The sequence below is a fragment of the Hemiscyllium ocellatum genome, chromosome 1 (assembly GCF_020745735.1).
Source record: "Hemiscyllium ocellatum isolate sHemOce1 chromosome 1, sHemOce1.pat.X.cur, whole genome shotgun sequence".
Classification (NCBI taxonomy): domain Eukaryota; kingdom Metazoa; phylum Chordata; class Chondrichthyes; order Orectolobiformes; family Hemiscylliidae; genus Hemiscyllium; species Hemiscyllium ocellatum.
In genome coordinates, this window is record NC_083401.1 from 49,448,181 (window position 1) to 49,520,269 (window position 72,089).

Genomic DNA, 72,089 nt, shown 5'->3' on the forward strand with positions numbered 1-72,089 from the left:
ACTGATGAGAGGATATTTAAAGGGCAAGAGAAATGACACAGACTCATGTATGGTACAGGATACAGACCTGCAGACCCCTTTATTCCTGGCCCTCCAAATGCATTGGCTCCCTGTTTGCTGCACATCTCTCTGGCCCAAACACTGCTGATCACTTCATTCACACTAGCACCTTTGGACAGAGGACAGAGAAAAGTTCAAGATATTTGACCATGAGAGATAATGCTGTCAGAAGGACCCTGTGCTCAAAGCATTTCTTGTTTATTTTGCTTCCACAGGCTGCACCAGGCTCTCAAAAGATCCTTTGTATTACATAGACATAGACATCCATTGTACATTCTGTATGGATATAGCATTAGCATCATACTTACAGAATTATATTCAGAGCGACACAGCAGCTCAAACAAACAGATGGACTGCAAACTTAATAACATTTATGTAAAAGTGATACTATATATCCACTTGGCTGTTACCCCTGCTGCCATTTTGAAGTTTTTTAAAACTTTTATTTCCCTCTCACTGTGTCTCAATATTGCCCCAGGTTTCACAGCTGGGATGGTGGGAATCTGCTTTACTGTGCAGGCCATTGGGCCTGGAGGTTTGGTCAGGGAAGCCAAGGGGTATTGGTGTCTGAACAAACCCATGACACCAGGAGTGTGCACCTACCTCGTCTCGAAGTTCCAAGTGTTGAAGGGAGGCAGGCAAAGTGGAGTCAAGGGCTCAAACACCTCCGGATATCTTTAGAGGAGCTTAAAATCTGATTGAAGATTTGTAGCTCGGGTATCCGTTGTTGTGGTTCTGCTCGCCGAGCTGGAAGTTTTTGCTGCAAACGTTTCGTTGCCTGGCTAGGGAACATCATCAGTGCTGTTGGAGCCTCCTGTGAAGCGCTGCTTTGATGTTTCTTCCGGTATTTATATTGGTTTGTTCTTGCCGCTTCCGGGTGTCAGTTTCAGCTGCAGTGATTTGTATGTGGGGTCCAGGTCGATGTGTCTGTTGATGGATGTTCTTGCCGCTTCCGGGTGTCAGTTTCAGCTGCAGTGGTTTGTATATGGTGTCCAGGTCAATGTGTCTGTTGATGGAGTTTGGGGATGAATGCCATGCTTCTAGGAATTCTCTGGCTGTTCTCTGTCTGGCTTGTCCTATGATAGTGGTGTTTTCCCAGTCAAATTCGTGTTGCTGGTTGTCTGAGTGTATGGCTACTAGAGATAGCTGGTCGTGTCGTTTTGTGGCTAGCTGATGTTCATGGATGCGGATTGTTAGCTGTCTTCCTGTTTGTCCTATATAGTGTTTTGTGCAGTCCTTGCATGATATTTTGTAAACTACGTTAGTTTGGCTCATGCTGGGTATTGGGTCCTTTGTTCTAGTGAGTTGTTGTCTGAGCGTGGATGTTGGCTTGTGTGCTGTTATGAGTCCTAAGGGTCGCAGTAGTCTGGCTGTCAGTTCTGAGACGCTCCTGACGTATGGTAGAGTGGCTAGTCCTTTTGGTTGTGGCATGTCCTCGTTCCTCGGTCTATCTCTTAGGCATCTGGTGATAAAGTTGCGTGGGTATCCGTTTTTGGCGAGGACCAATGGTTAAGATGAAGGAATGCAGGTCTGTGCATGTATCCAGTAGACCCTGAGGATGCTGGGATCTCCTTGGCCACTTCTTCATCTTCTTGGCGAACAGCATGTGATCCCATAGTTGAGGTAGCTGGGTCTCCATAGCTTAGCTGCACTCCTGCTACCTCTAGGCTATGAGCCATTCATATGTTGTTCTTGGTCCTCCCTGTGCAAGTGAATGAATTCCCTGCTTTCTGGCCCCCATAGGGTCCTGTTCTGTTTGGGACTGAGTGGTTCCTTGCCTCTGAATGCCCAGAGCCTGGGGTGTTCCTTCCTAAGCTATCTGTGCAGCTGCCACAGTAAGGTTCTCACCAGATGGTGCATCGTAAATGTAACCTTCCCACAGAGGTGTTAATATCTGAGTGCAAGAGGCAGCATTGCCAACGCTCCCTCTGAGACCATTTTCCTCAGGGGGCAAGGAAGTGCCTTTGGACAGAGCAGCACATTTCCCCACCACGGTGCCGACATCTCATTGGTGCCGGCTAGACACAAGGGAGAAAAGTCTTTACAGTGGTTAGCATTGGTGTGCAATGAATGACATTGACACCGGGAGTACTGTGAGAGTTGCAGGCAAATGAAGAATGGTACTTACTCGCTTTGTGGGACTTGAACGTGAGAGGCATGGCGGATTAATGGGTAGCATTACTACCTCACAGTGTCAAGGACCCAGATTCAGTTCCATTTTTGGGTGACTGTCTGTGTGCAGTTTGCACGTTCTCCCACTGTCTGCATGGGTTTCCTTCAGGTGCTCTGATTTCCTCCCACAGTCCAAAGATGTGCAGGCCAGGTGAATTGGTCATGCTAAATTGTCCATAGGGTCCATGGACATGTAGTCTAAGTACATTAGCCATGGAAAATGCAGGGTTACAGTGATGGGGTGGGCATGCATGGAATGCCTTTCAAAAGATTGATATGGACTCAATGGCTTGAATAGTTTGTGTCCATAGTGTAAGGATTCTATGATTCTATTCTCTTTGTCAGCATCCCCATATCAGTCATCAGTCCTTTCCCTGCAAGGGATAGGATTTTCTTATCATTGTGGGTGAGGAGCCTGATCTCAGGCACCTCTCCACCAGTCTGGGCAATTTTGGCCCCATTGTGGGCTGTCTTCTCCTGGAATGAGTGAAAGAGAGAGATTTATTGAAACAGTAGTGAGTGCCACAGTTGCTAGTGCTGGTAGATATGGTCATAAAGTGCTTAGCTGTTCCAAAGGAGTGAATAGGCAATGCAGAGACCATTCAGGGTTAATAATGTTAGGGGGTTGGGAGGGGCATGAGAGAGAGTGAGGAAAGCTATTACACCCAGTAGTGAAAGTGGCAGAGCATGAGGCACGATGGGAAATGAGTGCAATAGCAGACACAGACGTAGTGTGAGATAGCACAGAGAAGAATGTGGCATTTACTTTTTTAGAGCAGACAGGGTCATTGACCTTTTACTCTCTACCACCTATTCCTCCAGACCATGAAGACAGCACTGACCTAAATGGAGATCTTGGGTCAGCTTGCCAGGGGCTGGTGGTGTGGCCTTGTCTGCTGGTCCTCCAGGGAAAGGATTCCTTTTTTCTGCACTTCCCTGTCCACTAGGACCTCCCAGTCAGAGAATCATGATGGAATTATCCCCTTTTCTGAGATCTTCAGAATGATTGTCCATCCCAGTGCAAGGCAGTTTCAGAATGTCACTATTTGTCCTGGTGTACTGTAAATATTGTACTGGTGTCAAAGATGCTGGTCTTTCAGCTCATAATCAGTGAAGGGCAAGTTCTTTCAGGAACTGTGAGTTCCTGGACTAGGATTGGGTGAAAGGGATAGGTAGTTCATGAAGTGAATTTGGTTGAGATTGGCAAGAAACCTTGTTCAATCTTATTGGTTTTAATAATATTATTCCTAATTATACTGCAGAATAGTCAGATACGCAATGCAATTCCTTTAGAAAAGGATCTAATTGCAATTGTCTTACAATTATTGGTTGAACAGCAATGTCTCTAGAATGACTTGGAACTTGAAAACCTATCTCTTTTCTTTATATTATGCTGGATAACAGCGCCAATTTCACTGACATTGAAATCAGCTTAATTTTAATCTGGGAAAAAAAAATCAAAAAGTTGGTTTCTCTTTGCTGACGCAAAAGAAGTTAAATGTGAATTATAAAAAACTTTTCCAGGTAATCCTTTGGGTAGTCATAATCTCAGTTTTGCACTGGTTGCAATAGTTATACTGTGGTTTGCACTAAAGTGAAGCAATATATGATTATCTCTTTACACAGCTTTCCTAAATTGATTCAGTCGACTCTATACAAGTCAACATTAAGCAGTTTGTTTTGGGAAAAACTTTATGCTATTTAACACTGATGCAAAACACAAAGTTCAATTCTGGCTTCACAGTTCAGTTTCTCAATTATTCATTAGCACTTTCATATCTCCAAGTTGCTTCTGATTTTAATTATTTTAAACAAAAATGAAAAGAGCAGCAAAGTCAATGTGTTGCTACAACGGTATCATCGGATTTGGAACTTAAAGAATGCTTATTAAATCTGTAACAACAAAGCTTCCAAAATCAGTTTCCTCACTCTGCAAGATGTAATTATTGTGACTAGGAATAGTATTTTGGCTAAGGCTAATTTTTCTACATTGTTTTCTTCAGAATGTATTTGACAGTTATGAGTCTTTATTTTGTTTCACCAGAGACTAACCAGTGGAAGACCATTTATCAAGCATCAAGGCTTGATGGGACCTCGTTTAATACCTTTTAAGTACAGTTTGTTTAGATATTTCATGTAGAATCCAAGAAAACATTATATATCACCACTTCTATTTTATTATTGCAACCATTTATTTACTTTGTTCTGGAAATCCTCTCTACTGAATCATGGTAAAAAAATTACTATTACGGCAGACTGCAGCCATCATATCAGATTTGTGGCTTGCCTTGAAGGCATCAAACTAACTAATATAGACAGATATAGCTTATAATATCTAATAGCTGTACTTTCAATGTCCCTAATGAATGAGCTGTCCAATTTTTACACAATGCCCCTCCCGGTCCCTTACGGGAATTACTTTCTGTAAAGAGATAACAGTAACAATGGAAAGCTTTACATATTTTGTTTTTTTTCTTGGTCTTTTCTCCAAACCACTTTTGATAATTAACGTTTGCCTTAAAGTTGGTCAATTATATCCAGTGTTTAAAATAAAGGTGCCAATATTATGAAGCCGAATACATTCAGTCTCTTGCTCAGTGAAAGTAAAGCACATTGGATAGACGAATGAGAGACCCTGAAGACTCACCATTTCGAGCTGCTTCATGTGCCTGTCAGTGCTTAGACTGAGAGTGTTTTCGTGCAAGAGATCACTCACCTAGTCTCTCACAGAATGAAATAACATGGCATTACATGTATGTGAGGCTAATCTTTTAAAAAAATGAACTAATGAACCTAATAACCCATTCCAAAATTGTTTGAGTGAGGGTAAGAGTCAAGTGAAATTTTACTGCATCTTTATTCCCATTACGCTACATGAAAGGAACCATATTAAAAAGGTGTCCTCATGCAGCCTGAGGACTTTAATGCTAGCTCCCACTGTGCAAAAGGGAACCTGATTTAATATTAATTAGTGCTATTTGGATTTCCAAGGGATCAGGAAACCTGGCTGTGAGAGGCAAACAGGAGCTGCTGCCTGCACGTGGTTCATAGGTTTTGTAACACACGGGGTTGTCAAAAATGTACCTCTCAGGTCCTTAACCAAGCCATCAGTTACCACTCTCCCTTCTCCAGCTATTGTAGGTTCTCTCTTCCTCCTGATCAATCTGCCTCCATAAACCTGCACACAAATTCTGAATGTTAACCAAGCCCTTTCATGAATCTTTCTTCTTGTCTGGCAGCCAGTCAAGACTCAACAGCTGATGAGAAAATGATACTGGGAGTCAGTAAGTTCATTTGGATTCTATAGCCATTTTCATCCTCAATACCGTCCCCTTTTTTCACATTCCCACTGTGATTCTCTAGTTTACTCCAAGATCACACACTCCCCTTCACATGGCACATCCCATGCAAATAACAAAGCAGCTACAGCATCTTTTTCTACCTCTTCAGTCATAGAGTCATAGAGTTATTCAGTAAGGAAACAGACCCTTCAGTTCAAATTATCTACAGGGACCAAACATCCCAATCTGACTGAATCCCATTTGCCAGCGTTTGGTCCATATCACTCTAAACCCTTTGTACTCATGTACCTATCCAGATGCATTTTAAATGTTGTAACTTATACCCACCCCATCAATTCCTCTGGCAGTTCATTCCATATCTCCACCACCCTCTGTAAGAAAAAGTTACCCCTCAGGTCCTTTTTCAATCCTTCCACTCTCACCTTAAATGTATGTCCTCTAGTTTGCCACCCTTGGAATAAGACCATGACTAATCACCCTATCGATGTCCCTCGTGATTTTACACACCTCTATGAGCTTCCTTAGCCTCCAAAGCTCCAGATTAAAAAGAGCTCCAGCCTATTCAGTCTCTCCTTATAACTAACCCTCCTGTCCCCGCAACATCTTTGTAAATCTTTTTGCACCCTCTTAAATTTAACAACTTCCTTACAATAGAACAGCAACCAGAATTGAATGCAGTTTCCCAAAACTAGCCCCACGAATGTCCTGTATAACCACAACATGACATCCCAACTCCTATACTCAATGTTGTGAATGGTGAAGGCAAGCATGCCAAACACCTTCTTCACCATTCTGTCAACCTGCGACTCCATTTTCAAGGAATTGTGGACCAGCACTCATGAGTCTCTTTGTTCAGCAACACCCTCCAGAGCCCTACCATGAACTGTATAAGTCCTGCCCTGATTTACCTTTCCAAAACGCAACTCCTCACATTTATTTATATTAAGCTCCATCTGCCATTCGTCAGCCCATCGGCCCATCTGATCAAGGTCCTGATTTACCTCTAAGATAATCTTCTTCATTGTTCATTATACTACCTATTTTAGTGTCATCTGCAAACATACTGACAGTACCTCCTATCTTCACATCCAAATCATTTATAAAAATGATGAAAAGCAGTGGACCTGGCACTAATCCTCGTGGCACACCACTGGACACAGGCCTCCATTTTGAAAAACATCTCTGCCCCACCACCCTCTTTCTCCTATCTTCAAGTCAATTTTGTATTTAACTGGTGAGCTCTCCCTGGATCCCATGTGATCTAATCTTACTAGCCAGTCTACTAATTGGAACTTCATCAAATGCTTTGCTGAAGTCGATATAGACAATGTCAACTGCTGTGCCTTCATCAATCCTCTTTGTCATCTCTTCAAAAACCTCAATCAAGTTAGTGAGACATGATTTCCCACACATAAAGCCATGCTGACTATCCCTAATCAGTCCTTGCCTTTCTAAATGCATGTAAATGCTGTCTTTTAGAATCCCCTACAACAATTTTCCCACCATTAATTGAAGACTCAGCAACCTATAGCTTTCTAGCTTTTCCTTACAGCTTTGCTTAAATAATTGCAACCCATTAGCCAACCTCCAGTCTTCCAGCACCTCACCTGTGGCTATCAATGGTACAAATATTTCAGCAAGGGGCTTAGAAGTTTCTCCCCTAGCCTCCCACAAAGTTCGAGGAACACCTGATCAAGTCCTGAGGATCCAAGCCCTTAAACAATTTAAACAATGATTTACTTGTACTTCATTCAATGTAGGACAGTCAGTTCTGCTGTAATGTGGTAGTTCTATTCTGTGTTATAAGAAAGTTTTTAGATTAGATTAGATTACTTACAGTGTGGAAACAGGCCCTTCGGCCCAACAAGTCCACACCGACCCGCCGAAGCGCAACCCACCCATACCCCTACATATACCCCTTACCTAACACTATGGGCAATTTAGCATGGCCAATTCACCTGGCCCGCACATCTTTGGACTGTGGGAGGAAACCGGAGCACCCGGAGGAAACCCACGCAGGCACGGGGAGAACGTGCAAACTCCACACAGTCAGTCGCCTGAGGCGGGAATTGAACCCAGGTCCCTGGCGCTGTGAGGCAGCAGAGCTAACCACTGTGCCACCGTGCCGCCCTTGTTACTCAAAGTTGAGTAATAGCAGCACAATTTAAACTAATGGGGCCTGAATCACGTTATAATGCACACTTTAAAACTTTGCGCTTTAGAAACAGTGTCGCCAATTTGGCAATCGTTTCATAGCAAATTTGTGTTAACGAAACGCTCATTACAGCAGTATAGACTGTATTTTTATTCATTGCCTGTTTGGAGAATGATTGACAGAAGTTATGACAAAAGTCAAGAATAGACAAAAAAGGGAGTTGTTTATTCACAGAGGTCTCCAGTGCAGAAAAATGTCCTTCAGACCACTAAGTCTGTGCCAGTCAAAACCAACCACCTAACTATTCTAATCTCAGTTTCTAGCACTTGGTCCATACCTTCATATGCCTCAGGAGGATCAAACAGTCAAAGCTTATCCTGAGCCTCTCTCATACCAGGCCCGAAACAAGGGTCATACTCTAGGACCACATGCCAGACATTAGAAACATTTGTCCTCGCATAACCATACCTATGTATCTACATGTGTATTTTTTGGATGAAAGACTTGTACATAGCTATCTATCTCATTTCTAATGTTTAACCTGGAAATATAAATTACATTTATGCCAAAAATTAGGTTCCTTCAAACATTTTAACTTGTTAATAGAAATTTCTGATTGTAAATAGAAATTAAGCTTGACCGTTTTTAAAAATTCTGCTCCTTCAAATTTTATATCTGAGATGAGTAAGCAGTAAGCATAATTCGTGTGGAATGTTGAGGTTGAATTATTCTGAAATGTTGATATTTCAGGCTATTCTTGTTTAAGGTATTCAAATACTTAAGATTAGCAGCAAGTGTAATGCTAAAGTAAATTATGATATCATGAAATGTTTACATGTGAAAAAAATTAAATCAAGTAAGCAGTGGGGGAAGATAATGCTCTTGACATCTAAAATTCTCAAGAACCGTGTAAAGGATAAAATTCTAGTTAACATATATTTGTGTAAAAACATTGTGAACCAAGAAACATACAATGAATATTATAATATCCTTATTCATTTATAAGATGGCACATTTTGCAATGCAACATCGACAATATTTCAAAAATACTTCATTAGTGTAAAGCATTTTCAGATATTCAGTGGTCATGCAAAGTATTATATGAATACAAATCTTGCCTTCTTTATGCACACAATAAGCTGACATTCCTCAGTTGTTCTGACAGACACATGCATTATCTCGAGGTGACGTCTTACATTAGAGATTTTGCATGGTTTTGTGAAGAGTCAAAGTTCTCTCTGACACAAAATTGTTATGCAGAAATAGAATATGGGCTTCCAAAGACTGAAAGAAATTTTATGGTTTGCATTTTCCAGCTGATGGGAGTTTTCTTCTCCCAATACCCAGATTCTAGGTCCCAGAGCCAGGACCAGCTAAGTGTGAGATTGTCTCATGGTATTAAGGGAGCTGACACTTCAGGGATAAAGTGAGCACAGAAGGAGTCTCGATGGCTATAGGTGAGGGAGCACCTTGGTGGTGTGAGACTTGTGTGGATGTGGGGAATGGTACAGTGAAGAAAAGGGCCTTTGTGGGAAACTGAATGGAAAGCAGCCCTTGAGTGGCCAATGATTAACGGCTAAAAACCCTCAACTGGAGCAAGAGTAGGCAAGCCGGCCTGGGCATTACCTGCCTTACCTAAAATGGCGAACAAGTTGGAACAAGAGGGCAGCAAGAAGGCCAAATGGGGAATTCTTAAAGCTGTCCATGTCTGGAAATCTCTAGAAGGAGGGACATAAAATTCTATTCCAATACACCTGCCAGGCTGATGACCGTGAATTTTTCGCCAATGTATTGTGTATGGGACAGGCTTGATTTTGCATGGTTACATGGGTAAACTGTCTTATGAATCACTATCAACTATGCCCATAGCAAGAAGCCTTCATGGCCCCACAAGATAAGCTGAACTATTTTCCAAATTTCTATTTGCAAAGTTGGAGTTTTGGTGAGGTGTGTGGGGAATTGGAAGAATTTCGATGAGTCTGTCAATTCCAATGTGAGAGAAATGATTCCTCCTCTTTCCACTCACCCGTCTACTTTTGGCTTGGTCAGAAACACCACAGCTTGTGTTATTATAGAGTCGCTCTTAAAGGGTGAGGGTTAGCATCAGGAGCCAAGCAAAGTAAGAGTTTTAGCTGTAGTAAGAAGATTTTCAGGGTTGAAAGCATCAAGGAGACGAACCTTTAAGGTTCAAAACACAGAAGAGTGTGCTGAATGCATGTTTCCCAGATATGCTTCCAGCCTTCTACAACTGCAGGTGAGGACCCCTGCAAGTGACCAACTCCTCACCTGTGCAGCTTATAGTTTCAGGGTGGTTTGAGAAACTGATAGTAAAAATGCCATGGAAATCTCAACTGCTTCATTTTTCATCTATGCATAGATATAACCATTGCAGAACTCAGAGTCGAGCACTTGTATAGGGAATAGTTTGTCAGGCATGTGGACAATGTGATCCATCCACTGCAGCTGGTTGTGTGTGACCAGTGTCTCGATACTGGGGATATTAGCCTGGGAGAGGATGCTTACACTGGGCTACACTTACTCCGCCAGTGGATTTGCAGGATCTTGTGAATGCAGCACTGGTGATAACTCTCCAGGGATTTAAGGAGGACAGAGGAATTGTTATAATGATACCCCGAATGTTCCCTGAAGCAAATGCAACATGCCCACTGACACATTGGAACTGCTTGCTCTGGAATGCACCAACTGAAGGAGCAGCATCGGCTAAGGTGCCAACCACTTTGAGTGTGACTGCATAGAGCACGAGGAAGCTGACAAAAGTAGTGGAAAGAGAGGACAGAATGTGGAGCGTTCTGCCCTCAAACACCACCAATGGCAAAGTCTGCAGCTCCAGGATTGGACTATTCCGCCACCATAGAACCCATGCACCCATTATGGGATAGATCATCCTCAATCCTCAGGGGCAACCAAAGAAGAAGAAATTTGCTGTCAGTCAAGTTGCAGCAGATTTCTCTGGGTACATGTGTTGCTGTAATTGTCATTGATCTGAAAGTTAGATCAAAGGACTACCTTACAGTTAATAACATTTTTTTACCAATTGCTATCTTGCTATCTTTCCATTTGTAAACAGTTAGTTTATACAATTCAATTAATTCCTTTAAAAGCATGACATGAAATCAAGCAGAGAAAGGAACTGACTGTTGAGCAGACAAGATAGAGAGAGTGAGTATGAGAAATCAATCCTGGAGCCTTACAGATTTGGTCCTTGTCCAAACTGCATCCCATTGTATTAGTTAGTGTTATGAAAGGTGTATGATAGTCACACAGTGCATTAGCATATATGCTATAATGAGACCAATCTATTTTCACCCAGCTTTATTTGTCTAATTTAATGCAAGTAATCTCCTGGGACTGTCTGTCAAGAAATCAGACATGTTAGTATGATAATCTGAATGTGTTGGTTCAAATCCACACTTCTCTATATCACAGTGACATATTTTTGCACAACTTTCAATTCCTGCCAGCCAGATTTTCATGATACTCTATGATGATAGTTAAGTCAGCATAGAGGTGAAATCCTCAACTGCTATTGTGGTTGGTTATCTTTTATTGATACGTGGGAACATTACCACCCACTCCAAGACACTCACCATCCTAACTTGGAAATACATTGTTGTTTTTTTCACTGTCACTGATTCAAAGTCCTTGAACTCCCTCTCTAACAGCATTGTAGGTGTGCCGACACCAAATGGACTGCAGCAGTTCAAGAAGACAGCTCACTAATCACTTTCTTAAGAGCCACCAGGGATGGGCAATAAATGCTGGTCTAGACAGCAAAACCGACATTCTATGAGAGATTTTTAAAATCCAATGAAAGCTATATTCAGATCCTTAGGAAATGTAGTTGAATTTTAAGTGGTTAGCAGAATCCACTCAAAATTATAGGGTTGGGCAATAACTGCTGGCCCAGCCAGTGATATCCAAATCTTCTGAAGGATTTTTATTTTATTCACATGTGTGACATTGCTGGCTGGATAGAAATCATTGTCTGTCCCTAATTGCGCTTAAGATCATGATGGTGAGCTGCCTTCTTGAACCACTGCACACCATGTGCTGTAGGTTGACCCACAATACTCTTAAGGAGGGAATTTCAGAATTTGGACCCAGTGATAGTGAAGGAATGGTAATCTATTTCCAAGTCACAGTGGTGAGTGGCTGGGAGGAGAACTTGCAGGTGGTGGTGTACCCATATATCTGCTGTCCCTGTCTTTCTAGATGGAAGTGGCCGTGGGTTTCGAAGGTGCTCTGTAAGGATCTTTGGTGAATTTCTGCAGTGCTTCCTGTAGACAGTACTGCTGCTACTGAGCATCGGTGGTGGGGGGATTGGATACAATCAAGTGGGCTGCTTTGTCCTGGATGGAGACAAACTTCTTGAGTTTTGTTGGAGCTGCACCCATCCAGACAAATGGGGAATATTCCATCACACTTCAGACTTGTGCTTTGTTAACGGTAGACAGGCTTTGGGGATTCAAGAGGGAAGATTTCAATTGACGAGATTTCAGCATCAACTAAAAGCAGTTATTGTCCATTCCTAATTGCCTGTGAGAAGGTGCTGATGAGTCTTCTTCAATAGCTTTGTCTTTGTGGTGTGGGTACATTGATGATGCTGTTAAGTAGGCAATTCCAGAATTTTGTTTCAGCAAGGAGGAAGGAACAGCAACATATTTCCAAACTAGCATGGCCTTCAGTTGGAGGAGCACTTGTACATGGTGGTTTTTTCCCATGTATCTGCTGCCCTTGTTCTTCCATATGGCAGAGTCAGGAGACTGGAAAGTGCTATTGGAGGCATAATGCTTCATTCTAAATTTCACAATTAAGTGCTCTCTAACACAATACTGAATGTATTAGAATTGAGAACAATAAGCTCCCTTCTAAGGAGAACAATGCTATTTAAAAATTTAAAATACTGGGGATGATGGACAACTGAAATGAAAACTGGAAGTGATAGACAGGTCTGGCACCAGCTGGGAGAGGGAAACAAAGAGTTAACACTTCAAGTCTGACATGACTCCTTCGGAATAAAAGTGGCTGAAGAATTTTTTTTATGATTACATGCCGCGAGATGGATTGGTGGCAATCAACAGGAGATTTAGTTGTCAATGTTTGACCTAGTGCCAAGAGACCTCATTAAGTCCAGATAAAATTTTCAGGACTCTCAGTAATATTCCTTCTTGATTATATGCAACTCCTGGGCCACCTCTGGAGACAGTGATTGAAGGCTCAGGGATATTGGCTGTAAAGTAGGATTTGGTGAGCACGACAATGTCCCACTGTTTTTGAACGGTCTCCCAGTTTTGGCAAAACACCCCAGAAATTATTGGAAAATTTGTGAGGGACAGAATTAATCAACAGGGAAAATTGATTAGAGATAGTCAGCATGAATTTATTATGGGTAGGTCCTGTCTGATTAATCTAATTAAGTTTCTTTGCAAAGGTTACTATATATGTTGATCATTATAGTCAATTGATGTATTTATATAGACTTCATTTTACAAGGTCCCATATAGAAGGCTGCTCCTAAGGCAATGAGCCTGTGGGATCGAAGACAAGTTGAGAAACTGGATCCAAAATTGCATTGTATGTAGGAGACAAAGTGCGATGGTGGAGGGTTGTTTTTGTAATTGGAAGTCTGTGACCAGCAGTGTACCACAGGGCTGGATGCTGGGACTCTTGCTGTTTGTTATGTTTAGTAATGACTTTGGATGTAGATGTAGAAGGTATATTTGATAAGTTTGTAGATGACATGAAAATTGGTGATCTTGTTGATATTGAGGAGGATGGTCTCAGTCTACAGTCTGGTGTTGATCAGCTGGAAATTTAGGCAGAGCAATGGCAGATGGCATTTAATCCCAATAATTATGAGGTGTTGAATTTTAGGATGCCTAATAAAGCAAGGATGTATGCAATGAATAGTAGATCCCTAGGGAATACTGAGGAACATAATGACCTTAACGTACAAGTCCATAGGTCCCTGAAGATTGCAGTACCAATTGACAGGGTAGTGAAGAGGGCATACAGGATGCTTGCCTTCATTAGTCAGGGCATAGAGTATAGGAGTAAGGAAATCTTGTTATAACTTTATGAAACATTGGTTAGGCCACAGATGAAATACAGTGTGCCGTTCTGGTCAGAACACTATCGGAAGGACATCATTCCACTGGCGAGAGTGTAGAGAAGATTCACCAGGATGTTGCCTGGATGCAGGGGGATCTGATTGAACTGTACAAAATTACAACAGAGAACGAAGAGAAAGTGAGGACTGCAGATGCTGGAGATCAGAGTCAAAAAGTGTGAAGAAGGGCTTATGCCCATAACATCGATTCTCCTGCTCCTTGGATGCTGCCTGACCCACTGTGCTTTTCCAAAATCACACTTTTCAGCCCCAAAATTACAACAGAGTAGATCGTGAGAATCTTTTCCCAATGGCAGATGTGGGTCTGAGACCAGAACGGGAACATTTGAGGTGAGTAGTTTACAGACAATCTTTCCAGACTTTCAACTAGGGGGTGGGAGAAATGTGGGATGTGTTAGCCTGACTGGGTGGTGGAGACAGGTACTCTCACGACATTTAAGAAGGGTCTGGATGAGTATTTAAAATGCCAGAATATAGGAGGCTGCGGTCTAAGTGCAAATGAGTGGGATTAATGTAGTTTGGTGTTTGTTAGTTAGCATAGATATGGTGGGTTGAAGGGCCTACTTCTATGCTGTATGATTCTATGACTAAGTTAATGAGAGTAGGATGTGGCTTTGTTCAATGCTAGGTCAATGCGGGTGGATCCATCTGGATTTATTCTTATATGACTTTGCTGTAGCAAATTGGTATAACAGAGTGGCATGCTCGGTCATTTCAGAGAAAGAGTCATATAACCACAGATGTGGAGTTGCCTCTCGGCCAAACTGGGTGAAAATGGCATGCTGCCTTACCAAAAGGCCTTTCGATGGTTTCTAACAACCATTCAGTCGTTTTGGATTATCATGACAGAGACGATCTTTTTATTGCAGATTTCTTTCTTAAATTTAAACTCCTTTAGAAGCTATTTTACGATTGTAACTTCTGTATCTAAGCATCAGCCCAGGCTTTTGGATCACCAACATTCTCTGTTCCGATTTCGTTTCCTTCTCTATAAAATGCCTTTGGATTTTATTTTATACTAATGTAAATTATTGTTGACAATATGTACAAAACTAATAACATCATGAACACATGCAGATATAAGCATTTGTATGTGTCACGCTTCTCTTTCCTCAAGGACTTCCCACGCCAAATTTTCATTCGTGAGCATCAGAATATAAACGATGCTTTGCTGAAAGTTCCTATTAATCAGCATCTTCCTTGGAGCACTCAGCTGGGTATGCTTCCCTACTGGGCTGGGAGACTTAATCAGCGAATAAATGCTACCATTGTTATTGAATGAGTTTAAACATTTTGTGTTTATTTTATCCACTTATAGATTGAAAAGAATTAGTCCCAAAGTCAAAATTATACACCACATGAAGCAAAGATTTGCCTTACTTTATATAACTTGATTGAAACAGTTTTAGAGTGAAAATATCTTCTCTGAAGTTAGAGCTCTATATAAATAGCAGATTATCATGTCCATCTTAAAATGTTAATATAATGTTTAAAGTCCATAATTATATATTATTATTAATTTTAATGTTCTTTCTCCTGTACTGAGTTATGCTGATTGAGCATGAAAGTTTAATTAATTCAAACACAGCAGTAAATTTTCATTGTTCGTGCTTCCAGCACACAGCACTTTTATTTGTTTGTTATGTTATTAGCAAAGACAATATTTATTGTTGCTCCCTAATGATCCTTGAGAAGGTGATACAGATTCATCTTCTTCACTTGCTGCAACATACAGTAGATAGTGATGCTGGAGAGGGAGTTCCTGGAACATGATCCAACAACAATGAAGGAACAGCAATATAGTTTCAAGTCAGAACAATTTGAAACTTGAAAGGGAACTTGTTCCCATGTGCCTTCAGCCTTTGGTCTTCTGGGTTGTTGAGGCTGTGGGTTAGAAGGTGCTGGGGGTGTTGGGTCAGAGCACCTTTGGCAAGTGGCAGCATTGCATCTTCTAGAATATGCATACCTCTGTCACTGTATGCTACTGTTGAGGGTGTAAACCTAAAGTGGTAACCATCCTGACTTGGAAATATATTGCAGTTCCTTCAGTGTTGCTGGGTCAAAGTCATGGAATTCCCTTCCTTTTGGGATTATGGGTTTGCCTACACCAAATGAACAACAGTGGTTTAAGAAGAAGCTCATCACCACCCTCTCAAGGGCACCTAGGATGGGCAATAAATGCTGATCCAGCCAGCAATGCTCACAGCCTTTGAGTGGATAAAACAAAATGTGGTACCAATCAAGAGGGCTGCTTTGTCTTGGATGGTGTCAAGCTGCTTGAATGCTATTGGAACTGCATCATCTAGGAAAATAGGGAGCATTCCATCACACCCCAGAACGGTGCCTGGAAAATAATTGACAAAACTTGAGAATCCATTGCTCTTGTGGCCATTGAATTTATGTAGCTGGTCTATTTAGGTTTCTAGTCAATGGTGGCCTGCAGGATCATGGTGGGATTTCAGCTCAAGATGGTACAGGGTGGCCGCCATTTCCGCAGAGTTGGTTTCAGTTACCTGTGGTTTACCACGACCCAAACACATTACAGGGAACATTCCAGAACCAGGGACCGGGGGCTTCAAGGAAGGTAAATTTCCCATTTTTAAATGAATGGGTTTGCAGTTTCGGGCTTCCACAGTAGGTCTTGGAATGTATTCCATTTGGGTACGGGGGGTGGGGGTGGGGGGGGGGGGGGGGGGTCTATGTAATTACTTCAAGCATAATTATTACCTGCAACTTCTCAGCCCAAACCTGAATGTTGTTCAAATCTTTCTGCATACTGGCATGGACTGCTTAGGCATCTGGTACTGATAATTCTGAAAGTGATCATCCCACTTCTGGTCTTATGATGGAGGGAGGATCACTGATTACACACTTGGAGATGGTGAGCCTAGCACACTATTCTGAGGAAGTCCTGCACAGCTTTCCTGGGAATAAGGTGACTATAGAATGTGGGGAAATAGGTTGTGACATCTTGCAAAATGTCCATATTACAGAGGAAGAAGTGCCTGATGTCTTGAAATGCATAAACATGGATAAATCCCCAGGACTTGATCAGTGTACCCTAGAATTCTGTGGGAATCTAGGGAAATGATTGCTGGGCCTCTTGCTGAACTGTTTGTGTCATCGATAGTCACAGGTGAGGTGCTAGAAGACTGGAGGTTGGCTAACGTGGTGCCACTGTTTAGGAAAGGTGGTAAGGACTAGCTAGGGAGCTATAGACCAGTGAGCCTGACATCAGTGGTGGAGGAAATCCTGAGGGACAGGATATACATGTATTTGGAAAGGCAAGGACTGATTAGGGATAGTCAACATGGTTTTGCGTGTAGGAAATCATGTCTCACAAACTTGATTGAGTTTTTTGAAGAAGTAACAAAGAGGATCAATGAGGTCAGAGCGGTAGACATGATCTATATGGACTTCAGCAAGGCATTCAACAAGATTCCCCATGGGAGACTGGTAAGCAAGGTTAGATTTCATGGAGAACAGGGAGAACTAGTCATTTGGATACAGAACAGGCTCAAAGGTAGAAGATAGAGGGTGGTGGTAGAGGATTGTTTTTCTGACTGAAAGCCTGTGACTAGTGGAGTGCCACAAGGATTGGTGCTGGGTCCAATACGTTTTGTCATTTATATAAATGATTTGGGTGTGAGCATAAGAGGTATAGTTAGCACGTTTGCAGATGACACCAAAATTGAGGGTGTAGTGGACAGTGAAGAGGGTTACCTCAGATTACAACAGGATCTTGATCAGATGGGTCAATGGGTTGAGAAGTGGCAGATGGAGTTTAATTCAGATAAATGCGAGGTGCTGCACTTTGGGAAAGCAAATCAGTGCAGGACTTAAACACTTAATGGTAAGGTTCTAGGCAGTGTTGCTGAACAAAGAGACCTTGGAGTGCAGGTTCATAGCTCCTTGAAAGTGGAGTTGTAGGAAGATAGGAGAATGAAGTAGACATTTGGTATGCTTTCCTTTATTGGTCAGAGTATTGAGTACAGGAGTTGGGATGTCATGTTGCGGGTGTATAGGACATTGGTTAGGCCACTGTTGGAATGTTGCCATGCAATTCTGGTCTCCTTCCTATCGGAAAGATGTTGTGAAACTTGAAAGGGTTCAGAGAAGATTTACAAGGATGTTGCCAGGGTTGGAGGAGTTGAGATATAAACAGGCTGGGACTGAGGCTGTTTTCCCTGGAGAGTCAGAGGCTGAGGGGTGACCTTATAGAGGTTTACAAAATTATGAGGGGCATAGATAGGATAAATAGACAAAGACCTTACCCTGGGCTGGGTGAATCCAGAACTAGAGGGCATATGTTTAGGGTGAGAGGGGAAAGATATAAAAGAGACTGAAGGGCAACTTTTTCATGCAGATGATGGTACGTGTACAGAATAAGTTACCAGAAGAAGTAGTGGAGGCTGGTACAATTGCAACATTTAAAAGACATTTGGATGGGTATATGAATACAAAGGGTTTGGAGAGATATGGAGTGTGTGCTGGCAGGTGGGACTAGGTTGGATTGGGATATCTGGTTGGCATGGATGAGTTGGACTGAAGGATCTGTTTCCATGATGTACATCTCTATGACTCTATGACTCTATAACGGATGGTGTTCCTACTGCCTTGATTATCTTGTTGGATTTGAAATCTGTTGTATATTCAGAACTGGGAATCGCACTTGATTTGCATGACTCATCATTCTTTGTCCATTCATTTGAAAATCTTGGGGATCTAAATTCTTGATATGCTGTGCCAGCAGTAAAAGCTTTATCCAAGGATTTCTAAACATAAAAATATGTTTCTTAATGTTCTAATTTGGGGGAAGTGGTTGCTTGGTAGCAATGACACTGAATTAGTAATCCAGAAGTCCAAAATAATGTTCTGGCCTCAAGGGTTCAAATCTCATGGTGGAATTAAATTCAATTAATAAATCTGAAATTTAAAGTTGATCTCAGTACTGTTTACCATTAAACTATCATTCAGAATCAGAAAAACCCAAATGTTCACTACCGTCCTTCGGGGAATGATATTTAGCATGTACGTGACTCCAGACCAACAACTAGGAGAAAGTGAGGATTGCAGATGCTGGAAATCAGAGCTGAAAATGTGTTGCTGAAAAAGTGCAGCAGGTCAGGCAGCATCAAAGGAGCAGGAGAATCAACGTTTCGGGCATAAGCCCTTCTTCAGGATTCTCCTGCTCCTTTGATGCTGCCTGACCTGCTGCGCTTTTCCAGCAACACATTTTTCAGCTCCAGACCAACAACAACATGATCGATCATGAAATGACTGAACAGGTGACTCAGTTCAATCAGGGTTGGGTAACACGTGATGGCTTGCCAGTACTGTCCAAAAGAATAAAGAAAAGAAAATTTAAAAATTCCACTGGCTTGTTTTTCTCACACTTTCTTTGCTTTGCCAATTTCTCTTCCAATCATGATGAGTTTTCTTTGTGGCGTGACATTAACCGTGTGGCCATTCTTGGTGAAAGAGTTTGAAGAGTGAGTTGGCAGGTTATTTCAAATCCAGAGAATATTACTCCCACATTTAATCCTTGTATTCACCTATGTACGCACGAAACTCTTTCCCTTAGTAGCCAGTGGACAATGATTAGGATTACATTAATGTCTCTTTTTCGCAGCCAGGGGATGTAGAAGCCCTATTATAGTGAATGCCCCCACAATTTTTATAACACATTTTTCCCAATAATATGAATTATAATGTGTTCCAAAGCAAATCTGGAAATTTTCTTTAGTTCTGATTATTCTCCATTAGTACAATCCTTAGAGTTTTGCATAAACTGATTTTAAACAATTAACTTTAAATCCAGTGAAGATGGCATTTCAGTAATTATTAGACAGATAAAAGATTGAAGATCACTTAGAGTGATCACTGGGGACACCATAGATAAACATAAAGCTGTAGTGGTGGTAGAACAAATTGTTCTTAACTGCAATTTAATGCCTTAGAAATAAAAAGTTCAATTTCATTCTTTATTGTTGAAATTCAGTGCCAGTTTGGATTCTTGTAATCATACCTGAAACGCCCTCTATTGAAACAATGGGGAACTGCAATTTGCATGAAAACAGCAACTGAAGAGATAATCTCATATTATTAGATTCCCTACAGTTTGGAAACAGACCCAACCAGTCCCTCCGAAGAGTAACCCATCCAGACCCATTTCCCTCTGACCAATGCACCTTACACTATGGGCAATTTAGCATGGCCAATTCACCCGACCTGCACATCTTTGGACTGTGGGAAGAAACCAGAGCACCTAGAGGAAACCCACACAGATACGGAGAGAATGTGCAAACTCCACACAGACAGTCACCTGAGGCTAGAATTGAACCTAGGATCCTGGTGCTGTGAGGCAGCAGTGCTAACCACTAAGCCACCTTGCCACCCAGTTGCTTTTCCCACATTGTTAGTCTATTCCCTCAAGACAATATTTAAATTATAAGGTTGTATAAATATAACACTTGCAGTCATGAAGGAGTGGTGTAAGAACTACCGTCTGGTTGATTTTGATCTTTGTTCTGTGACAAACCCTGTCTTTCCAAAATCTATGAGTAAACGTGCTAAATACTGAGATTGCTTTTGCCAGTGATGAGTGAATTTGTCGTCAAATATAGTGTTATTGGAGAGGATGCTCCCAGGAAAGCAAAACGTCTGTAATGTGTAGAGGGTCTGGGAGGAGTGTGTAGTCAGTGGCGAGAGTGATGGGGGGTTGGGATTTGTGTAGGTCGGGAGCTGGTGGTGGAGATGGGGGAATGATCAAAGATCTCTGAAGCCACTAAATGTCCTCAAGACTGCATGCATCTCAGAATTCAGGTAGTATGATTTATATGAAGGATTCCCAGATCCCAAAGGCAGGAGTCTAAATACATTTGGTTATATCCACTCCACAACACATCCCAAAGTTGGAGGTAAAGACAGTGCGAAAGTGAAACTCAGAGCCTGCAAGCTGGATCACAATATACTTTAAAAAAAAGTGTCAAATGGACAAGTTTCCATCATCATACAATCTCAACATTTGAGCAGAACAGTTGAGTGTGTTTGAAAGCCGATGCTTCCTTCCAGCTTTCGAAAAATGACATCTTTTTGCAATCATTACAAAAGATGAACTTACTTGAATTTCATACTTAGGAAGACATCAACTTAGAATGCAAAATATTTATTTTTGCTGCATGTTGAAGGAGTGGGAAAATTCATGGATCATCATCCACGTTTACCATCGGTCTTCTGGTAGCCCACCTAAGTGCTATGTGTGAAACGTACCAGGGTTAGTCAGTTGGCTATTTGATATTGCCTGCTCACAATCAAGTTCAATTATTTTCCAGCCCTATGCTTGCTAACTTACATGGTCTCCCAATCCTACAATCTCCTTATTTAAAGTTCTCATTCCTGTTTCAATATTGCCCATGTTCTTGTACCCAGTTGAACTTCTCAGAACTAACACATGTTCTCCCTCCAAAAAATATCTCTGCTCCTCTACTTCTGGCAATTTGAATATCCCTGATTTTAAATGCTCCTTGTTTCTGTGTCTTCAGCTCCAAGTTCTTGAGTTTCTTCTGCTAACATCTCTGCCTCACTACCTTTCTTTCATCCAGTCATATTCTCCTTCAAGCTAACCTTTCTGAACCTGCTTTCAGTAATTCATCCTTATATCTTCTTTAAAAATGAAATTTTGTAGCAGTCCTGTGACATTTTGCTGCATTAATGGTGCTGCATAAACACAAAATATTATTGCAGTAATTTCTCAGCTTATCATCAGGTTTAAATAGACTAGTGAATAATTGACAAAGGACGAACATTCTGGAGTCTCGGTGTATGAATGTTATTGAAGAAGTATGGGGACTTTGATGTTGGGCTCCAGCCAATAATCTGTTGTAGAGTTTAACATAATGAGCCGAGAGGTAACCTCCTTCCTTAGACGGGATATTGGTTGGTGGATTGAAGGCATCTCGCTTGGATATAAATATGTTTTTGTGTAAGAGGTACCAACAAGTCATGATTTTTAGAAATAAACACTCGGATCTCTACCTATTGCTTCATAGGAATAATTTTACATAAAAATGACCTGGATGTAGAGCTGGAGTCAAGTATAAACAAGTTTTGAAACAGTTCCAAGTAAGGCTTGTGACTATAAACATTCATTGTTGTTGACCCCAGAAAATTGTAAGAACAATTGGTATGGGATTGGACCTGCAGAAATCCACCAACTAACGGCCCTAGAAATTCAGACTGACGAATTCATGGCTGAGAGTAGGGATACTCAAGCATCCCATTCCCAGATAAGTATATTGGTTAGCCTGAATGTCCTCCTGAGCGAGGGAGCTTTTTCATAATTGCATTGAAAATTTACTCCTTTACCTTCAGGAGTGCAGACCTCAGATTCAGTCTGGGCCGTCAATCCCCATGAGGTTCAGAAACCTGAAAGCAGAGTAAAGGACTGCCTTTGGCTCCATCCCCCTTGCCACCTGTAGCCTTTTCTGGATGGTTGCATTTTAATGAGAAAGACAATTGAGCAACTGTTAAATAAACTGCTGGTTTGTTATCATTTATTTTCAGCTATTACTGCAGATCGCTTATGCTCTTCATGCCTAAAAGTTCAGAGGGTCTATTTACGCCAATAAATCTGGTTATTTGTGGATTGTTACCAGAATAAAATGATCAATAAAGCTGCCAGATAATATTAAGAACCTCACTTCTCATACCCCTCAGGAAAGGGAGTCACCCACAGTCATCCCTCTCTGCTCTAGACTACATTTACCAGTTCTGACTGACTTTTAATCCCCTCAGGGTCACTAGTGATTGCCTTGCCAACATTGCCCACATCTTGCCAACAAATGAAAATTAACTAAAGGGGGAGTCCACTGGAACACTGGAACAATACAACACTATTGTTAATCATGAAGAACAAAACAAAACATTTCAACAAATGTAAATTAAGTAAACAAGCAGAATGTCACATTGGAAAGTGACTAAGTGTGATGACGAACAAATAGGAGAAAAACATGGCAAATTTAATTTAATTCAAATAGGAAAATACTGGGAGGTGTGGACAGACAGAGAAATTTTACAATCTCTGTGCATTTGTGATTAACTACTCAAAAAAGATCAAAATTCAGATGCTTTGCTTTGTCACATAAGATGAAGAATCTAAAAATAAGAAAGCACTGTTACAATTACACAGGATACTGGTCAAAATAATTTTAGAATTGTTGTGTTCAGTTCTGGATGCCTCATTCTAAGAATGATAGAGTGAGCCTGGAGAATTTCAAACAATAAATTACTAAAATGATACCTTTAAAGAAGAGACTTAGTTTCCATCGCATAATATGGGCTCTATTATACAAAAAAAGAAGACATTAAGGGGTAATGCAATGTAAAATAAATAGATTATCCATAAAACAAAGATGAAATGTATGATAATAACCACATCAATAAGAATCCAGAAAAGGAAGTGCTTGACAACAAGCCCTGAGGAAAGACTATGAGTCAAACTGAATGCTCTGGAAATTTTGAATAAATTTAGGGAACTCATTAGTTAGTGGTTGAACAGTAAAAACAAGAAGTACTTGTTGAAAAAGATGTGTTAAATTGAGGTAACTATCAAGTGAGTTGTTGCAGAGATTAGTTTGTGATTATTACTGTCTCTGACATCAGAACTGCAATGCCAAAATAAATTTTGAATTCAAAAGAGGCATTTCAGAAATTCCAGGAGTTGGACAAAATATTTAAAGGCCAAAATAGCAGCAGATAGAATGTCACTTTTGAAAGAAAATAGACAATGCATCAATGTCTTCACACAGGAATAGTTAATAAAGAAGCTGAAAGAGATCCACAATTTATATTAGTGACAATGAGCTTGATTTTATTATATGATGGGATGCCCATCCTCCCATCATTGAAAAAGTCAGATGACAATGTGCCTCTGCACAGGGAGCACATTATGCTTCAATGGGCATTATTTCAAGACTAGACATCTACCCTTATGTGAATAAGGATTCCAGCCTGTGACACCTGGCAGCCAATCGAATAGCCATCAACTCTCCAATCCCAGCAGTGCAACCAGGAGAAGCAGATAGGACGACACACAATTCCCTAAGTCAAAGAGACTGAGTGGTCAATAAATTAGTAAAAGATAGAGCCAGGCTGGCAGGTCCCAGTACGAAGGGCACAGGAAGCTGACACAGACAGGCCAAGGAATGGGACAGCTGGGGTAGGTAGACCAGGGAATAATCATGTGATAATACGTAGATTCCTTCCATCATCCATCACAAGCCCATTCAGTGAATGCTGCCAGGCTGAATGTTAGATCTGGGCCTCCCCTGTTGCTGGTTAAATCCTGATGGGAGCAGGCTAAATCTCACTTTAAAAGATTTTTTTTTATGTGTGCAGAGGCACTAAATGATATCAAAAATATAAACTTGGAAAATTATTTTGAATTAAAATTGTGAGAGCAAATCAGAACTCAATCTCACAAAATGTGAAATTTAAGTATGGATTCTTAGACAGAATAGTAAAGTGGAAATCTGTGTAATTGTTGAATAAACAGTTAGATGTTACACGAATCAAGATTTTCTAGTGCATGAAATGGTCAGTCGTGTTCTCCTGTTCATAATCATGTCACAATTTGATTAAAATTTAAAAAGTGAAGAATATTTACAAAATGAAATCTTATCCTTTAATGGAGGAATCTAGAACAAGATAACAGTATGCTTTTTTAAAAAGTATTTTTTCCATAGACAGAATTATTAATGATTTAATATTTAAGTGACCAGTTTAAAGTGGCTAGGCACTTGCTTGATTGTAATTTATGTTGCAACAGAAGCAATAGTGGTATGAGAAAAACCTTTTCATGGTTAGAATCTGGAATGTAATGCCTCAAAATATGTTTAAAGCAGGCTCCAACTAGAGACGCTTTAACTTCAATGTCTGTTTCAAATAACAATCCTGCAAGAATTCCCCATGTATTTGTCTACTCTCCATTTATATCAAAATGAATTTTCTCTTTTTGGATATTTTATACTGTCTCATCCAAAATGAATCACGAGCTGGAGAGTTTCAGTTATTAAGAGAGGTCGGACAAACTGGGATTGTTTACCTTGGAGCAGAGGAGTCTGAGGGGTGTCATGATTGCAATACATACAATTACGAGGAACATAGACAGAGTAGATAGGAAAGAACTCCGCTTGGTTGAGGGATCAATGACCAGGGGTATAGACTTCATGTCAGGGGTAAGAGGTTTGAAGAAGGTGGGAGGATTTTGTTTGGAACTGCAGATGCTGGAGATCAGTGTCAAAAAGTGTGCTGCTGGAAAAGCATAGCCGGTCAGGCAACATCCGAGGAGCAGGAGAGTTGATGTTTCGAGCATAAGCACACCCTCAGGAATGTGACAGTTGGTGGGCAAAGGGATTGAAAAATAAATGGGAGGGAGGGGGTGTGGGGCTGGTGGGAAGATAGCTGAGAATGCAATAGGTAGATGAAGGTGGGGGGAGCGATGGTGATAGGTTGGAGTGGAGGGTGGAGTGGATAGGTGGGGAGGAAGATGGATCTGGGATAAGGTGGGGGGAAGGGAAATTAGGAAACTGATGAAATCGACATTGATCCCATGTGGTTGGAAGGTCCCAAGGCAGAAGATGAGGCGTTCTTCCTCCAGCTCCTTTAGGGTATGGAGGTGAGGAGGGAGGTGTGGGCATAGGTTTTACACCTATTGCGGTGGCAAGGGAAGGTGGCGGGAGTGGAGAGTGGGTTGGTGGGGAAGGTGGGGGGGCACGGACCTAACAAGGAAGTAATGGAGGGTATGGATCTGCAAAACAAAGATAGGGGTGGGGAGGGAAAACAATAGAGATTTTTCTGCATGTCCACACCCATCATCTACTGTGCCTGTTACTCCTGATGTGGTCTCCTCTGTTTTGGGGAGACAGGACGCCAACTTGCGGAATGTTTCAGAGAACATAGAACATTACTGCGCAGTACAGGCCCTTCGGCCCTCGATGTTGTGCCGACCTGTCATACCAATCTGAAGCCTATCTAACCTACACTATTCCATGTATGTCCATATGCTTGTCCAATGAAAACTTAAATGTACTTAAAGTTGGCGAATCTACTACCATTGCAGGCAAAACATTCCATACCCTTACTACTCTCTGAGTAAAGAAACTACCTCTGACATCTGTCCTATTTCTATCACCGCTCAATTTAAAGCTATTGACAATAGACAATAGACAATAGGTGCAGGAGTAGGCCATTCTGCCCTTTGAGCCTGCACCACCATTCATTATGATCATGGCTGATCATCCTTAATCAGTATCCTGCTCCTGCCTTATCTCCATAACCCTTGATTCCACAATCCTTGAGTGCTCTATCCAACTCTTTCTTAAATGAATCCAGAGACTGGGCCTCCACTGCCCTCTGGGGCAGAGCATTCCATACAGCCACTACTCTCTGGGTGAAGAAGTTTCTCCTCATCTTTGTCCTAAATGGACTACCCCATATTTTTAAGCTGTGTCCTCTGGTTCGGCACTCACCCATCAGCGGAAACATGTTTCCTGCCTCCAGAGTGTCCAATCCTTTAATAATCTTATATGTCTCAATCAGATCCCCTCTCAGTCTTCTAAACTCAAAGGTATACAAGCCCAGTCACTCCAGTCTTTCAGTGTAAGGTAGTCCCGCCATTCCAGGAATCGACCTCGTGAACCTACGCTGCACTCCCTCAATAGCCAAAATGTCTTTCCTCAAATTTGGCGACCAGAACTGCACACAATACTCCAGGTGTGGCCTCACCAGGGCCCTGTACAGTTGCAGAAGAACCTCTTTGCTTCTATACTCAATCCCTCTTGTGATGAAGGCCTGCACGCTATTAGCCTTCTTCACTACCTGCTGTACCTGCATGCTTACCTTCATTGACTGGTGTGCAAGAATGCCCATATCTCTTTGTACTGCCCCTTTACCTAAATTGATTCCATTTAGGTAGTAATCTGCCTGTAAAAAATGAGGTCTGCAGATGCTGGAGATCACAGCTGCAAATGTGTTGCTGGTCAAAGCACAGCAGGTTAGGCAGCATCTCAGGAATAGAGAATTCACAGCTGCAAATGTGTTGCTGGTCAAAGCACAGCAGGTTAGGCAGCATCCTCTCCTCTGCACAGTAATCTGCCTTCCTATTCTTGCCACCAAAGTGGATAACCATACATTTATCCACATTAAATTGCATCTGCCATGCATCTGACCACTCACCTAACCTGTCCAGGTCACCCTAATCTCCTAACATCCTCCTCACATTTCATCCTGCCACCCAGCTTAGTATCATCAGCAAATTTGCTAATGTTATTACTAATACCATCTTCTATATCATTAACATATATTGTAAAAGCTGCGGCCCTGCGGTTCCCCACTGGTCACTGCCTGCCATTCCGAAATGGAGCTGTTTATTACTACTCTTTGTTTCCTGTCAGCCAACCAACTTTCAATCCAAGTTATTACTTTGCCTCCAATACCACGTGCCCTAATTTTGCTCACTAACCTCCTATGTGGGACTTTATCAAAAGCTTTCTGAAAGTCCAGGTACACTACATCTATTGGATCTCCCTCGTCCATTTTCAGAGTTACATTGTCAAAAAATTCCAGAAGATTAGTCAAGCATGATTTCCCCTTCATAAATCCATGCTGACTCTCACCTATCCTGTTACTACTATCCAGATGTGTCATAATTTCATCCTTTATAATAGACTCCAGCATCTTTCCCACCACTGAGGTCAGACTAACTAGTCTATAATTTCCTGCTTTCTCTCTCCCACCTTTCTTAAAACGTGGTACAACATTAGCCTCCCTCCAATCCACAAGAACTGATCCCGAATCTATCGAACCACAACCCTCTGTCTTCTTTCAGCAAGCCAATTACTGATCCGAACTGCTATATCTCCCACAAACCCATTTTTCTGCATTTTGTACAATAGCCTACTGTGGGGAACCTTATTGAATGCCTTGCTGAAATCCACATATACCACATCAACCAGTTTACTCTCATCTACCTGTTTGGTCACCTTCTCAAAGAACTCAATAAGGTTTGTGAGGCACGACCTACCCTTCACAAAACCGTGCTGACTATCCCTAATAAAATTATTCTTTTCTAGATGGTAATAAATCCTATCTCTTATAAGCTTTTCCAACACTCTACCAACAACTGAAGCAAGGCTCACTGGTCTATACTTACCAGGGTTGTCTCTACTCCCCTTCTTGAACAGGGGAACTACATTTGCTATCCTCCAGTCTTCTGGCATTATTCCTGTAGACAATGATGATTTAAAGATCAATGGAACATCTCTGGGACACGCACTAAACAACCCCACTACCTTGTGGCCAACCACATCAACTCCCCCTCCTACTGCACCAGATACATACATGTCCTGGGCTAACTCCATCATTGACTTCAAGCCACCCAATGCCTGGAGGAAGAACACCTCATCTTCTGCCTTGGGACACTCCAACTACCCAGGATCAATGCCAATTTCACCAGTTTCCTCATCTTCCCTCCCCCACCTTATCCCAGATTCAACCCTCTAACTCAGAACCACTGCCCCCACCCTGCCCCAACATTTCTGATGAAGAGTTTATGCTCGAAACATTGACTTTCCTGCTCCTCCGATGCTGCCTGACCGGCTGTGCTTTCCTCGCACCATACATTTTGACTCCTTTACAAGGCTATGGGCCAAGTGCTGGGAAATGAGAATGGAATAGTAAGGTGTTAATTTTTGACATGGCGAGTGTCGCTGGAAAAGCACAGCAGGTCAGGAAGCATCCAAAGAGCAGGAAAATTGACTTTTCGAGCCGGAGCCCTTCATCAAGAATGAGGCTGGGAGGCTTGTTTTTGATGGGTAGACTCAGTGGGCCAAAGGGCCTTTTTCCATACTGTAGACCTCTATGACCTCTGCAACTTAATATAATTTTATTTTCTCTAATAGTTTGTAGCACATGTAAGACGAATGCTTCTTACCTTAGTGCTTTCTATTTATGAAAATACATGATGTAAATAAGCTGCTGCATTAATATTCAAAGGCTTTGTTTGGCAAAGACTTATGGTGTGTCCTTCTTCATGTCCCCAAAAGTTTGTCTCCATTTGCTTCACAATGACATGCAAGCCATGATCTTAAGCAATGGATTCACTCCTGACACAATTCATGCTCAGTTCAGGGTCAAGCAAACAGTATCTTCGCACAGATGCTATTCTCAATCTTCCTTGCTTAAGTCTTCCATGTTCCCCTCAGCAAACCCTTCTATGGAGTAGGATTAATCTACAGAACAACCAGATCCAAATATTCCCTTCTGTGATTGAGTTACAATATACAGATGATACTTGGACACACTGGGAGACTGAGCTCCAAGCCATTATCAACACTTTCACCAAGGCGAATGAGAGCATGAGACTTATACTAAACATTCATCAGACAAGTGTCTCTGCCAAGCTGTCTCTACCATATCACACTGACTCCTAGTTATCAAAATCCATGATAAAGTGAATCACTTTCCATAACATGTATACTGTCAGAAAGGCAGACATCGATAATGAGGCTCAGCCTTTAGTGTGTCAACAACACAGCTTTCAGTCACCTGACAACAACGGTATATGAAGACCAGAGCCACCAACCCAGGAACTGGACTCATGGTCTAGAAAACAACAGTGATAGCCAACCTCCTATTTGGCTCAGAGCTGTGGAATATGAAAAGCAGGGACTATAAAAACTTGGACAAGTGCCATCAGTGCTGCCCCTCCCTCCCTCCCTTGTTAAATTCCTCCACCCTCACAAACATCTGAGACATTTCACCTCTTCTAATTCTGGCCTTCCATGTATTTCCAACTTTAATCATTCCTCCTTTAGTTGCATTCAGAAGAAAAATGTTAACTTTGTTTCTCTCTTGTCATGACTCACTGGATAGGCCCTTGTTTTCTTTTTTATCATGAACAAGAAACTCACTATTTATTGTAATTAAAAAGTTTCTAACTAATGGCAAGAAAGATAGGTGGATTGCTAACTTATAACATTATAACTTAAACTTTACCCTTTTTAAAATTCCTATATGTATGCAAACACACGAAGAGACAAATTAAGACACAAAGATTATGGGTAGGGAAGGGAAAACAGTCAGTGAAGTACAGTTTTGGCACTAGTTCGATCACAGAGATCAATTTATTTTCAGTTCCTTATGACACCTAGATGAGGACACAAGATTGTGTATATGCGTATCCTCAGTCTTTATTCAGTGGTAAAGAATTCACCCCTTCAGTGTCACTGAAGCTAGGTTTTCTCTTTTTCTTTCAACAAAGAGAATTTACAGGGAGAAATTTATAGGGCAATGGTGAATGAGAACAGCTACCAGGAGATTTTCTTTTGAGGAGAGAGAGTTAGTGGCTTTCACTTTGCGGCTGCGTGCTTTGCATGTATTGTCCAAACATAAAGCTCTAGCCACTTGGCCAGGAACCAATCAAGAAGCTGTTGCTGTGTTGAAATCTCCTGAACACACCCAGCTGGTCTTGACTGAAAAACCAATCAAAGGATTGGCTCTAGGTAAAACTGCCCTGAACACATATATGCATGGAGATGAAGTGTCTAACATCCTTCCTCATTGCTTGAATGAAGCAACATTAAAGATGCAACTCACAATGAGTTCCAGTAATTTTTTTTCTAAAGAGCAACACCTTCATCCACAATTTTCTTGGTTTAAAGCAATATATTTAGAGGTGTACAAGATGATTAGGGGTTTAGATAGGGTAGACACTGAGAACCTTTTACCTCTAATGGAGTCAGCTGTTACAAGGGGACACAGCTTTAAATTAAGGGGTGGAAGGTATAGGACAGATGTTAGGGGTAGATTCTTTACACAGCGGGTTGTGAGTTCATGGAATGCCCTGCCAGTAGCAGGTCATTTAAGCGGGCATTTGGAAGTTATTAGGCTAGTGTAGGTTAGGTAGGATTCGGTCGGCGCAACATTGAGGGCCGAAGGGCCTGTACTGCGCTGTATTTTTCTATGTTCTATTTTTACATGTTTTAGTCCACACTCCAAAAAAAAAGTGCCACACCTAAGGCAGATAAAACACCATTTTAAAAAATGCACTTCATTACAAGGTAAATGATATATAGACAAAATGTATATCCGTGTTACCTTATCCATTCTTTATTCTAGCCTTTATAGTCTTCCCCTAAAATTCTTAACAATTTCCAACATTTTTACATCTGGACAATGTGTCTGCTATTACAGTACCTTTACCAGGAATATAAACAATCTTTTTATGTAATGCAAATCACTAAACAAATCACTCATTAAAACAAAGTAAATGTTTTATCAGTGAAATATGTCTTTCTGTCATTTTGCCTTGATTTTGTTACTTATCTTTGTAACTAACTGTGACTTCAGTGTTTTATTTTGTATTGGCAAAGTGGTTGGATGCTGCATGACATTAATATATGGACTGGGCCACTTTTTATGACTTCAGTAAAGTTACTTCTCCACTCAAGGCCTGCGATGTGCAAGTCTATGCTAAATTTGCCTATTTCTTTATGATCACTTTGATCATTTTTACTACTGCCTCCATGTTTAGCATTTGACTGGTGCTATTGTGGAGATGCTGTATGGTGGATGCAGGTTCCTTCCAGCTCAGTGAGCAAACCTACATCCAGAACCTCAACATAAGCAACAAATCTTCTCAAAACTCGCTAATGCTGTATGGTATTAAAAATAATTGAATCCTTCAATCGAATTGAGAGTCATTATCATGAATCACAGTGACTGGAATGCCATAATAACAAGTGGGACAGTGGTTGATATCAGGTCTCACCCTAGTAGTCAGAATTGTAGCTGATGGTGACAAAATAATCAGTTCCTGTAAGAATGAAGAGGTCTACTCAAGGTTCACTCTTCATCTGTCTGCGATATCATGTGCCATAAGCAGTTCATTAACTTGCTTAGCTTGGTAATTGTTACAAGAACTTCACTGGCTGATGTGGACCTTAATCTCATTACTCATATTTGACCAGGAGAGCCTTTCTCCTACCTTTCTCAGATTGGACTCAATTTCTTAATGGTTTGTATGAATGCATAGTTCCAGAAGATCATTTACAATAGCTACTACTCTGGGAAGGTCATTAATTAACTCATGCTGTCTGCATTAATATTTTTCTGGAGGACTGGAAAGGCCAACGAGTATTTGCAACCATTTGTGTCTCTTAAATGTTGTCTGGAATATAGTTAGAAAGCTTCTGCTTTCATCCAGCCTCACTTGCCAATGGTCATGCGTCACAATGAGTGCAGGACAGAGCTTTGTCTTGGCAAGATATGGCAACATTTCTTCTATGATTTTTTAAAATTCTCTTGTAGGATGTGGCTGGCCAGCATTTATTGCCCACGCCTTGTTGTCCTTGGATATACTTGTGTGGCTTGTTAGGCCTTTCAGAGGGCAGTTGAGAATCAACTGCATTGCTTTTGGTTCTGGAGTTACATGGAGGCTAGATCAGGTGAGGATGGCAGATTTCATTTTCTGAAGGACATCAGTGAACCAGATTTTTCCAGCAATTGACAATGGGTCCATGGTCGTCATTAGATTCTTAATTTCAGATAGAATGGTTAAGATCACTTGAAATTTCATTGACTTATGCATACTGTCAGTTTGTCTATGTTTCTTTCACTGACACAATGCCATTAATCCAGTGATTAGCAGTTGCCATCTTCTTGAATACTACTTTTGTCCTGCTTTACTTTTTTGTCTTTCAGGTTGAATTTCAGGAAAGCTGGAACTTTTTGCAAAAGCTGTTAAGTTGGTCTTTCACACACTGATTTTCTTCAGGATAATATTCACTAAGAAAACATCCAAGCTCTGTAAAGATAGGAGCTCTCTTGAGATGTTGTGGTACTGTTCCTAAGACTGGTCCAGGACGGCCAGCCTTCAAAGCCCACTTGCTGCAGAGGTGTGTAATAACACCATTGATTAGAAAATAGGTAAAATGAAGAATATATTTTAGGATCAGTTCAGCAGTCAGTGGTTTAGTGGCCTGCAAAATGCTGCAAATCTCTTCTGGCATGTTTAGCACGACTTGTCTAAGCTTTAGATTTGCTTCAGCAGACATGAGTGAATTTTACTTAGCATCCACCATCTGGAACTCAAGATCCCTGTTCTTCCCAATACATTAAGTTCTCAGTTTTCCTTTGTCATCTTAGGGTGGGTATCATTCCATCACTTAGTGCTAACTTTGTCTTTGGGGGCGAAAATTTGGCACTGTTTTCAGTGACTGCACATAGATATGCAAAGCTCATGATGTAATCCAAAGAAAAAACACTTCACATTCACTAATATTCTCCTTCTGCAGTCATTATTTGAAGGCCTATTTATCCCCATTAAACTTCATGATATCAACCTCTTATATTATGTAAAATGATGTCAGAATCATCAGCTGACATCCCCATCAGCCATCTTTATCAGCTTTTTAAAAATTATTTTTAGCTAAGAACTTGCATTCCAAGTGATTCCTGTAGTTAGAACAAACCTTTCCTGAAGTTGTACATGCTTTCTTGTCTAGTATGTGATGTCCACCACAATATTTAAACCCTTCCCTCTGATCTTGATCTTTATACTGGCTCTTCTGCATTTTTGTTTAGGATTTTGCAACATACTGTCTCGTTTGGTTTAGAATATCTTTTAGCATAATGAAAATATATTATATTCTCCCAATAATATGCTTTAGCTGATGATTGATGACCTGAGAGCTTCTGCATATATCAATAAGTTTCTACTCTCTCAGCAGGTGTACTTTCATGATAGGATCTCTAATGTTGAAGACAATCCTTTCAATTGGCCAAAGTCACATGATCCAGCTAGATGTATCAGTGTGCTCACATACTGATCAATAGTCTCCCTTACCTTTGAGTTGTGATATTGAATAAACATTAATATGGGCTTCAAAGTGTATCTTCAAAGCCTGTAAAAACTCCATTGTCAGGTTTTTCTGCTCTTCAGTGAGATGAAGAAAATACAGTAATGCAGCGCTGTTCCCCTGCACTGACAGCAGGGTTGCCACTTCAATTTGCTCAGGCTTTTTATGTCATTATGTAGCGATCCATAGGTTTGACATCAAAGTTGGTAAAAGAATCAATTCTGTCACATATCTCTCATATACAGCAGGTAATGGAAACTTTGCAGGTATTTTGACTCTCTCAGCAAAGCTGCAACTTTTTAAAATCACATTCTTTGCTCATTCTTTCAGTAGCTGGCTGTTGTATAACTCTGAGAACTCACATAGTTTCAGCTGCCCCGTTCCTGACACCTGTTTCAAGTGACTTGCGTTCAATGGTGCCACCGATTCCTCACTGAGATACCAAAGGCAGAGGTAGAAGTACAGAAAGCTGGCCAGTACACTAACGCAACTATGTTTCTCCGAACAAGGAAGGTCGGAGAACCGCTTAGAAATGCAACTTTCTCATCCCTTGTTTCTCCAGGTTATTTTACTGAATCAGGGAAGTGTCATTATGAAACATCTCCTCCCAAATAATTGCGACACATGCAATATTGTACGCTGTCACTGGTGGATGGGGTATGGAAACATCCAAAATAGTGCTGATTAGGAATTTCCTTCCCAACAATGGGTAATTGCACCAATGAAGCACTTCGGGGTAACACATAAAATGTTCTCTTTTTTGCCACATAAATTATGCTCTGGTACCTCACAATTCAGGGTGCCCCACACTAATATCTAGTACAGGTACGATGGGTTGAATGGGTTGAATATTTTGTGCTGCGTGGTTTTGACTATTAAATATTGTCTTTTAGGAGAGGGGCTGAATGATGTTACGAATATGTATCATATGCCCACCACCATCTTCAACCATGCCCCACCTCACCCCACCAAAGCCTGAGTTTATCACTTCTTTAGATCAAACGGTTGCTGGAGTCAGAGGCTCGCAGACTGACGTTAACTTCACGAAACGAGGCTACTGCTTTCAGCTCTCGTTGTAATCACAGGGGGGATGAACGGAATGCTCTGTTAGAATCTTCATAAGCCGAGCGCTCGGCGAGTGGATTGAAGTTTCGTGCGACCGCAGAATGGTCCTTCCCCTCAGTTGAATGCTATGTCGAGGGTGCATTCAGATCCTGCCAATCACTTTCCCTTGGAGCTACACATTCTCAAAGATGAAGACGTGATATAGAGAAAAAAAACAGTGTAAATCAACGTAAGAAATGTTACAAAATGTAAAATAGAGGGAGTCACACGGTAACTTAATCATCCCCTTGAAAGTAATTGCTTGGTGATTACCATATTCATAATCTCCAAGGCTATATTTCACTGATGGAAGGTTGGCGAAAAGTACAAAATTGAAAGGTCATGATCTGAGGGGAAATCGAGGTTGTCCGTTTGGCTGGGGTTAGCTCGCAAGAAAGCGTCCACATTAACTCTTTGTTTTCTGTTCGGGCTCTTTGTTGTGTACTTTCACCAATTTCCTCGTTTTGAGCTGCAGAGAATTGTTCGCTGTAAGAGTTCATTCAAAATAGGATGATTCAGTAGTAAATGTATACCATGAATCACTCGCACAGATATATCTGCGAACTCGCACAGACCTATCTCTGAACTGCACTGGTGAATTGTAATGTCCATCTGAAATTCAGAGACGAGTTGCTCACGAAACATTAGAAAATAACAAAAATTAACTAGCCGCTGGGCATATGGAAATACACACCTTGTGTTGGAGACAGTGATACTCGGCGCATTTGTATTTGATTTGAAATTATCACATGGCAAGATTTTGACGAGAGACAGTAATCGTTTACATTCGGGCGTAATCCCACTCCTCACACTCGAAATGTAACTTCCGAAAAATATTATTATTTTAATAAGTATCCGGAATAGCATTAGTGTGAAAATAAACATTGTTAACTTAGATCTTACGCGAAGTCCTATACAAAAGGTAAACTCACAGTGCCTGTGCCGGTTAACAGGACCATCATTTCAATGTTAGGACAATAGGACTGACAGATGATGAAGACAGGGGGATTAATGACTGAAAAAGTAAAACAGAAACAAATAAGGGGGATGTTAACAATAGGTCAATTGAAGCAAAATACAAGAAGTGCTGTTTTTAAGAATCTGCAAGGCTTTGGGAAATGTGAATAAACTAAATAATGAAGACAAAAAAAAGAATAAACATCCAAGATCTATTTTCTAAACAGAGAACAAGGCTGTGGGCTGGCCCTCCACAGAATCACCACAGGATGTGATTTATGGTGCGATAGGAAAGCTTTCAGCTTTTTGGATTTGTTTGGTTCCCGCTACTGGTGTTGGTAAATTTTAAGCATATTGTCAACAACGTGGGTTAAGAGGGATTGGTTTATCATTAACAATCCGAAGGAATGTTTAATAAACAGGGGCTGTTGTTTTAAAAAGTACAGATAACTCAGCTTGCCACCTGGTGAGCATTTGTTGCCACCATTACATACAAGGCTGTTAGGAAAAGGGACGACAAACTGATGACTATTTACTGTGGACGTATTAAGGGGCACTGAACCAAAAATATACAAAACACATGTGTTCTTGCACTGCCTCCTTTCAGCACTGTAGAGGAATTTGGGTCAATTTGCAAAAGTAACGACAACTGTATCCCCCATGGAAGGATGATGCCAACATATCCGGTGCTGGGCGATACAACTCAGAATAAATCACTCCAAAATAGAGATGGATGATAACGCGACCTTTGATTTATACTATTCGAAAATATTCACGTAAGCGATCGTCAGCTAGTTTAATTTTGTCAGCTCCCCATGATTTCGTCATAGTTTCATATAAATTGCACTCACAGTTGAAGGCAAGCAAGGGGCCATCTATTGGAAGTGAAGAGTTGGGGGGGCGATAAAAGCTTCTTCTGAATCATTCCGGACGGTTTCAGTGCAGTCCCAGACCAGGCAGACACAGGGAGAGAAGGGAGAAAGGGAGGGAGTTACGTGTGCTGCTACTGTGAAATGGGGTCTGAATTTATTTTATGGAAACACCGTTTGCTCTTTTCGTTGATCCTTTTGAGTGTTGCATGTTCTAAGGTCCACTATGGACTCGCAGCTCCTGTTGAAAATCAAGGCACTTTGTCCAAGATGTTCCCCAGAGGCAGTCATTGGGCGGTGGGTGAGTATTCGCTTTAATGCTACAACTGTTGGTAGACGTGTGCAAATGTACTCGAATCTAGACATTGACTGTTCAGTGAGGAGATAGATTGGACATTGAATCCCTTACTGTCGTCCCTGAAACCAGACCAGTCAACGCTTGGCCAATGGTTAAAGTGCCTTTCTGCCTTGAATATTGGTGGACTATGTGTCTGGATTGAACCCGGCGCCTCGACTGTATTAAAAAGTGCAAAGCGCTTTTTTAAAAAAAATGAAGGTGTTTTATTTCCCTACCAGGCGGGCGGCGCTTTATTCCGCGTGTGCTTTTACTAAACTGGAATAATAGTGCGCTTATTTTTGCTCACTTGCAAACCAGTTTGTCTCCCCGTTAATCGTTAGGATTATTTCTTAAATTTCGGTGTCCGATTGGAACAAACCTTCGAACTCCGGGTGGATATTCTTAAACAGCCTGTCTGGATAGGTTATGATACCTATCTGGGGGAGGTGGGACCGCAACTTTCTGATCCAGACATCGCGATTCCACAGCACTGCCCCCACAAAAAACCCTGTTAACCGGAATGTCTTCTGTACTCGGGGTTCCAACCCGTGCCAAGGATTCAGCGGAATAAGTAAAATCGGAAATAAAAAAAAATACAAAATGCTCGAGAAACTCCAGCATCCGCAATATTTTCGCCTTTCCCATAAAGGAAACTCGGAAAAGTCTTTAGTAGAAACCTCAATCCGACCAGAGGCAAACTAACGCGAACAAAATGCCAATATATCCAAGATCTAAGAGGCCTCAAGACCCAATGATCTGTCCGCTGCAATCTGTTGGACAGCAGACAATGCTAAATCTACCTCGTCCCTTTTCTAGTTTGCAATGAAAATAAAAGTTTGTCCTCCTTTCGGAGTGATGAATACAGCAAGGAAAAAGAGGCATATTCCAGAGTGAAACAAAGCCATCGTTTACTGTAGGCTTGCGGTTTGCCATTGTTCTTTCCCTGTCTAGGAATTCCAGTTTGCAGTCAGAACTTTCACCGCCTCCAGTAGCCGCTCTTTCCCACACCCCCAATACCTCAACTAGTACGCTAGTAATTTCAGTGGCAGTCTAAAGAGAAACGCAGGATAGATACAGAACCACCCAAACACGAAATACCGACTGAGTTACAATTTATAAAAATAGCGTATACCTTTGCGTTGCTAAGCTAGGTTATGCTAGTAAGAGAATTGGGGCCACGGATCACCAGCATATTAACAAACTATAAGCTTTCAATTACACCCGTGTAAAATGAATTTTACAAGCTTTCCTTCCAATGTCCTGCATTCAGACCACATTTCCGAAATCCGGGAACCTGTCAGCAGAACAGTTCGAACTCTGAAGCGTGCAGTTGCAATTCTGCTTTATCAGTCATGTGAATCACAGATTTTACATATTATCAGGCCCTCGTTTTAAAAATAAAAATCTGAACCCAAAGGACGACACAGTTTCACTCCGTGATTCCATTTTTGTTTTGATGAGCGTCTTGCGCCATCTTTTGTTTATATTTATAGCAACCATTTGATCTGAACCACAATGCAGGAGTCTGCAGCACGACTATCTCGCCGATTAAACTAACCGTCAAAATAGTACCAGTGCTGGATTGAACACCCCCCCCCCCCCCCCGTTGATCTCTCAATTAAAACGATATGTAGATTCTTTCGATGAATTGTGAATTGTGTCTCATAAATTGTACTTATATATGTCAGTGTAGTCTGGATTAATGCCACACAAATATACTGTGGTGAAAATTTGGTCTTTCTGCATTTTTGTTACAATTCTTAAAGCCATTTTTTTTCACAATATATCTTATTCATAAATTATGTAAAATCACTTGACAAAATATATCATTGAGTCATAGAAATGTACAGCATGGAAACAGACCCTTTGGTCCAACCCGTCCATGCCAACCAGATATCCCAACCCAATCTAGTCCCACATACCAGCACCCAGCCCATATCTCTCCAAACCCTTCCTATTCGTATACCCATCCAAATGCCTCTTAACTGTTGCAATTGTACCAGCCTCCACCACTTCCTCTGGCAGCTCATTCCATGCACATACCACCCTCTGCGTGAAAACATTGCCCCTTAGGTCTCTTTTATATCTTTCCCCTCTCACCCTACACATATGCCCTCTTGTTCTGGACTCCCCGAACCCAGGGAAAAGACTTTGTCTATTTATTCTATCCATGCCCCTCATAATTTTATAAACCTGCATAAGGCCACCCCTCAGCCTCCGATGCTCCAGAGAAAACAGCCCCAGCCTGTTCAGCCTCTCCCTGTAGCTCAGACCCTCCAACCCTGGCAACATCCTTGTGAATCTTTTCTGAACCTTTTCAAGTTTCACAACATCTTTCTGATAGGAGGGAGACCAGAATTGCACACAATATTCCAACTGTGGCCTAATCAATGTCCTGTACAGCCACAACATGAACTCCCAACTACTGTACTCAATACTCTGACCAATAAAGGAAAGCATACTAATCGCCTTCTTCACAAGTCAGACTTTATAGAAAATACAATAAAAATTTTACCCTTTCAATTGATTATTTTACTCTTAGGTGCCTCCATCCAAATGCAACTTTGGAACATTTATTTAATACAACAAGAAATATATGCATTTTTATACAAGTGACATGGTGTTATAGTTAGCAGACCCTTAGGATATCAAAGCAAAAAGGCCTCAGATGGAGGCCTTTTCTTGCTGTTCCTTTGTGACAGCTCCTCCAATCTTTAGTGTGTCTGTCAGCACATAGTTTTGCTCCTTGGAATGCACCAGTCCATAACACTCAGTCAACATGAACTGTTTGCCCTGGAAGACCAACAGGGTTTGGGCATGTCAAAGAGTGTCTTTCTCTGATTTGATGGCCCTCCAAATGTAGTCAATGTTTGTCTTGGTTTGTGCTCCTGTGAAAAATCCCTAGAACACAGAATCCTATAACACAGAGATGTTCAGCATGAATCACAATAAAAATGATTGCTTCTCTCTCCAGATGTTATTTGAAAAGGCACGTTCCAGGAGGAGATGTGTCGTGTCTCTTCACCACCACAGCCATCTCAAGGGCAGCATATGACACCTTAGAGAGCATGCATGAAAGATCTGACAGATTGTGCCCATCTCACCGCCAGTTCTGTGCTTGTCAGAAAGTTCTGGTTATGAGGTGTTCTGTCAAATGACTATGTCTTCACAGGGGCATTATCTGAGATGGTCACACAAACATAGAAACAGTACAGGAGTAGGCCATTCAACCCTTTGAGCCTGGTCCACCATTCAGTATGATCATAGCTAATCTTCTATCCAAATAACATTAACCTTCTCCTTTCCCCATATAGCCTTGAGGACATTACATTTCTGAATACTATGTTTGTTCTGAATCCCCTCACCCAAAGCCACCAAAATAAATTAGTTGGCTATGTCTCTTGCTGTGATGTTTGGTATGCTTATCACGCTCTTGGACATATCAGCGTTTCAAAAGTGTGGAGCACTTTGGAATGACCTGAAGATATGATAGATATTTTATAATTTTTTTTTGTTCCAAAGAAGTCAATCGGGAACTTATAGCAGACACACTGAATACAGTAATGATGCAACTGACAAGAAATGAATAATGTTATCATTACCATGGATAATCTTGTCAGAAATTTTGCAATGATTGTCAGAAGGCACTGCATTTGGACTGTATTTGTTTAACTCCAGCTATGAATTATAATGCTAGAGCAAAGACGATCAACTTGAGAGCAGAACTGAAACAGTACTGTGGGACTGTTACTTATTATTTATTCACTGAATGTAGGGCTTCTGGATATGCCCAGCCTTAAATGCCCAGTGGGCAGTTGAAATTCAACCACTGCTAGGTCTAGAGTCATATGTTGGCCAAATCAGGTCAGGTTAATAGATTGCCTTCTCACAAGAATATTCGTGAACCAGATGGGATTTTGTTTTCTTGACAATGGACAAGTGTTGCATGGTAATAGTTAGATTCTTCAGATTTGTTATTGTATTTAAATTCCACAATCTGACATGGCAGGGTTGACCACAGGTCCCCAGAACATTACCTTTAGATTAATACTGAAAATGTGTTGCTGGAAAAGCGCAGCAGGTCAGGCAGCATCCAAGGAACAGGAGAATCGACGTTTCGGAATCCTGGAGAAGGGCTCATGCCCGAAACGTCGATTCTCCTGCTCCCTGGATGCTGCCTGACCTGCTACGCTTTTCCAGCAACACATTTTCAGCTCTGATCTCCAGTACCTGCAGTCCTCACTTTCTCCTCTTTATATTAATAGTCCAGCAATAATGCCACTTGGTCATTGCCTCCCCAGTACTGAAATGCTTGTAGCCCAACTAAGCAATTTTCATAGTTCATAATTTAATGTAAAGACCACCTACCATTCGAACTGATGCATGTATCAAGATAAAACATTTCCATTTGTTGATAAACATAATATGGAGTGTTTACAGCTGGCTGCTTATAACTAGAATAAAACATGATTTACCTCATATGCAAAAGGAAGAACATTATTAGAAACAAATCAGGACTGCTGAGAATTCTGAATAAAAAGAAATAATGCTGGAAATTTCCAACAGGCAATTCAGCTGAAGAGTTCGAACAGAACATAAACCTTTCTTTCAATGCTGAGCAACTGCTGTGCATTTGAAGAAATAAGACTGCTTTACATAAAATGCTGTATATTGGAGATAAGGTTTACATTGTTTATCTTGAGTAAGTTGTTGTCAGAGCCCATTAGAACTGTATCCAGTCCCTTCAGCAATTTTAAGGAGTGATTCAATTGACTTAACACTGACATCCATGATGCTGCATACTTAAGGAGGAGGCTAATATGAATCATCCTCTTGACACTTCTGGCTGAAGGTAGTTGCAAATGCCATATCATTGTCTTTGCACTTATGAGCTTGCCTTTGCCTTCATTAAGCATTAAGATGTTTGTGGAGTCTCCTCCTCAGGTTAGTTGTTTGCTAATCTACCACTATTGATGTCCCAATGTAGGTGGACTTCAGAATTTTGATCTGATCTGAATCTGTTCCAGTGCTGCTACAACTCTGGTATCTAACCAAAATGGATAATTTGCCTAGATCTGTCCTGTCCATAAAAAAGGGGACAAATTAAATGACCAATCATTGCTCCAAAATTGACTCTCATTGCTCAGTGAACTGGTAGAAGTTGTCATTGATAATGCTATCAAGTGTCACTTACTCAATTACTCACTTAGCCTCATTTTGGGCTCTGCAAGACCCAGTCAGCTCCAGACTTCATCATAACAAAGAACAAAGAAAACTTACAGCTCAGGAACAGGCTCTTTGGCCCTCCAAGCTTGAGCCAATCCAAATCTACTGTTTAAACCTGTCGCCCAATTCCTAAGCATCTGTATGCCTCTGCTCCCCACCTATTCATGCATTTAATGTAAAGACCACCTACCATTAGAACTGATGCATGTGTTTAAGACGAATCTTAAATGAATCTACCGTGCCTGCTTCTACTACTTCTGCTGGCAATGTGTTCCAGACACCTACCACCCTCTGTGTAAAGTACTTGCCGTGTGTATCCCCTGAAACTTTTCACTTTTCACATTGAAAGTGTAATCTCTCATTATTGAATCCTTCACCCTGGGAAAATGCTTGTCTCTATCCACCCTGTCTATACCCTTCATGATTTTGTAGACCTCAATCAGGTCCCCCCTCAGTCTCCTTTTTCCTAATGAAAACAAACCTAACCTACTCAACCTCTCTTCATAGTTAGCACCTTCCATACCAGGCAACATCCTCGTAAACCTTCTCTGCACCCTCTCCAAAACCTTTTGGTAATGTGGCAACCAGAACTGTATACAGTATTCTAAATGCGGCCGAACCAACATCGTGTACAATGTTAAAATGACCTGCCAGCTCTTATACTCAATATCCTGTCGGATGAAGGCAAGCATACCATATACCTTCTTGACCACTCTATCTACCTGTGCAGTTACCTTCAGGGTACAATGGACCTGAACTCCGAGATCTCTCTGCTCATCAACTTTTCCCAAGGCTCTTCCGTTTATTGTATAATTTGCTCTAGAATTAGACTTCCCAAAATGCATCACCTCACATTTGCTTGAATTGAACTCCACCAGCCACTTCTCCACCCAACTCGCCAATCAATCTATATTCTCCTGTATTCTTTGACAGTCCCTATGCTTTCTGCTACTTCACCAATCTTCATATTATCTGCAAACATGCTGATCATATCAACAGTGCCTTCTTCCAAATCATTTATGTATATTACAAACACCACTGGTCACCTTTCTCCATTTTGAGAAATTCCCTTCAACTACGACTCTCTGTCTCCTGTTGCTCAACCAGTTCTTTATCCACCTAGCTAGAACACCCTGCACACCATGTGACTTCACTTTCTCTGTTAGTTTACAATGGGGAACCTTATCAAAAGCCTTGCTAAAGTCCATGCATATGACATCAACAGCCCTTCCTTCATCTATCAACTTGGTCACTTCTTCAAAGAGCTCTATTAAGTTGGTAAACCCCGCTCCAAATTTGAACAAAAGAGCTGAATTCCAGAGGTGAATTGTTACTGCTTGCCTTTGATATTGAGGCCGCATTTAACTGAATTTGGCATTAAGAAGCCTAGGCAAAATTGAAGTCAGTGGCAACTGTGAGAAAACTCAGCACTGCTTGGAATCATACTAGCACAAAGAAAGATGGTTATAGGAGTCATGTATCAGCCCTGGGACATTGTTACATGAATTCATCAGGTTAGTGTCATGAACCTGGACATTTTTACATACTTCATCAGTGACTTACATGTGAACAAATTCAGTAGAGTAGATGTTCCATGATTATTCAATAATGAATCAATATCATTCACAGCTCCTCCGATACTGCAGCAGCCTTTGCTAGCCTGGAATAAGACTTGGAAAGGATCTATGCTACATGGAAAGTAGCATTCACAGCACACAAGTGCAAGGCAATATGCATCTCAAAAAAATGGAAATTGAACCATCTTCCCATGATATAAAACTGCAATGCGATCACTATCAGCATTGCCATTGGCTAGGAATTTAACCGGACCAGCCAAATAAATACAGTGACAGATCAGAAGTTGAGAATTCAGCAATAATTTATGCACTGTAAATCTTGAATCCCCAATCCCTATCCACTACTTACAAGGAATATCAATTTTCCCAGGTTAAAGCAACTCCAACAACTGTCAAGTTCTACATCATCCTGTAAAGTGAAACCAGTTGATTGTCAGACCATCCACCATCTTATATGTTTATTGCCTCCATAACTTGTGCACAATGGCAGTAATGTCTACCATCTATAAGATGCACTGCAGCAATTGATCATATCTCCTTCAATAGCTCTTTCAAATCTGTGAACTCTACCACTGAGAAAAACAAGAACAACAGACACATTTAACAACACTTGCAAGTTCCCCATCAAGTGGCATACCAGCTTGACTTGGAATTGTATTACCGTTCCTTCACTGTAAACTGAATTGAATCTAGGAACTTCCTCACAGACAGGCAATAGCAACACTACATAGACTACAAAGTTCAATAAGGCAGAACATCATCATTTTGCAAGGATAATTAGAGCTGGGCAAAAGTATTAGTCATTTCAGAGACATTCATATCTCATTAATTAATTTTTTGACAAAATTTGATTTTTGAGTTTTTGGCATTATTTCAGTCAACCTTTTAGAAGGAACTGGGCAATGACAATTCAAGGACTATAACACTGTTGCAACTTGACCTTCATAGGTATACAATGGAGTAGTGCATCATTAGAATGTTAAAAATACTTAATCATTTTGTAGCTAATGATGTTTAATTATATTCCAAGAATTTAATCCAAGGAGTTCCAGGATCCTGAGAACGGTGTTGTCACCTGTTATTGTATACGTCTTTCGACTATAAGGACATTTTTGATAGAAAAGGCACTGTCATACTTTAACACCAGCTTGAATTGGACTTTTTGGTGGAACTTGAAATGACTGCAAAGTGTCTCAATGGCCCAACATCAACTGAAAAGACTAACATGAAGCTTTAAATTTTCAGCACCAACCAAAAGAATCCTGGCTGTTTGAAAAAAAACATTCTGGCAATAATGCTGAATGAAAATAATGTGAAATACATTGTGCAACATTTGTTATCAAATTTAGTATATCATCCATATTAAGGGGGAGACATCGGCCTAGTGGTATTGTTGCTAGACTATTAACTCAGAGATCCAGGGAATGTTCTGGAGACCTACGTTCAAGTCCCACGACAAATGGTGAATTCAATTGGAGTCTGGAGTTAAGAGACTAATGGTGACCATGAAACCATTGTTGATTATTGGGAAAAGCCTATCTGATTAACTAATGTCTTTTAAGGAAGGAAACCCTGTCTGGCCTACATGTGATGTCAGACTCACGGCAATGTGGTTGACTCAACAGTTCTCTGGACAATTAGGGGTGGGCATTTAATAAAGTAATATAGCATGGAAACTCTTTGGTTCAACTCGTCCATCCCTGCCAAGCTTTCCAAACTAAGCTAATCCTACTTGTCTGCATTTGGCCCAAATCCCTCTAAATCTTTCCAATTCATGTGCATTTCCAAATGTCATTTAAATATTTTAACTGTCTCTGCATTTACCAGTTCCTCTGGTAGTTCATTCCACACACGAACCATCTACTATGTTAAAAAGTTACCCTACAGGTTCCTTTCAAATTTTGTCTCCTCTCACCTTAAAAATATGCGCCTGAGTTTTTGAACTTAGCCACCATAGGGAAAGGATGGTTGATATTCACATTATCCATGCCCCTCATGATTTTATAAACCTCCGTAAGGTCACTCCTTAAACTCCAATGCTCCAGTGAAAAAAGTCTCAGCCAATCCAGCCTATCTCTTTAACTCAAACCCTCCAGACCTCGCAACCTCCTGGTAAATCAAGTCTGGACTGTCCCAATTTAATCAAATGCGTCCTTCAATAGGGCGACCAGAACTGTACACAGTACTCCAAAAGTGGCCTCATCCTGGATAACCTCAACATGATGTCCTAAATCTTACACTCCGTGGCAAATATGCTAAATGCCTTCTTAATCATCCTGTCTACCTGTGATGCAACTTTCAAAGAACTATGCATCTGAACCCCTTGTTCTCTCTAGCAGATTGACAACACTATCCAGGACCCTACGATTAACTGTATAAATTTTGCCATTGTTTGTTTTACTAAAATGCAATACCTCACATTTACTCAAATTAAACTCCAACTGTCATTCCTCAACCCATTGGGCCAATTGATCAAGATCCCTTTGTAATCTTAGATAGCTATCTTCACTGTCAACTTATACCACCAATTTCGGTGTCATTCACAAAAGTAGAAACTATGTCCCCAAAATTCTCATCCAAATTGTTTGTATAAATTACAAACATAAGTGGACCCAGCACCAATCTCTGCAGAACACTGCTGGTCACAGGCTTCCAGTCTGAAATATTACCCTCCACTCCACCCCCCCTCACCCCGCCCCTGTCTTCTACCATCAAGACAATTTTGTATCTAATTGGTAAGCTCTCTCTGAATCCCACGTTATCTACCATGCGGAACCTTGTCAAAGACTTTACTAAAGCCTTTTTAACATTCTACATTTATCAATCTTCTTGGTTTTGTTGATCTAGCCAGAGATACTCACATCCTGTGAATGAATGAAATGAAATATTAGTGCAGACATATTCTATGTTCACAGTTGCTTCTGGTGGACGATCTTTCCAGAGAGCCGTTGAAGCCAAAGTAATTCTAATTAAAAACAATCCCTCCTCTCATGCTTATATGGTACTATACTTCAAATTTAGTGTTAATCTTCTTGATTTTAAGGTCATTTGATGGGGAAGAAAAGCATTGACGACGGCCTTTTTGGCTATGCCAGCAGTGACAACATGGCTCTCTCAGAATACGCCAAGCAAACAGAAGGTAATTTGCAATGGGCTGAGCTGGCCAAGGATTTCTTACGTTTGTGGGAAGGAGTCACATCCAGAAAGATTCAGCCAACAAAGGAATACTTTCCAAGATTTACCAAGAAGCCATGGCAGACAACTGACAATGACGTCCAAGAGGTAAGTATACAAAATCCACTTTGCAATAAACAGAGAAAACTCACCTAAGGGATTGCTTAGCAAAAAAAAAGTAACTAATCATACAGGGCAAAAATATCAGTACTTTAATCACTGATAATTGGAAGTTGGATGATCACACTGAAGACATTAACACACAAGTGTTCCATCCTTCCTGAACTAGATTGATGAACTCATTTAGAATATTGGTTCCTGATTACTATATATTAACTGCTGCTGGAAAGTTTGAGTAGAAGCACAGCCTGCTGGCAATGCTGCCACTTATTTGGGAATAGCAGAATAACAACAACCAGAATGTAGTTAAGACATAGAAAGTGTTTATTTTGTTGGGTACTAGAAATGGTAATGTCTACAGAAATATGTTTTTCCATTAGGAAGGCGATGGAGAATATTGGAGGAAGAAGAGCAATTTTGATTTAGATGCTGTAAAATAACATTTTTTATGATGCACTCCATCAAAGTTATAGCTGTGAAATGTATAATGACAGCAGTCAATGACAATTTGGATTTATATAATTCCTTTAAAGTAGTAAGAGGTCTCAAGATGCTTTAAGGAGTTAGAGCAATTTGATAAGCAAATATTTAGACAAATGACGAAAAGGTTGGTTAACTGTCTTCTGCGCAATTAGCGATGGGCAATAAATGCTGCCAAGTCAGTGACACCCACATTCTGAGAACGAATAAAGAAAAAACCAAGAAGTTGGTTTTGAGAAGTATCATGAGGAAACAAAGTCGGAGAGCCAGAAAGATTTAGAAAGGGAATTCCAGAGCTCAGTCCCAAGACTGCTGCATTCATGGCTGCCAATGGTCGGGTGATTAACATCAGGGATGCACAAGAATCAAAAGATGGTCAAGATTGCAAAGATAAGTGAGGCTGCCAGAGATTAGAGGGATAGAGAGTGGTAGAGCCATCACAGATCAGAAAAAAAGGGAACATCAAATTTCAACAGTATCGAGCTTCAATGATACTCAGTCTTATTTCCCTGCTAAGAAAATGATTGAATTTTTTTATAAATCACAAAATAAGAAATAAATGTCAGGAGCTTCTGGTACAATAGTACACTCTTAAAATAGGAAGAGTATTGATAAGAAGAAACACTGGAAACAATTTCTCTCATGAGCCTGCCTAGAGTGGAAAATCGGTGGAACTGTTTATATTGTTTTACTGGTGTGTCTGTGAAACTTGAAAAGGTTACAGTGGAATGGCAGACAATCCCTGCCAAAATTTTACAGCTAAGTATTTAAATTATTAAGCACCAACATAAAACTCTTTGTGGCTGAAATTCCTGGGTGATCAGAATTGTGGCATACCCATGTGTTACAACATAAAATGTCATTTCAAATGTAACAGAATGTATGAGGACAGATTTAAAAGCACATCTCCCCATCTGAAGTCATGGCTTTCAGTGGTGGAGGGAGGGAAATTAGGGATATACAAAAGACCAGAATTGAAGGATTGCTGAAATTACGAAGATGAATAAGGTTGCCAGACTTAGAGATGCTATTGAGTTTTGAGAAGATTTGCAGCTTAGGTTGAGGTTCTGGATTAGGTTTGCTGGCTGAGTTAGGTTTGTACCTTCTAGCTCAGTGAGCAAACCTACTTAGGGAGGCTACGCTGAGAATTCAAACCAATGTGTTTTTGAAAAGTTTTTAAAAAGTTATTTCATGAAATATGACCGTCATTAGTAAGACCAGTGTTTGTTGCTCCTTCCTAAATGTCCCTGAGGAGACAAGAACCTGTATATCTGCGTGGTGCATGTAAACCCTCAGAGCTGATGAGTATTCAAAAATTCCCAGCTGCAGATAGCTGATGACAATTCTTGCTATGTCTTCCAGAATTACAATAGGCAAAAATAATTGATCCCTCCTGAGACTAATTTTGGTGTTTCATTGAATGGTTCACTCAGAGGAGACCATTTGGTCCCACGTGTCCATTCTTGCAAATGCCCTTTCCTTGTAGCCATGCAGTTTTTTTTCTCCTTGATAATTAGAATTCCTTTTCAAAACTACAATTGAATCTACATGCACTAAATTCTCAGGCAACAAATTCCAGACCTTAACCATTCACTGTATCAAAACATTCCTCCCTTGTTGCATTTGATTCTTTTGCCATTTAACTTAAATTAGTGTCCTTTAGTTCTCAGCACTACTGCCAATCTAGTCTTCAGATCTTTTCTAAAATGTGATTTCCAGAATCACACACAGTGCTCTACTTGAGGCTGAACCAATTTCTTTTTATATAAATGCTTACCATTACTTCCTTGTCCTCTATGCCTTTATTTATAAAACCCAGGATTCCAGATGTTTTATTGAGCAATTTCTTTTAGCTTGCTCTGCCACCTTTACGGATTTCTTGTAAGAGTCAAAGTACCTCTGCACCTGACCACATTTTGGAAATTTACTTTTATTTTGTAATGCCTAACCTCACTCTTCCTTGCAAAGAATAACATTTCACACTCCACACATTAAATCTCATCTGCCATTTGTTCATCCATTCCACCACTCTGTTCATGTTCTCTTGAAACCTATTGATACAATCCTAGGTCTGCATCACCTAAAAATTTGAAATTGTGCCCTCAAAAGGGAATTGGAAGGTGAAGGCCAAAGTACCCACCATTTCCACCTTTGCTTACCTTAGTAATTTATATGGTCCCATGATATATGAGCTTTAAATGCAACCATTTAGACTGATACCTTCTTTCTCAATTTTAACTCCATCCAGAATCACCCACATCCTTTTTATCTTAACCTTTACTTTGCAGCAATCTACCTTTACTTGCCTCTTCTAATATCAAAAGAAATATCACAGCCCCCTCAAATCATGTGTCTTCTCCTGTCTAAGAATAAAAGAACTTTACAATTAATAATAAAAGTAGGTCTTTCAGCCCCTATCTGCCATTTGATAGTATTATGGCCAATTTGACTGCAGCCTCAACTCAACCTTCTTGTCGGTTCCCCATAACCTTGGGCTCCCTTATTGATCAAAAATCTATCTGACTCAACTTTGAATGTACTCAATTATTCAACCCCCTCTGCTGTCTGGGGAAGAGAATTCCATAGGTTAACAATTCTTTGAAAGAAAATAAAATTCTCCTTATGGTCTTAAATGGCAGACTGCAATTCTTTAAAAGTATGTCCCCTGTTTCTAGACTCTCCAATAATGAAAAGCATTCTCTCAACATACACCCTTTCAATTGCTTAGGATCTTATATGCTTCAATAAGATCATCTCTCATTCTTCTAAACTTCAGTGATTTGGCCTGTTCAAAATTCCCTTATGAGAAAGCACCTGCATCATAGGCATCACGATAAGAACTTCCTCTGGACTTCTTCTAATCCAGTTATATCCTAGAGTAAACAGATCAAACCAGTAGGAGAAAGTGAGGACTGCAGATGCTGGAGATCAGAGCTGAAAATGTGTTACTGGAAAAGCGCAGCAGGTCAGGAGCAGGAGAATCGATGTTTCAGGCATGAGCTCTTCCTGAAGAAGGGCTCATGCCTGAAACGTCGATTCTCCTGCTCCTTGGATGCTGCCTGATCTGCTGCGCTTTTCCAGCAACACATTTTTAGATCAAACCAGTACCCCAGATACAGTCTCACTAAAGCCCTGTATAGTTGCAGTAAAAGTTCCCAACTTTTATATTCCATTCTCCTTACAATAAATCTTAACATTCCATTTGCATTCTGAATCACTTGCTGCACCGAAAAAACAACCTTTTGTCATTCCCTAGCTCTGCACACCACAGAATTCTACAATTTCTCTCCATTCAGACAATATTTTTGTCTGGCTCTAATTTTTCATTCTTCCTGCCACAGTGGACAAGTTCACATCTTCCTACATTATACTTCCTCTGTCAATTTATGTCCTTTCACTTAACCTGTTTAAATCCTTTCATAGACTCTTTATGTACTTAGTTTTCTACCAATCTTGGTGTCACAAACAAAATTAGTAACGGTGTGTTCATCCAAGACCTTGTTATATATTATAAGTAGTTGGATCCCTAGCACTGACCCTGTGGCTCGCAAGTCTGAAAAAGACTAATTTATCCCTAATGTCTGTTTCCTTTTAGAATTAAAATTAGGTTTTATTATCACATATTCTCAAGTACAGGGATACACAAGTACAGTGAAAGTCACCATTCTCAGCACCATCTTGGATACAAAACTTAAGTACAAAGTAGAAAATTAAAGAACTAAAGTTGAACTTATGGTGAACGTTACAGTCTTTCTTTAGCCATGGGCTAGCAAATCATCTGTTCAAATTAATATTTTACACCTACACCATGAGCTTTTATTTTGTGTGGGAACCTTTGATATATCTAGCTGACTACCTCTTATGCTCTTGGTTCTCCCTCCTTAATTTATTTTCATGATTCCTTGTTGATTTCTGAAACTTACCCAATTACCTGACCCATCAATGACTGATCTTTGCAGATTTCTATATTTTTCTTTCAATTTGATGCTACCTTTTGTTAATCAAGAGGGTGCATTTTTCTGAAAGAATCTTTCATTCTCAATGAAATATACCTTTGATTACACTTTCAGAATGTTGGCTATAATTCATCTACTCTCCTGCTTTTTAACCTATCTTCTCTATTTACTTCATTCATCTCGTATCATTAGAATGGCATGCAATTAAGTTTAAGATATCAAACTTAACTGGGTGGCACCATGGCTCACGGCGCCAGGGACCCGGGTTCGATTCCAACCTTGGGTGACTGTCTGTGTGGAGTATGCACATTCTCCCAGTGTCTGTGTGGGTTTCCTCAATGTGCCCCTGTTGGGTACATTAGTCAGGGGTAAATGTAGGATAATTGGGTAGGGGAATGGGTCTGGGTGGGTTACTGTTTGGAGAATTGGTGTGGCCTTGTTGGGAAGAAGGGCCTGTTTCCACATTGTAGGGATTCTATGATCTATGATATTAGCCTTGGACCCAATCTTCTCACCCTCAAACTGAAATGTCAACTTGAACATGTTATAGTCACTATCACCAAGGAACTCTGTTACTGTGGGATCATTAATTAATCTTGTCCCATTGCACATTGCCAGATCTAAAATAATATACTCCCTGGTTGAAACTAAAATGTACTTAGACTATAACATTGTCGTGACCCCACTCTAATAACTCATCCTCTAGGCGACCTTTGCCAATCTGATTTGTAAAATCTAAATGAAAATGAAATCATTCATGTTTATTACAGTATATGTCTTTCAATCTCTCATTATTTCTCCATGTATACACTTCCTACAATGTAGTTACTGTTAGGGATCCTACAAACTACTTTACAAGTGCCCTCTTACCTTTGATATTTCTTACCTTTATGCAAACTGATTCCAGGATGATTCGAGTGAAGACTGTCCCAACAGCAAACTCCCGAATTTCCTCAGTTCTGATGGCGTGCACCATGAGTCAAAACCTATTTATCCCACACCTAGCTTTGAGCCATGCATTAAATTCCTGAAGCTTATTGACCCTATGGTCAGGTAGCAATCCAGAGATTATAACCTTCATGGTTTTGCTTTCTGTTTTAGTCTTTAGCAGTTCATAATGCACAAGCAGAACCTCTTTTCTTATCCTATTGCTCCATGTGACCACAACAACTGGTTAGATCATGAATGATAGAGACTTGCTGCTTCTCTCTTTTTGCATAATCTATCTCTCAGATCGGTGCAGACTGAATTTGTCTGTGAGCTTCAGTGATACCTTTAGGAAAAACTGCAACCCAGTTCTAAAATGGTTCAACACTAGTGAAGTTTCTATTTCAATATCAATGTGAATAACTTGGGTTTTGTACTGAGATGGAAATGTGAAGTGGCTTTCCTTGAGGCCACCATCCAAAGTCCGTAAACTTTGGGTTGGGGACTTCAAAGAGTAGCTCTGACTGAGCTGGCCAAGTCATAAAGGGCCTAATTGCAGGACGGGGCCTGTGGCTGATGGTGCAACTCCAGGAATTCCTCAGTGTAGTGCACTAGACCCAAACATCTTGAATTGCTTTATCAATGCTCTTCCCTCCATCATAACATCAGAAGTGGAAATATTCACTGATGTTTGCACAATGTTCTGCACCTTTCATAGATACTGAAGCCATCTGTGGCCATATACAGGTTTGAACTGTTAGTATAATTCATGGCACTTGGTACTGTTTCGTAAGTACTATCTGATGACAGAATATTTTCTCAGTATGGTCTGAATTTTGTAAACGTATTCTGGATTAGTGGTGCCGGAAGAGCACAGCAGTTCATGCAGCATCCAAGGAGCAGTGAAATCGACGTTCGGGCAAAAGCCCTTCATCAGGAATAAAGGCAGTGAGCCTGAAGCATGGAGAGATAAGCTAGAGGAGGGTGGGGGTGGGGATAAAGTAGCATAGAGTACAATGGGTGAGTTGGGGAGAGGATGAAGGTGATAGGTCAGGGAGGAGAGGGTGGAGTGGATAGGTGGAAAAGGAGATAGGCAGGTAGGACAGTCTGGACAAGTCATGGGGACAGTGCTGAGCTGGACGTTTGGAACCATGGTGAGGTGGGGAAAGGGGAAATGAGGAAACTGTTGAAGTCCACATTGATGCCCGGGGGTTGAAGTGTTCCGAGGCGGAAGACGAGGCGTTCTTCCTCCAGGCGTCTGGTGGTGAGGGAGCGGCGGTGAAGAAGGCCCAGGACATCCATGTCCTTGGCAGAGTGGGAGGGGGAGTTGAAATGTTAGCCACGGGGCGGTGTGGTTGATTGGTGTGGGTGTCCGGAGATGTTCCCTAAAGCGCTCTGCTAGGAGGCGCCCAGTCTCCCCAATGTAGAGGACACCACATCGGGATGAGGGGCTTTTGGCCGAAACGTCGATTTCGTTGCTCCTTGGATGCTGCCTGAACTGCTGTACTCTTCTGGCACCACTAATCCAGAATCTGGTTTCCAGCATCTGCAGTCATTGTTTTTACCATTTTGTAAACATAGGCAGGCTGAGCACAGCCAGTTGCAAACAACCAAAGGAACATGCTGTTTGACACATCCATCAGTCACTTGGCAAAAAGCCCCAATAGCTGGCAACTCATAAATGCTGAAAATCACATATTCATCTTTTCAACTTGATAGCTTCCTGCTTAAAGAGAACATTACTTTATTGTGAAGAGGATGGCTTCATCTTGCTTAATTTTTTGAGAGACCATTTGAGGTGGACTGGGCACTTCTCAGTGAAATATTGATGGCCTTAGACACATTCATGAGTTAATGTGAGTTCCAGCGAGCAAAGATCTGATTAGGTCATCAGTATTCCACACGATACATGTTATATGTCGTATCTTGGCATGAAGCATATAAAGGGACCTGATGACTCAAGCTTAATTGCAACATGAGCTTCTAAGATCAATTTTATAGCATGTAAAAGTGTAAAAATCCCACTAAGCAATATTGAGCAGCAATGGTAGGCTTTCAGTAGACCACAATACAGAACCCATTTCAGATGTTTCAACTAGAACAACGACAAAGAGAGCTTATTAGACTGCTCCATTTCACAGGTGAACTTGAGTTTGTGTTAAAGCCCATCATGGCAACCTCGATGCATCACTTTTATCTGAAACTGTATTAATTGATATCATGAACTCAACAACTCATGTATCAGAGTTCAGCTTCAACAACACCATGATTAAGTACAAATAAATGCTGTTGTCATTCGATCCCCTTTAGGCCCAGCCCTTGCTAACATTTTCGTTGGTTTCTTTGGGAAACAGATCTTTAGTGGAATGATCCCTAACTTCTTTCCTCTTGCATATTTTCAATGCGTAGGTAATGTGTTTGCTATACTTGAGTCTGTCGTGTCATGTCAGAATTTCCTTACACCCCTCACTTGGCTTAATCCAGCAAAATAAGAGCATGTGTGATAAGGAAAATGTTTTCAGTTTGTCTGCAGTGCAGACATTGACCATTGGTTGGTGCTGTAGGGTGAACTTGAGTTCTTTTGTTGTATTTTTACTTTGAGGAAAGGTTCTTTTCAATATTTCTATTTACATCGTAAACCATCTTTTCTCTTTTTCCTATCTGGGAAGCTTCTTCCAACTTAGTCTTGCCTGTTTCAAATACATTATCTTTCCATTTGGCATTCACATTGTGCCCACTAACCTTCACAAGAGCTAATGATCCTTGTCCCACTCCAGATCCTTACTGCTGACATTACTGTTCCTGATTTGATTATGTCAACTCTTCCCAAACTGTTTCTAGCCACAGCTGTGTCATCATGTTGCAAAAGTCATTTGTTTAGTATTGATAGCAGGCACCAATATTAACAGCTTAAACTTATGCAGCGCCTTTATCATAATAAAATACCCCAAGGCAGTCCAGAGTGCTTAACAGAACAAAGTATAACACTAAGCATCAGTAAGAAATATCAGGAAAAATTACTCAAACCTTGCTCTAAGAGGCAGATTTTATGGAAAGCTTTAAAGCAGGAAAGTAAAGTAGAGAGTCAGAAAGGCACAGGAATGGATTTCTAAATCTTAAGGCCCAGACAGCTGACGGAGCTGTCACTAAAGGAGCTGTCACTAATGGTAAAGTCATCAAAATTGAAGGTGCCCAATTGGTTAGAATACGGTGTTAATCCAAATGAGATAGACAGATGCTGGAAATGTTGAAATTGTTGTGTTTAGTTCATATTGCATGAATGAATTGCCTTCTTCTGCTAATTCCTTGAAATGAGAAGGATTCTTACCATGGAGTACATCCTATGGCAAGAAATTGCAGGTTTTGTGCTTCAGGTATTACTTTGTTCTGGCTGACCAGGAAATGTTCTCGCTTTTACCATTATCCATAATCAACCTGTTTGGCCACATCATGAATGGAATACATTGTACAACTGTGGTACATGGTCACTGTGGGAGACACACATCCTTGATTTCTTGGCATCAATATATGTCTAAGAATTAAAGCAATTTGGAATACTTCTAATTTTAATTTATTCCATTGTGAGAGCTATTCAATTTTTTTTATTATATAGATAATCTTTTCATTAAGTTTTCTATTTTTATCATTGCCTTTTTTACATAGTAAGTCAGGATTCAAGTTATTGAGTTGTTTCTGTATTGAGTAATTGTGTAAATTTCCCATTTGGCCAAAAGGTGGAGTGATTCGCTTTGGAAAGAATCTGATCTCATCCTTTTTTCCTTCTTTCAGAGATCTGCAAAGGGCTAGTGTGTTACTGAAGGCTGCAGAAGACTCTGACTTTGATCTTTTCAGTGTCACCAGCAATTGAATAATACGATGATAATTAGATATTCATCTTGTTGCTTTTAAACAATTCTCAATTAATTAAATGATTATAATGACAAGGGTTTTGCTAATTGACAATGTTTCTTCTTTGACAGATGGTGGATTATCTTCTGCAATTGACTAGGCTGAAGGATGAAACCCCAAGTTGAATACATTATATCAATCCTGCCAGAAACAAATCTAAAGAGACTATTATGTTCTTTTCTCAAGTGTTTAGCTGTACCAAATTCTGGATAAAATTGCTTTTGTTTAAAAATAACTGAATGTTCTTGTACCTCTGAACATTAACTAAATGATTTTCACACAGCAGATTATGTTTTGATGTTTTTAATGTAAATAAGCATTGTTAGGGAAGGTCTTCCAACGTAAAGATCATAATTTTACTATTTTGATGTTTTATAATCATTCACCTTTTGGTTTGCAGCTACATTATGAATTATAAGAATAAACTCTAAACCATGTCATGTCAGTTTCAATAGTTAAAGTAACTAAAGCCATTGAGAAATGAATGATAAACAATGATATCTGAATTCATATGTGCACATTCTGAATATGAACCATCACTGCTTTCTCCAGTCGCTTTGTAGATGATTACAGGTATTTTCATTTTATACAAAAGGAGGAATAATGGATTACATAATTCTCTAGAATTGATAGTCATCTCCCTGGCTGGAACTGGAGTTGATATGATTGCTGCATATTTAGCTGAGAGAATTTCACTCAGAAATAAAAACAGAACACTTGAGGCATTGACTCCTACAACGTACATGAACATGGACAAAGTTACAAAGAGGGTTGGAGAAGTGGTTCGAATACTAATAGCTCAACATAATTTTCCAGGCACACTCACAGATTTTGGAAGGGTCGGTGGGGAAACCTGCTGGGTGGGAGGCAAAAGTTCAGTTTCCTAATGGGAGGTTAAGGTTTTGCTGTTAGGTTCTCTGAACCTTTCAAATGGGTTGGCTTTCTTCATGGCTGGGGAGCTCTTCTGCATCCATTAGCACTCCTAAATATTCATTAGCATGTCAACCTGTTGCAATTACATTCATGGGCGCAAACACCAAATACAGGAAACAAGTGTATTCACAAAACTACATTTTTTTCCAAACTCTGAATAATACAAATCCTTTCTTCAGTTAACCAGCATCTTTGTAACCAAGGCTTTCCTTTGCACAATCATTCATAGAGTCAGGGATGAAACTTTTCCATCTGCTCATGAGAAATATCAGCCAAAGACAGTCTGACTTGTTGTTAAATGTTTGAAATATTAGGGGTTAAGCCTAACCATGATAACAAGCCTGCCCAAATGAGGCAGCCACACTGGCTGACACCAGCAAATCTGACTTGGACAGGCAAAAAGGGCTGAACTCAAAATGCAGCTCAACTCAAAATGTCATCTTTTGTGCCAATTTTAAAACATAGGTTAAGGAAAGTGCATAATCACCCCTAAGAAGGAACTAATTTATTGGATGCAGAAAGAAAAACACAAGACCAACTTCCTTTAACAAGGAATTATATCCTTCACATCAGCAATCAACAAACAATTGAGAGCTGCTTTCATTGGCCCATGTAGGGGTGTGTGTGTGTGTGTGTGTGTGTGTGTGTGTGTAATCTCTGTTTATAATACTATTAAGTAATTTGTAATAAACGTGTTCGTTTTGTCAAGATTGAGCCAAATTATGCTGACAATTTTATATGGGCATCCTTCCCAGTTAGGAATCTGTAACTTATAAACTTATACAAAGAAGATGGATTCATGGCAGTGATTCAACGCACAGTATCCAGGATGGTTGAGATGGACAGGACCAATATTCAGGCTAAGCTGCGTGGCCGTGAAGCTGCTCTAACTGATCAGTGAATGCCAGCACATACATTCTGGTTTCCCCTGACAGTACTGTACACGGATCTCATAGAACCACACGACAAAGGGCGAAATTAGAGAGAGTGTGAGATGTGACCACAACATGTATCATGTAGCATGCACAAAATGTACAGCAGCAATGCACCAAGACTCCTTTGACTGCATCTACCATAATTGTGACCTCTATCAGGGCTTGAGGCACCTTCTTCTGTGGGCTTACCTCAACACCCACCAGATCTTGTAATCACAAGGTCTGCCTTTACACAAACCCTTAATAAGCCACTAATGGTCACCATTAGTAGGCATTCATCCACCTTAGCTGACCACTCCTTTGTCTGTCCAACTGTGTTTCTCTCACTTTTGGGCTTTATGTCCACCTACCACTCATCCCTTACCCTCTCGCTCCATCCTATCTGCTGCATAAAAACCAACATTTTCCTACAACCATCAGTTCTGAGAAAGAGTCACTGGACCTGAAAGGTTACCTGGTTTCTCTCCACAGATGCTGTCATGCCTGCTGGATTTTCCAGAAATTTCTGTTTTTGTTTCTAGTTTCCAGCATTTGTAGTCCTTTTGGTTTTTTTGTGTCCTACTGTTTCCATATTTTTATTTCCCTTTTTGCATAGAGCTCATTCAAATGGTTTCTTTCATGTAAGCATCAGTGGAAAGGTCAACTGTGAAAATCATTGCAGATTTCAAATCATTTCAGTACATGCTTTCTTTGCAATAACTTCCTTTGAATGACTGGCACTTGCATTTCATAGTTTTAGGGTATTCAAATCAACTTTTGCCTCCTGGTTAAGATAAGGTGACAAGTTTCAGATTAGGACACAAAACATATGCACAATTCAACCAATCAAACAATGCATTTCACCTGTGGAGTCACCAAAAGCTTTTGAGGTAACTTTTATCTCTTTAAGATACGAATATCCAAGCAGTTAAAGTCCAAGGATTTCTTTAGAATTGCAGGGCCTTTGTTCACCGTCACAATGATTGACAGCCAAGCTATTCCTTACAACAAAATAAGCAAGAAAATTGAGACAAATATGTTTCTGTCACTTTAATAATACAAACATAATATAGATTAGTGTTGATTTAAATACAAACATCTGCATTCACACAAAGGTTTCACTCAGGCTGCCTGAACAGATGCTGCAACGATTCATCCATTTAAAGTTTCAGTCACTTACAGCAAAATATGTCTTCTATAGAAATGAATTCAAAGTATGCAACTGAATGAAGGTTTTCTGAATGGTAGCAACTCAACAGCAACAAGGAATATTTCATCGTGGATATTATGTCAAAGAGGTCATTTTATGTGTTCTTACCAAGGCTGGTGTTCCTTTGCTGACATTCCAATATGTTAGTACTTTTGCTGCAGTTGAACCCAATATCTGCTCAATATTTGCAGCCAGAACATGGAAAAAAAACCCCATAATTTTGATGTTGAAATAAAGAGTGAGAAGAGAAGTGATTGAGTTGGAGTACTACATCACCAATGGCATTTCTTACTTACAGATAATCATTTATTCACTCGGGTCTACAGGTCAAGACACACACACACAACACACACATGCACGCACACATACACAGCCTAGATGATCGGATCAAACTTGGAATAAGACCAATGCATTCCCGCCTGTGAGCAATCTTATTTGAGGCGAATCAGGAACATCAGCAGCAATATTCCTGACAATGGCAAGAAACATAAAATTTATAATTATCAGGCTGATGAGGAATGCAGGAAGGACTACGTCCCGACTGTCTCAGCATTGGAGCAGGCTCCTGTTGAGTGTCAAGCGCAGCATCCCCTTGGAGGCAGTCACCCAGCAGCAGGCCAAGATCTAACAGAAGCTGGAGTCCCTGTGACCCAGTGTCAGGGCCATAGGCGAAAAAAAGTTTCTCCATTTTGATTTGTTCACACCTTTGACATGCTATTTGGCTCTGAGACACTTCGGATGCTGTTTGTGGCTCTCTTATTTTGCTGATATTGTCCTCGATTTGATTAAAATCTAAACTGCATTTCCCACCCTTCAAGGAACAATAATTGTTAAATCATAGAATCACAGAAGTAGTGCAGAAGGAGGCTATCTGGCTCATCATGTCTGTGTCAGCTCCATGTGCAATTTGATGTAGTGCCAATCTCCTTTTTTTTCCCTGTGACCCTAGACAATGATTCTATTTAAATAATCATTTAACGTCCTCTTGAATATCTCAATTAAACCAGCCTTCACCACACTTCCAGGCAGCACATTCAGGCCCTACTTACTTCCTGAATGAATTATTGTTTCTTACCTCCCAGCCCCCTTCTTTAACAAAACTCTATAGATCTGTGCCCTCTGATTCTTACTCTTGTAACAAGCAGAAAAAGTTTGTGATCACAAGAACTATTCTTATAAGCCTTGTCTGCGCACTCTCCAACGTATTCTTCCTATAATGTGGCAACCAAAACTGTATGCAATATTCCAGCTGTGATCTAATCAGTGTTCCATATAAATTAATCATGACTTCATTATTCTTGTATTCTATTACCCTATTAATGAAGCCTAAATGAGATCTGATGTATTCACTTCTCTTTCTCCCTGTCCTGCTGTCTTTAATGACTTCAAATCTCCATTCCTGCACACCTTTTAGAATAGTATAATACTAGGTGTGTAACGAGGATGTAGTCTACATGGACCTCAGTAAGGCTTTTGACAAGATTTGCATAGCAGACTGGTTAAAAGCTAAGAGCCAAGGGGTTACAGGCCAATTTGACAAATAACCTCCAAAATTATCTTAGTTATAGGAAGCAGAGGGTAATAGTTAAAGAATGTTTTTAAGCCTGGAAGCCTGTGTCCAGTAGGTCAACACAGGATTCAGTTCAAGATCCCTTGCTATTTATTATGTTTGTTAATCATCTGGACATGAATGTTGCAGGTATGACCAGTAAGTTTGCAAATGACACAAACATTGATGGTATGATAAGGGGAGGAAAGTCTTAGACTACAGGCCAATATAGATAGGCCGGTCAAATGAGCTGAACTGTGACAAATTTGAATTTAATCCTTAAAAGTGTGAGATGATGTATTTTGGGAGGACTAATAAGGCAAGGAAGTAGTCATTGAATGTAGGAACCTTGAAAATATACAGGATCAGCTAGACGTTAGTATGTATGATCATAGGTGCTTGAAAGCAGCAGGACAGGAAGGTAGGTGGTTACGAAAACTTATGGGAACTTTGCCTTTGTTAACCAAAGTATTGAATACAAAAACAAGAATGTTATGATTCAGCTGTATATAACTTCAGTTAGGTCAGAGCTGGAGTACCGTGTGCTGTAGTGGTCACCACATTATAGGAAGGATGCACAGTAGACAGAATGCAGAAAAGCTGAAAATGTTGAATTCCCTATTCCTGAGATGCTGCCTGGCCTGCTATGCTTTGACCAGCAACACATTTTCAGCTGTGATCTCCAGCATCTGCAGACCTCATTTTTTACTCGAAGAATGCAGAAGAGATTCACCAGCATATTGCCTGGGCCGGAGTGATTAGCTGTGAAGAGAGACTAGATAGGCTCGGATAATAGAAATTAAAACAAAAAACAGGATGCTGGAAATCTGAAACAAAAACAGAAATTGGTGGAGAAACTTAGGAGGTCTGGCAATGTTCTGAGATATATAGAGAAAGCAGAATTAATGCTTTGAGCCCAGTTCTGAAGATAGATCACTGGACTCGAAGCATCAATCTGCTTTCTCTTCACAAATGCTGCCAGACCTGCTAGATAGGCTGAGGTTGTTTTCTTTACAACAGAGAAGGCTGAAGGGGATCTACTTGAGCTGTACAAGATTCTGAGGGCTATAGACAGGGCAGCTAGGGAGAATCTTCTCTCCTTAGTAGAGAGGATAACAGGAGAAAGTGAGGACTGTAGATGCTGGAAAGTCAGAGTTGAAAAGTATGATGCTGGAAAAGCACAGCAGGCTAGGCAGAATCTGAGGCGCAGGAAACAATCCTGATGAAGGGCTAATGCCTGCTCCTCTAATACTGCCTGGTCTGCTGAACTTTTCCAGTGCCACACTTTTCGACTCTGACTTTCCAGCATCCACAGTCCTCACTTTCTCCTAGTTGGTGAAAACCTAACTGCGAAGCTTCTTCAGAGGATGCGCATCTTGAAGAAGTTCTCCTCCTTGACAGGATAAAAACCAGGGGCCATGGATTTAAGGTTAAGAAGCAAGTGATTTAAGGGAATTTGAGGAAAGCTTTTGCATGGAGAGCATTGTGGGTATCTGGAACTCATTGTCTAAAAGGATGGTAGAAACAGGAACCTCTCGTCATTTAAGAACTATTTGGATGAGCACTTAAAATGACGTAGTATATAAGGCTCCAAGTCAAGTGTCAGAAAATGTGAATAGAATAGATGAATATTTAATGACAGTGTGCCAGATAAGGTGACCCGAAGGATTTGTTTCTACATTGTAAAATCTCTGAATCTGATAAATAACTTTGCTCACAAGTTTGTGTGTGACACTGTATTTAATGTGTTTTGGAGATCCATGTAAACCATTTCAAAAGCCTTGCCATGTTTAACCCTATGTGTTATCTCTTCCAAAGCTCTAAAATGTTAGCTGGACATGACTTCCCTTAACATATCCACACTGACTCTTCTGAATCGATCCACATTCTTTTTATGTGACTATTAATTCTCTTCTGTATAATTGTTTCCAGGCGTTTTCCCACCACTGACTGGTCTGTAATTGTTGGACTGATCTTCACAACATTTTTTTGAATGGGTGTAATGTTTGCAATTCTCCAGTTCTCTGGCACAATCCCCCGAATTTAGGGATGACTGACAGATTTCTGCCAAAGCCTCTGAAGTTTTCATTCAAACTTCCTTCCACATCTTTGGATGCATCACGTCTGCTCCCAATGTCCCAATAACTTATCCTTAGCAATTTTAATGTCTTCCAGTAACTGAATTTCCTCCTCTGTAACCACATCCTGGATGACATCAGCCTCTCAGATAAAGACAAAGTATTTCTTTATCACTTCAGCTATACCTCTTCCCTCCAGGTCTAATTCTCATTTTTGTACTTAATTGATCCTATTTCTTTTGCTACCTTTTCTTTGACTGCATGTGCATAATCTATCTACATAATTGCAGTTCTAAAAGGGCTGGCTCAAACTTTACATCTATTCCTCACCTCCTTAATCATCAGAAATAATTTACATTTAGCCTCAGTTCCCTTGAATGATTTTACTTCTGTTGTTACTGCCACTGCTAATCACATCCTGAACCAAACCACATTCATTCTGACAGTTGGTGTTTATTTGTATTAAAGTTAATAATTCCTTTAATGAGGTTTGAGTTTAATTTCTTGTTGTCTGTTATATAAATCAACTTTGTTTCAAACAATGAATCAAATTAGTATACCTTTCTGGACTCCAGACCATCTTCTATGGCTAAGGAGGATTTTAGGAAAAAAATGGTGGCAGCTCTGTAATCAATAGGTGAAGATTCCCAGGGCCCAATCTATTTAGGAAAGGTCAGAGTAGATATGTCTGTCCATGGTCTTTGTTATTAGCTAGTAATGCAGGACACTTTTCAACTGAGATAGACTTGCCATGTTGAATGCTTGCTACATCATTAGGTAGATTGGAATGGATATATTGAATTGGAAGGAGTGCAGATGCAGGACAGAGGAAGAACATGCAAAATGGCAACACTGAGGAGAAAAAGGGAGGAAGTCTTGATAGATAATGATACATAAACAAGACTTTTAGAGTCAGAAAATGTTGGGACATAATTGGAAATAACTTCAGAGACAATATTGAATTTGAGATGTTATTTTATATATACTATCAACAGACAGTACTGTAGAAACATAGTAGCATGTGTGGTGAAAATAATAAGATTAACATTTTGAGTATATATGAGTCTTCTACAGAATTGATGGACAGGTGCTGCCAGATCTGCTGACTTCTCCAGCATTTTCCATTAACTTTTTAAAAATTTATTCATGGAATGTGGGTGTCACTGTCTAGGTCAGTATTTATTATCCATAATTGCTTAGAGTGCAGTTAAGAGTCAACCACATTAATGTGGGTCTGGAATAACATGAAGGGCAATCCAGGTAAGGATAGCAGTTTCCTTAAAGGATAATAGTTAACAAGAAGGGTTTTTCCGACATTCAACAATTGTTTCATGGTCAGCATTAGACTCTTAATTCCTGACTTTGTTTTATTGAATTTGAATTCCACCATCTGGTGGAATTGAATCCGGGTCCCTGGAACATTACCTGGGTCCCTAGAACAATATCTGGGTCTCTAGAGTAACAATCTAGCAATAATATTATTAGGCCATTTCTTCCCTGAATTCAAATTCCCTGCATCCTCAGGGAATTATAGTTAGAGACAAAAAAAACTGCAGATGCTCAAATCCAAGGTAGTCAAAGAGGAGGCTGGAAGACCAGAGCAAGCCAGTTAGCATCAGGAGGTGGAGAAGTCAACATTTCAGGTATACCTTTCCTGAAGAAGGGTTATACCCGAAACGGGAGGACTTCTCCACCTCCCAATGCTGCCTGGCTTGCTGTGCTCTTCCAGCCTTCTGCTTATCTTAGAGTCATAGTCATAGAGTCATAGAGCTGTACAGCTCAGGAACAAACCTTTGGTCCAACTTGTCCACGCTGACCAGATATTCCAACGTAATCTAGTCCCATTTGCCAGCACTTGGCACCTAAACCCTTCTTCTATGCAATTATACTGTTTCTGAATTATAATATTGCAACATGAAACACAGGATGGTGCACTCTTTTTTATATTATTCAGTACTTCTGTAGTGACAAAGATGAAAGCTTTTACAACAATTCATAATCCAGAAAAGCACTGGGTACAAAGGGGCTCGTTGATTTCCTGACATGGACTAATTCCTTGCTTGAGTCTATCTCAAATAGCCTCTTACACCTAGAAATACAAGTTTAACAGGTTAAACTTTGATTGATTCAGAATTAGTGGGATATTAATCAAATTTAGTGTGGATTCCAAAATCCTACGAGGTAGCAAACACATGGGATTAACAATGATTCACACCAACATTTGAATTAGTACTGTGCAGAATTTGTGAGGCACGGCCAATTCTGACATTATTAATAAATGGTCTTGCTCATTCTACACATGGTCACAGTAAAAGGCTTGTCTTTCAAGCAATTCACTTGCAGCAAATTACTAATACTGTAGATTGGCAGCAGCAAATGGGAAGATACAAGGGTAGAGGAGGAGCTTTAAGAGAACACATTTCATCTACATTTTCTTACATTTCATATTTAATCCAAATCAATTATCAAAGAGTGAGCCAGTCCTTTAACTCATTTGCTCTATTATAAACATCTCCGAATAAATTCTATAAGTTTTGATTTTACTACCAAATATTGATGGTTCTTAAATAATTCTGTAGGTTTGATAGTTTAACAAATAAGTTTTTATCATCAACATAAAATACATTGGCCAGAATGTATATATTTGTAGATATTCCATGTACAGGTTATAAAGACTTTCTTCAAATAAAAGCTAACCCCCATGAAGCTCTTGAACAAATGTGATGTGTTAGTGTTTGACAGCTACCTCCAAATGCAGGCAAATCATAAAAAATATAATTAAGCATCTTCTATATCACTTTATGGAAAATGTTGAAAGCAGAGATTTCTATTCACCGAACTGCCTATCACGCATAATAAATTACTTGCTTCCCACAATGATGATTTTTGCACCAGTCCAGACTTTTGAGAGCACTGAGTTCAAATAAATATGACACTTTCCAAAAATTCTCACCTTTACAAAAATTGATAATGGAGTTGATTTTGAAAACATGGTTTTCTATTGTATGAAAATTCCAGATGAAGGGCTTATGCTCGAAACGTCGAATTCTGTATTCCTGAGATGCTGCCTAACCTGCTGTGCTTTGACCAGCAACACATTTGCAGCTGTGATCTCCAGCATCTGCAGACCTCATTTTTTACTGAAAAACAGTCATCCCTAACTCATCCACATTTAAGATCATAAAAGATCACATGTCAACCCTTTAGCTCATCAAATCTGCTCCACGATTCAATGAAACTGTAGCTGATGTGATAATACTCAACTCTACCTTCCTGTCTTTTCCCAAAATCTTACTGAATAAAAATCTGTCTAGTTCAGCCTTGAATATACTTAATGACCCAACCTCGATAGCAGTCTGCAATAAAGAATTCCATAGATTCACTATTGTTGAGAGAAGACATTCCACCTCATCTCTGCCCTGTCAAGCCCCTTAAGAATGTTATATATACAATACCCTGTTAACTCACTCAATATCCTGAAATAATGTGAATTTGGATAACTGACTCCTGCAGCAGTACAGTGGTACAATTACTGACTGCAATTACTTAACCAAATTATTAATTGGCTAAGAACACTTTTAAATACTATTTTATATTCTTTATTTTGTTCAACTAGCTAGGTAAGAAAAGAAAGTCGAGGGGTTAGGGTCAGTCATTCAGACCTTCATGCCTGTTCTGCCTTTCAAAAGGACTGTTGCTGATCTTTTGCCTCACTCTCTACTTTCTCATACTATTTTCATCTCCCTTGTTTCTCTTATGATCCAAAAATCTATAAACCCCCTTTGTAAACGTAATCATTGAATATCTACAGTTCCCTGGCTATAGGATTTAAAGAAATGACAACTCTGAGAAGAAAACTTCCTCATCTCAATCCTAATAGCAGAATCCTATCACCTGTCAAATGGGCATTGAGTCTTCCAGTATGTGCATTGTAAAGCTCTTTACAAATGATGTATGTTGCATAAAGATAATTCTTCTAAACCCTTGTGAACCTACACCTGATCTCCTCATCAATCTCCTCATTTCAGGAAATGTACTACTGCCTTTATTGAAGCCTTAAGGCTGTGTGTCTTCTCCTTTAGAAGTGATGACCATGATTCAAATGGCGCCTTCTCACCTCTGCATCACAGATTTCTGAGTTCAAGTTGCACCTTCAAGATTTAAGCAAAGTAATCAGGCCTGACACTCAAATGCAAAACCAAACAGGAATTCTACACTGCTGAGGATGTCATCTTTCAGATGGAGCATTAAACTGAAGCTCAATCTGTCTTCTCAAAATACTGCATTCAATTTTGGTCTCCCTTCAGAGAATACCTACAAGGACGTTGCCAGTCAATAGACAATAGACAATAGGTGCAGGAGTAGGCCATTCTGCCCTTCGAGCCTGCACCGCCATTCAACATGATCATGGCTGATCATTCCTAATCAGTATCCACTTCCTGCCTTATCTCCATAACCCTTGATTCCACTATCTTTGAGAGCTCTATCCAACTCTTTCTTAAATGAATCCAGAGACTAGGCCTCCACTGCCCTCTGGGGCAGAGCATTCCACACAGCCACCACTCTCTGGGTGAAGAAGTTTCTCCTCATCTCTGTCCTAAATGGTCTACCCCGTATTTTTAAGCTGTGTCCTCTGGTTCGGCACTCACCCATCAGCAGAAACATGTTTCCTGCTGCCAGAGTGTCCAATCCTTTCATAATCTTATATGTCTCAATCAGATCCCCTCTCAGTCTTCTAAACTCAAGGGTATACAAGCCCCATCGCTTCAGTCTTTCAGTGTAAGGTAATCCCTCCATTCCAGGAATTGACCTCGTGAACCTACGCTGCACTGCCTCAATGGCCAGAATGTCTTTCCTCAAATTTGGAGACCAGAACTGCACACAGTACTCCAGGTGTGGTCTCACCAGGGCCTTGTACAGTTGCAGAAGAACCTCTTTGCTTCTATACTCAATTCCTCTTGTTATGAAGGTCAGCATGCTATTAGCCTTCTTCACTACCTGCTGTACCTGCATGCTTGCCTTCATTGACTAGTGTACAAGAACACCCAGATCTCTCTGTACTGCCCCTTTACCTAAATGAATTCCATTGAGGTAGTAATCTGCCTTCCTGTTCTTGCCACCAAAGTGGATAACCATATATTTATCCACATTAAACTGCATCTGCCATGCATCTGCTCACTCACCTAACTTGTCCAGGTCATCCTGTAATCTCTTAACATCCTCATCACATTTCACTCTGCCACCCAACTTTGTATCATCAGCAAATTTGGTAATGTTATTGCTGATACCATCTTCTATATCATTAACATATATTGTAAAAAGCTTCGGTCCCAGCACGGATCCCTGCGGTACCCCACTGGTCACTGCCTGCCATTCCGAAATGGAGCCGTTTATCACTACCCTTTGTTTCCTATCAGCCAACCAATTTTCAATCCAATCTAGTACTTTGCCCCCAATACCATGTGCCCTAAGTTTACTCACTAACCTCCTGCGTGGCACTTTATCAAATGCTTTCTGAAAGTCCAGGTACACTACATCTACTGGATCTCCCTCGTCCATCTTCAGAGTTACATCCTCAAAAAATTCAAGAAGATTATTCAAGCATGATTTCCCCTTCATAAATCCATGCTGACTCTGACCTATCCTGTTACTACTATCCAGATGTGCCATAATTTCATCCTTTATAATAGACTCCAGCATCTTTCCCACCACTGAGGTCAGACTAACTGGTCTATAATTTCCTGTTTTCTCTCTCCCACCTTTCTTAAAAAGTGATATAACATTAGCCACCCTCCAATCCTCAGGAACCGACCCCGAATCTATCGAACTCTGGAAAATAATCACCAACGCATCCACGATTTCCTGAGCCACCTCCTTCAGTACCCTGGGATGTAGACCATCAGGCCCCGGAGACTTATCAACCTTCAGACCTAACAGTCTCTCCAACATCAAATCCTGGCAAATATAGATTCCCTTAAGTTCAGGTCCTTCAGCCACTGTTACCTCAGGGAGATTGCTTGTGTCTTCCCCAGTGAACACAGATCTGAAGTACCCATTTAATTCTTCTGCCATTTCTTTGTTCCCCATAATATATTCCCCTGTTTCTGTCTTCAAGGGCCCAATTTTAGACCTAACCATTTTTTTGCCTTGCACATACTTAAAAAAGCTTTTATTATCCTCCTTTATATTATTGGCCAGTTTACCTTCGTACCTCATTTTTCCTCTGCGTATTTCCTTCTTAGTAATCCTCTGTTGTTCTTTAAAAGCTTCCCAGTCCTCTGTTTTCCAACTTATCTTTGCTATGTTATATTTTTCTCTTTTAACTTTATATGTTTCTTATATGTTGCCAGGGTTGGAGGGTTTGAGCAATGCACAGAGGCTGAATAGGCTGGGGCTGTTTTCCCAGGAGTGTTGGATGCTGAGAGTTTTATAAGCCTTATAGAGCCTTATAAAATTATGAGGGGCATGGATGGGGTGAATAGTCAAGGTCCTTTCCCCAGGGTGGAGGAGTCCAAAACAAGAGGACATGGGTTTAAGGTGAGAGAGGAAAAGTTTTCAAGGGAATTGAGAGGCAACCTTTTCATACAGAGGGTGGTATACATTGGAATGACCTTTCAGAGGAAGTGGTGGAGGCTGGTACAATTCCAATGTTTAAAAGGATGGGGATATGAATCGGAAGGGTTTTGAAGGATATGGACCAAATATTGGCAAATGGGACTAGATTAATTCAAGATATTTGGTCAGCATGGATGAGTTGGACAGAAGGGTCTGTTTCCATGCTTTAAATCTCTCTGATTCTGTGATTCTAAGTGGATGCTGTTACACAGGCTATAATATTTAATATAAGTGAGTGTCTGGATAATGTCATATGAACTTGGTAGGAGAATAGTTTATGATCTCAAAAGAGTAAGACCTGCCTTCCAGGTCCTCCTCATAGACTCCAAAATAATGTTTTTCACATCAGTGTAACTTGTACATATTTGTTAACATGTAATAAACTATTAAAATAAAAGAACAATTGATGCTGAAAATCAAAAGCATAGAAACAAAAACATAAATTGCTGGAAAAACACAGCAAGTCTGTCAGCATCTGTGGACAGAAAACAGAGTTAAAGTTTCAGGTCCAGTGACCCTTCTTCAGAACTGACACTCCTCACCTGAAACGTTAACTCTGCTGCCAGACCTGCTGAGTTTTCCAGCAATTTCTGATTTTATTTTTGCTGCAGGAATAAACTACATCATGGTGGCTGAGCGGTCTAAGGTTCTGGTTTAACATTCCAAACTCTTAGGAGGCACCGGTTCAAAGTTCTCTGTTGCCACTTTTTGTCACTGGCCACTCGAGTGTTTTCTTTCTTCCTGGTGGTGGAAATCGAATAAAGATTTGTACACTTGTTGTCTTTCACTCTGTCTCACACCTGCACACACACAACATTGGTGCTGGGGAAAATATCAGCATTACTGCAGTTAGATGGTAGTGTGGGGGTTTGAAACATAAGAAAGAAAAATAAGACATAACCGGGAAATAGCTCTAACACTGTTGGGGGGAGGTGGTATTATATCTAGGAGATTTAGAAACTCCTCAGTTTAGGGAACTAACTCTGTGCTGGCTGGGCCATAGAAAACGAGAAAAAAATAATCTGCATCGTGTTTAAGGCAAAAACTTTCTCCCCATTTGTTCAACAACTAGTTTCCCTCCATCACATCAGGTAAAACAAGCCTTGCAGATCCCAAGCTCAAAGAGGATTGTGACAGCACATCTACACCATGGTGACAAATAGTGTTGACTGCCTTGTGTAACAATGTTGGAATGCAGAAGGACTTGTGTGTCATTAGAAATCATAGCAAGTTAAGAAATAGGTAAAGGAGCAGTTCAGAAAACAAATGCTAAATTAGTCTTAATTACAAAGGAATTGAAGTATAAAGAAAACTAAGTCCAAGTACTGCAGTTAGTGAGTATTTCGTGTAGCTTTGGTCTCCTTAGAGAGAATGCAAGACTTGCATTCCATTATATACCCACCAGGGTTTCGAATCACTTCGTGACCAATTATATTATTCTGAAGTTGAATCACTGGTGCAATGCAGGGAACCCTGCAGTGGATTTGCACACAGCAATGTGATAATATTCAGATAATCTGTTTTGTCATGTTGATTGAGCAACAAATATTGGCAGAACGTTAGGGATATCACCTCTGCTCTTCTCCAAAATAGTGAAATAGGATCTTTTGCAGCTGTTGAATGAGAAAATCTCTTTGCCCTCAAGTCCCTTTGTGCGGCATCTTCCTGCAGTTTCTTCTTCACTTTCTCCATATGCCGTGATACACCTCTGGATTAGAATGGACTTGAACTCAGATTTTCTGGCTGGGAGATGGGGAGACTGCCATGTAGCAGATAGTAATCAACCACCTCCATTTCAGGGAGCTTTAATTTTGAGTAACAATCTATCTGGTTGGCAACTAGCAAAATGTTATTTTGAATACACAAACACATTATGGCTTTCATTCATCCAACATGGAGTTGACATCATCAAACAACTCTTAACGTATTTGATCAGAGTGATCTCCGTTTCACAAATCCATGATTCTTTTCAACTATTTTTGCTATCTAAAATATTTTAAAAATGCCGGAGAAACTCAGCAGATCTGGCAGCATCTGTGGAGAGAAACAAACGATTTAACATTTTGAGTTCAATATGATTCCTCTGCAGAGATCAAAATATATCTATCGATATCTCTTTCAGCACCTTTCTCATAACATATGGATGCATACCAATTCCTTATAATTTTCAATATTATTTCTTTACTAATATAAATTTCTTTAAACTTCTTGTTCACTTTATAGTCTTTGTTCTGCAACATTACCAGACTGGTATTTTGTCTCATCTTTTCTTGTGAAGAAAGAGATAACAGGCAGAACCTTCCTTTCCTTGATGTGCCATGAGAAATGGAGAGGAAGCTGGGAAATACGGAGAGAATGAAAAAAGTCAAAATCGCGAGCCGAGAAAAATGTTTGT

General features: G+C 40.4%; 1 protein-coding gene across 2 annotated transcripts; it reads left to right on the forward strand.

The window, feature by feature from the left end:
* The first annotated feature begins 36,488 nt into the window (after positions 1-36,488).
* Positions 36,489-56,538, forward strand: grp (gastrin-releasing peptide). Of its 2 annotated transcripts, none has more exons than XM_060829171.1 (3): positions 36,489-36,596; positions 46,873-47,111; positions 56,467-56,538. In XM_060829171.1, the coding sequence occupies exons 1-3, from the start codon at positions 36,554-36,556 to the stop codon at positions 56,518-56,520; spliced, it is 336 nt and encodes a 111-aa protein (XP_060685154.1). In that variant the 5' UTR covers positions 36,489-36,553; the 3' UTR covers positions 56,521-56,538. The 2 variants fall into 2 exon arrangements, with proteins under 2 accessions (XP_060685154.1, XP_060685144.1); XM_060829161.1 differs by lacking the exon at positions 36,489-36,596 and adding an exon at positions 36,760-36,990.
* The last annotated feature ends 15,551 nt before the right edge of the window (positions 56,539-72,089 follow it).

What these genes read in the sequence shown, in the direction of transcription:
- grp (XM_060829161.1), top strand. Translation starts at nt 36,834, where the DNA reads ATGGGGTCTGAATTTATTTTATGGAAACACCGTTTGCTCTTTTCGTTG. An exon ending in AGGCAGTCATTGGGCGGTGG is followed by an intron (nt 36,991 to 46,872) that starts GTGAGTATTCGC and finishes CTTGATTTTAAG; the next exon opens with GTCATTTGATGGGGAAGAAA. An exon ending in CTGACAATGACGTCCAAGAG is followed by an intron (nt 47,112 to 56,466) that starts GTAAGTATACAA and finishes CTTCTTTGACAG; the next exon opens with ATGGTGGATTATCTTCTGCA.